This window comes from Manis pentadactyla, chromosome 2 (assembly GCF_030020395.1).
Source record: "Manis pentadactyla isolate mManPen7 chromosome 2, mManPen7.hap1, whole genome shotgun sequence".
Taxonomy (NCBI): domain Eukaryota; kingdom Metazoa; phylum Chordata; class Mammalia; order Pholidota; family Manidae; genus Manis; species Manis pentadactyla.
This window is the reverse complement of record NC_080020.1, coordinates 97,796,294-97,868,382: the sequence shown is the minus strand read 5'-3', so window position 1 is coordinate 97,868,382 and position 72,089 is coordinate 97,796,294. Positions and strand designations below refer to the sequence as shown.

At 38.9% G+C, this 72,089-nt stretch overlaps 1 long non-coding RNA gene across 1 annotated transcript; it reads right to left on the bottom strand.

The window, feature by feature from the left end:
• Nucleotides 1-24,677: 24,677 nt before the first annotated feature.
• Nucleotides 24,678-49,162, bottom strand: LOC130682705 (uncharacterized). Its single transcript, XR_008995996.1, has 3 exons — nucleotides 48,992-49,162; nucleotides 29,222-29,353; nucleotides 24,678-25,781 (listed from the first exon to the last, which is right to left on the bottom strand). It is a non-coding gene; the product is annotated as an uncharacterized LOC130682705 (long non-coding RNA).
• Nucleotides 49,163-72,089: the final 22,927 nt, after the last annotated feature.

The following is a 72,089-nucleotide window of genomic DNA, read 5'->3' as shown; positions in this document are numbered from 1 at the left end:
GCCTAGTCACCTCTCCTAGAGACAACCCCAAGGCAGGAAGGACCTTCTCACACTCAAGTGGCCCCACAGGCCTCAGTCAGTTCCTTCAACATCTTGGTCAGTATCCAGTGAATTCTTATAATGTGGGAAGAGAATCATAAGCAGCATTTATTAAAGATGCATATTCTCAGGCCCCATCCCAGATTTATGAGTCAGTGTTACTAGACATGAGACAAGAATAGACTTTTAAAGGAACATTTTCCTGTTGGCTCTTAGGCATATAAAAGTTTGAGAAGCATTTTCTTGGAGAATCATATTCCCCTAGGATTGTGTTCAGGACTGGCCTTCAGATTTGGAAACTAAGCCAGAACCAGAAAGTAGACAAGGGAGATGATTTTTCTCCTTTTATTCTCAACTCCTGCCTTCCAAGTGTGTGGCATCAAAGTCTCTACAAATTCTTGATGAATCTTCTTCTCCCTAAAAAAGAAAGACTGTTTTGGTGTATAATCCACCCAAGTAGTTACTAGAGAAATGTGGGTAACAAGGCATTGATATATGGTGTATTTGGATTATTAATTTTCCAGGAAAATAAATTCAAATATCCTTGACATTGGATTAACAAGAATCTTCCTCTGATGTCCAGTTTCTCAGATCAGTCAGTCAAGCAAAACACCTGGCCCTAAGGAAATAGTAAATAAGTGTTGAGTGAATGAAAATACCCATGTAAGAATCCTCTAGTATCTCAAAATCAATATTGTGATTTTGAATTATTATTGTTTTCTAGAAATGCAGGAATATTAGTGAATTAAAAAGTGTTATTTGACATGATGGAGAATAAAGTTTTACTGAAATAGTGTATACTATAGGAATTGTTTCAGTTCTTCCACTTATATTCTGTGACAATAAATTATGTAATTTACTCTCTTATGCTTCATATTATTCACCTAAAAACTCAGTCAATAGTAATAAAATGAATTAAATTTATTTACATACATGTAAATAAATGTATATATGTGTGAGGACATATTTAATATTTATTAGAGAACATTATCTCTATGGCTCTTTTGAAAATTAAGAAAGAACCCAAGTGTCTTAAAACACCATTTCGGAAGTCCTCTGCAACCCGGCATATGGCAGCCTTCCTCTGAGTGTTTTCCCTGTCCTCACTCCTGCTTGTTTGGCACTGATCATCTTCATGTGTTCCCCGTTGGCATCATAGGTCAAGAGTTTGGCTGGGTAAGGTCAGTCATACAGAAAGCCTTTGATTCCAGCGACCACATGCCTTTTTTGACTAGTGGAGGGTATGCGACTTCCTCTTCTTTCAAAAGTAACTCTGTGCTTAGTTTTAGACATTTGGAGTTAAAGAAAATTTACATTTCTAATTAGTAATACTGATAAACTGATTATCAGGTTCAAAGGACAATGTTTCCTGCCAGTGAAAAATCTCAGGTTTTATGTAAAAAAATTGACGAGTTGATTCAAAAGTAAATGTGAAAATGCAAAACACATAGACAAGCTGAGGTAAACATAAAGAATGAAATGGGAGGATTTATACTACCAGATCTTAAGATTTACTCTAATCTAATAATCTTATATTGAATAAGGATAAATTGATCAAAGGAGAAAAGTATACAGCATATACAATTACTTGATTTTCAAGAATGGAGCCAATGTAATTCAATGAGGAAAGAAAAGTCTTTTTAATAAATGGTTTTGGAGCAACTATTTTTATTAAAAAATAAACTCTGGCCCCCCTTTCACAGCATATACAAAGCTTACTTTAAGATGGATCATAGGCCTTAATTTAAAATCTAAAACAATCAAGCTTCTAGACCTAAGATACTTAACACCACAACCACTAATGACAGGAAACTGCCGAAACTTAAAATGTGGCTAGCCCAAATTAAGATGTGCTGTCAGTGTAAAATATACACTGATTTCAAAGCCTTAGTACAGAAAAAAAAGACTGTAAACTAGATCATTAATTGTTTATATTGATTAGATTTTGAAATACTTTAATATGTTGGGTTAAACAAAAGAATTAAAAATCATCTGTTTCTACTTTTGTTTAATGTGACTTCTAGAAAATTTAAAATTACATACATTGCTCATATTTGTGTCTCAGATTATATTTCTGTCTCACCTGAGGGGGACTATAAATTCACTTTGGATTCTGTGAGACCAAATAACAATGGAGTATTAGGAGAGTTAGGGGTAACTCTATTCTCCAAGCTTTATTCCCATGCTAGCAGGTCTAGAGCTGGAATGATGTCTGCCTCTGGGGCAGTCACCATCCTTTCCAGTCTCTACCTCCAGCAAAGCCCTGGGCAGAGCTCTTTGTATGGTGACACTGACAATAGTGACTCATTGCCAAAGGGTGTGTAAGCAGTAGGCCAATTACATCATCAAGTAGATTAGGGTCAGGTGGGTATCCTGGCCATAGGCACTTGTTTTCCCTACATTTCTACTGAACAGTGGTGCACTAGAAGAAAACACAGGAAAATACCTTCAAGTCCTTGAGGAGGACACGTGTCTTGCCAATGGGTTTCAGCCCCAGGCAAGTTCACTATGGATTCAGTGAGACTGAAAAAGTGACAGTGAGATGTTCTTGGGGTGAAAGGGTTTATACCCAACTTTATTCCCACAGTGGCAGGTCAATCACTAGAATCTGGTCCACTCAGAGCGAGTGTGTATGCAGCAAGTTGGTCTCTGCCTCTGGTCCTCTCTGCCCCCATAGCCACCTCAGTCTATAAATAATAATAAGGAAAAAGACAAACAGCCATAGGGAAAAATGTGAGGAAAATGCTTGAACTGGTATTCCACAAAAGATGACATCTACATAGCCAATAAACATACAAAAAAGTGCTTTAACATTATTGGTTATCAGGAAAATGTAAATTAAAATCATAGTGAGCTCATGCAGATACAGTCAATTGTTTTTGACAAAGGTACAAAAGCAATCAGTGAAGAAAAGATAGTATTCTATCCCTTAGAAATGTCAATGTCCTCATCCCTAGAATCTATGAATATGTAACTTTGTGTAGCAAAGAGCAACTAAGATTACAGATGAAATTAAAGTTGCTAATTAGCTGACATGATTAGGAAAGGAGATTATCCTGGATTCCCCAGGTGGGTGCAATGTAATAAGGGTAGACAGAGGCAAGAGAGGGAGAGAGGGAGAACCACAGAGGAGCAGACCTTGGAGGACTCAGGATATGTTGCTGTTTGAAGATGGAGGAATGAGACCACAAGCACAGAAATAGGAACAGCCTCTAGAAGCTGGGAAAGGTAAGAAAATAGATTCTATATTAGAAGCTCCAGAAAAAAACAGCCCTGTTAACACCTTTATTTTCATCCAATAAAACCCAATTCAGACTTCTGACCTCCAAACTATGGTTGTGTTGTTTTAAGCCACTAAGTTTGTTGTTACTATTACAAGAGCTGTAGAAAACTAATACAGATGTCCACATGCAAAAAAACTTAGGCAGAAATTCTAGTCCTCAAGAAAATAAAGCCATACACTCTCAAAAAGACATACACAAAAATTTTTATAGTAGCTTTATTCACACGACTGAACAAATGTCTATCAGGAAAATGGAGAAGCAAGTTGTGGTGTAATTCCACAATGAATTATAAAACAGCAATAATGCAACAATATGGATTAATCTTAAAAACATAAGGGTGAGCAAAAGCAACAGCCATAAAGCCTGCATACTGTGTAGTTTCATTTGTGTTCACTTCTAGAACAGGCAAAACTAAACTACAGTGATAGAATACTGGTTATTACAGGGATTGGGTAATTAATGAGAACAGCAAGAAGATATTCTGGGATGATAGAAATATTTTATACAGAGTCAATAACAATGTATCTTGATCTGGGTATTGGCTATAGGTGTGTATGCATATACAAAAGTTTTCAGAGAGCTTTTAAGATGTGTATATTCTACTTCATGTAAATTTCACCATAATGTTGAGAAATCACATGTTTCTTTTCTGGATGGGACTTCAACCTTCTGGTCTGGTAGCGAAGGTGGGGCGAAGAGGAAGAGGACAGATCCACTGGGGAAAACCTGGTCACTTAGACACTGAAGCAGCCTAAGGGTGGGAAAGTTAAAATGGTGAAGGTGGTTTTCCCCTTTCTGTGGGGAAGTTGGGGTCCCTATGGCCAGGATCCTCCCGGACCTTAAACCACCTGATGATGTAACTGGCCTGTTGCTAGGCTACCGTTTCCACACCTGTAGGCAATAAGCTGTTACTGCACTATATAGAGAGCTCAGCCCAGTGCTCTGGGGAGGCAGTAACGTTAGTGCTCGACCTACCGCCGGAGAACAAGCCGGGTAATAAACCCTTTCCCCCCAAGAACGTTTTGCTAACATTTTCTTTGGTCACATTGAATCCATAGCAAACTTGCCCGGGGATGAAACCCATTGGCAAGCCACTCTCCAACCCAACTCTGCCTTCCCGCACCACCTCCCACGCCAGGATGAGAAGAAGATAGTTTCTAGTCCTTTTCAGTTACCTGCTTGAGACCCATGCTCTTCCAATTAGTAGAAAGTGACATTTCATCTGTTCATAACTTTCCTCAGTTGCAAGATCAAATTTTTACTGTCTATTAAAATCAAAGCACACTCAAGCTGCAAATGCATTAACAAGTCTCTAAATGATGACTTTGGGCTTTAAAAAACATTTTTCAGTCATTGCTGAAATCATGTGGATGAAGCATGATAGGAAAGTGGTTCATTTATGTACTCATCTCCACCTGTAATATCAATGGCAAAGCAAAGGTAATTATATCTTCAGAATCTTCTTTCAAATGCCACAAATCAACAAGAGCTTAGTCCCAGGTGTATGTATTTAATCGAAAAACCTGAGGCAGAATCTCCTCACCTTTGTTATCATGGTTTTTTAAAATTCAATGCAGCTTAATTATATTCAGCAAAATTAACAACCATTTTCGAGGATTTAAAAAATTCCATTAATCTATCCTAAATTAAGGCAGGTTGAGCTCTTGATGTTGAAAATTGCTTATCTATTTGCAAATAGATTACTGTTTTCCCAGTAGTTTTACTTCTGTGTGGTAATTTATCATTCCTTAGACTGCCAGTGTTCTCCACTCCTGCTCAGCCTAGGTGGTCCCAAGCACGTAAACTGAACATGCCCACCATCTCAGGTGACCACATGAAACACCTGAAAATTACCTTTGGGTCCTTCTTTATCCCTTACATGTGATTGACCAACTCTAATGATGCCAGTTTGTTTTTATTTAAGATTGTGGATAGCTTAAGAGATGTTGATTTTTAACACCTTGTCCCTAGGGTAATTTTCTTTCCTTGATTTCTGATTTCTACTGCCTCCGCCTATTCTAACAGTCATTCTATCTTTAATAACGCAATTTCTTATCAAGGTGAGGCAAGAACATGTCTGGCATTTTCTGACCTGTAATGAGTCAGCCAAGGTTACTGACTCTCAGTGGGTGAGGAGGACACTTGGCAGCTCACAAGCTCAGGGAGGAAGCCAAGGTTTGATGATGTAGGGTGTTGTAGGCTACAGTAAGAATCATATTCTGTTTTTGTTTTTCCTAGGAGTGATGGGAAAGTATAAGAAAGTTTAGTTTTGAGCAGAGAGGTGAAATGGTCTAAGATGAATTTTAAAGAATCACTTTGTTTGAAGATTAAACCATGGTGAGCAAGACAGAGGAAGTCCTGGAAGATAAGATTGTTCTGTTCCAAGGGGGGAGATGATGGTGGCATGGCCTATATTGATAATGGTGAAGTTTGTTAGACATTGTTAGTTTGAGGATATTGGGGTGTTGGTGGCAGTAAGTAGGGCCCATTAGAGGTCCCAAAGGCATCCAAAAATTTTTTTAGCTGAGCTATTGACTGATAGTTGTGTCATTTTCTGAGACAGAGATCACTGGGAGCAGTACAAGTCAAGAGTTTGGATTTGGAGTTTTAACTCTGTGCCCAACAAATGTCCAAGTGGAGATGCCAAATAGTTTTATACAAATCTTGAGTTTAGGAGAGAGACTGATGCAGAAGACATACATTTGAAAGTTATAGTATGTTATAATATATAGATGTTGTATATTATATGGGACTGGATGAGATCACCTAGGGAGTGAGTGGTAAAGACAGAGATGAGAGGAAGTCAGAAAACTAAGTTAGCTTTGGGAACTCCAACTTTTGGAGATCATGAAATAGGAGAAATCAGCAAAAGAGACTGAGAAGTTGTAGGTTAAACCAAGATAGTGTGGTGTGCTAGAATCAAGATAAGGAAAATTCTTGAAGAAAGGGAGAGTGATCAGCAATTTCAACTGCTATTGAAAATTCTATGAAGATGAAGATGGAGAATCAATCATTGAATTTAGCAACACAAAGGCCATTTGTGGCCCTGAAAAGAGCAATGTGTAATTGTATAATAGGCTACCATTTGTGAAATGCTTGCCATGACTTTCAGCATGCCTGGCCATTATATTAAGAAGCCATAGGCTCAAATTATGCCTGTAACTTGATCAGAGTTAACCATGCAGAGAGGAAGTTGGGGCAAAGCACTGGATTGGCAATTTGAAAATCTAGGTTCTAGTTCAAGCTCTTCCCACTAAAAAAGTCACATGGCACAAGCCAGTCATTCTACCTTTCAAGGCCTCAGTTTCTTCAGAAGTAAAATGACAAGGCTGGAAAAGTTTTCATTAAGCATGTCTATGCTCAGTCAAAAAGCAGTATGTTTTGCATTTTAAAAGAGAAGTTTAGGGAAAAAAAAACTTCCACTTGATTACATGCAGTGGGGAGATGTTTTTGAGAAGGGCTTACTAAGATCCTCTCACCTGCAGTGACGGGCCCTTTCTTCTCTACTCATCTGCTCAAGTTTATGATGCACAAAGCATCTACCCAATCATCTCCCTCTCTCCTCTCCCAAATATGCCTTCATCATTTCTATATCATCCTCAGCACCTCTGGAGGTAGATCATACCACAAAGAACTGAAAATTGAAAACATGGCCAGCATAGAAACATCATAGTGAATACTGGGAACTGGGCAGGCTTCCTGTGCTTTAACAGGACACATGAATACACGTAAATAATTCCTTTCTGTGTCTGCATGTAATTACCATAATAGGAAATGGAAAATATGGCATGATTACTCAATGATTTTTGTTCTGCTATGGAGGGGAGAATTAATTGAATCTAGGAACTCTGTTTATAAGTTACAACAAATCAGCATAGTGTTCTTTTCTGCGGCTTCAAGGAGACTTGATCTGATGGCTTAGCTAGTAATTTCTACTAAACAACATGGAAAAAAATGAATGAGTTGGTTGTGATAAAACCACAGAAGGAGTCTGGGTGTCTATTTAAAAATTTTGGTGAACTGTGTCCTGACTTCAATCTTGATAAGAGGCTGGTGTGCATCTTCTGCTTCTTGCTGGGAAGGAAAAGTGCAGGGCAGAGGTGACTCGTTTGATTGGCCACCTTCTAAGACATCTGGGTGAGATGTTTTAAACCTGTGAACTTACTTGATCTGACAACTTTCTGAGGTTGTATGCCCGCTTTATAGCTGAAGGAGTGAGAGGTGCCGTAGCTGTAGCTCTTCAGAGACTCTGTTGCTAAGGAAGTTTCCCTTCATTTTACTGTAAACCATCTACTTCACAACTAACTCAAGGATATATCTCTTTCAGGAAGGGGTACCTGTCCTCTAGAAGGTTCCTGCCACATTCCACTGAGAGTGCTGAAAAAACCTTCATTTGTTCATTTGTGCATCTATTCCTTCCTCCAATTAGTAAGTACTTTCTATGCTTCACAATTCTTTTTTTTATCTTTCTGAATATGATCAATTTCTTCTATTTTTATCCACTAAAATCTCGAGGAAAAGAATATTTACTTTTCCAACTATTTTTGACAGAAGATATTTTAATAATTCTGCAAATGGGAATGAGGAATGAATGAATGCATTTCTTCTTAGAAAAGGAAACTTGTGTTAATCTATAAAAGGATAAGGTCAGACTTAAAAAATACAAATTTGTATACACATCACTATTCTTAAGTCTTAAAATATGTTTAAGATTGGTGACTACTTTTTATCTTTAAAAAATGGACTTTTCCATGAAAGCGTCTGACTAAATACTTCAAAATATGCCAAATGCCTCCTTGGATAAGTGGTCTTAAAGACAATGCATATTGCATGTGTGCTCTTCAAATATGTCTTACGAATTTGGGTCTATCCTTTTCAAGCTGGGAGCAGTGATATCATTGTTCTGTGCTATGTCACCAAGAGTTTGCTAGTCTCCTGAGCAATAGATTGTTAAGAATCAATCCCACTGCAATGGATGTTGTCTTGATTATATTCAGCAACCTATTTTGGTATGCAGTAACTGTTTCAAAACTGTCTGTGAACTGATGTTTTTTCAACCTTGAAATTCATAGTGCACTTCACTCCAGGGAAGTGTGACCCAGAGGAAAGTAAGTAATCACTTTGAAGGTGCTCGCCTGGGGAACTGGGTGTGGTGGCATGGGCTGCCAACCGCAGACAGGAAGTGTAGGTGGGGACTGTTTGGATTCCAAGATGCTAGGTCATTTGGCCACAGAATACTCAAATGTCCCCTCTGGACCCAGCACCCTTACCTCGAGACCTGAACTGGGACATTTCTATTAAGTAAACATGTATTCTGTGTGTTCACGGAACCAAAAAGCAAAACAAAGCATGATCAGAATATTTCTAGAAATGTTCCAAGACGAGCTTACTTTAGGCAAAGCAAGAAGTGGTGATTCAAGGCATGACTTAGTTCCCCTGAGTCACTCAATTCCCAAGGATAAAGGGAGGGAGACAGTACAGACAGAAACAGTTCTATCCCTGAAAGAGGAGATAGATGGAAGCTTCATCTGGACCATCATGAAAGTTACCCTGGCATTTTCCCAAAATGCCCTTTTGTACATATAGCAGAACTGTTTATGATTTATTGTAATTACCTGGCAGCAAGATTATGACAAGACAACCAGTAAGTAGCTCAGCGGAGCCGTCTAATATCTGCCAAAAGGAATCAGATTGAATGAGATCTGTTGGCAACATATTTCTCTCTCTTTCTACCACCACCTTTATGTCCACATCAAGCCTAGCTATGCAGCACATTTATGTAGATTCCTAATGCCTTTACACATGTGATGAAACCCACAAGGTCCTCTCTGTATAAAATTTACAGGTGCACATGTATATATTACTTTGCATGTAACTGAGAGAGGAGGGAAATGGATGTCTGGTGAATAATTTCTCCTTCAGAGGGTAAGCACATTATGAGAGGCATGACACACTGTCACCACCTCCAGCAACAGAGGGGCCTGGCAGATGCAGTGTGACGTGGGGTTTTCTCCCTTAATGTACAACTAAAATCTGTGGACATTATATCTGAAACAAACATGTGAAGACTCTGAAAGTTGGAGATTAGAAAGCAGAATAGCTAGGCACCTTAGAACTTGAGGAACAACATAGCAGTGAAGTCCCCAGGTGTCCTTTTTGCCTCATAAAGGAAATGAGTGCAGACAAAATACCCCACAAACATGCTCTCTCCAACCAACACATTAGGAAAGGGGCAGTCTCTCAAGACTAATGATTTTTGACAATAAATGCTTTCATTCAGCCAAACACCACAGAAAAAAACTGTGACCTCATCCTCATCTAAGCCAGCACAAGCTTAGCAGGGAACCTAGATCCATACTCATAAGGTGGTAACCAGGTGCTCCAGCATCCACCAGGATGGTACTGGGCAGGCCTTTCCTGCCCACTCTGTCAGTAGGGACCATGTGAAGAGCAATGACAAGGAGCCCTCCCCAATTTTGGGGTCAGTGAAGGCCAACCTCCACTTGACAACATTGAAAAAACAATCTAATTAGAAAATAAGAAAAAGGTATAAAGAGGTATTTGAAGAGAATAGACAATGAACAATAAGAGTAAGTGCATGAGAAGATGTTTAACAACATTAGCTATCAGATAAATGCAAATTAAAGCTACCATGAGGTATCCGTACACATCTATCAGAATTGCTAAAATACAGTGACAAAACTAATACAAAGATATGGAAAGACTAGATCACTCATGCATTGCTGGTAACAATGTTAACTTTGGAAAAAGGTGTGGCAGTTTCTTAAGCATGCACGTACCATATGACCTATTAGCATCCTTGAGCATTTATCTCAGAGAAATGATTCATGCTCACACAAAAACCTAAACATAAATGTTTACAGCAGCAAATGTCTATTAGTAACAGCCAAAAGCCAGTAACAGCCCATATGCCCTTCAATGGGGGAATGGTCAAAGAAACTGACTGTACCATGAATACTACTCAGTGATAAAAAAAGAACTATTGATACATGCAGCACCCTTGATAAATCTCTACAATCAATATCTTTATGCTGAGTGGGGAAAAAAGTCCCTGAAGATTCAATGTCTTATGATTCCATTTATATAATATTGAAATGACAGAACTAATAGAAGTGAAGATTAGTGGTTGCTAGGGCTTAGGAAAGGGGTGGGTGCATTGCTATAGAAGGGCAGTGAGTGATCCTTGTGATGGAAATGTTCTTGACTATAACAATGTCAGTATACAGATTACAGTATACAGTATACTGAGTTACAGTTTTACGAGGCTTACCACTGGGGGAAACTGGGTAAGGATAAACAGGATCTCTCTGAATGCCTTCTTGCAAATCAATGTGAATGTACAGTTATCTCAAAACAACAAGCTTAATTACAAAATTTGTGGAAGTTCTACACATGGAAATTGTACAGGGTGTTTCCTCTGTGAATTTGGATCTAATTAAAAGACAGGGTTTAAAATATAACTTAAAAATACATAATCCCTATATATGATAATTTAAAACAATTAGTTCCTAATTTACAGATACCTATTATAGGAGCCACTCATTCCATACCAGAGCTGGATCAGCACGGCTCTCATCCTTCCTCCCCTGCTGAAGTGAAAATTCCCTTCCTTGTAGGATAGGGAAAGCTCCGAGGATCGCTGACGATGAGGCTTACTTCCATAGACCTTGTTTAGCATTTGGATATACTGCCATTTTGATTTTGAAAAAGCCCTCTCCAGACAGAAAACTGCCAAAAGGTGCCTCTTTGATTTGCCCAAAAGAGCAAATCATTTTAGCAATAGGCTTCACTTTTCTCAGACTGACTACAGCCCTGAGCCAAGACACTGGGTTTGGCAAGCAGAGTTCAAGCCAGAATTCAGCCCCCATTTGTCTCCCTTGGCAGTTGCCTTAGTGTGGGACCATCTGTGCCATCCTATACAGCAGCACTGAGTCCTACCCCCAAACCCAGGACCTTTCCTTCTGCTGCTGGTGGAGGAAGGAAGAGCAGCTGGACCCTCCTGGGGAAATAAAGCTATCAGGACTTCTTTCCTGCAGGATGGCTTCCCACCTGCTCCCTCCATTTCCTGAGTTTCCATGTGGAGTTTGGGAAAGAGGTAGGAGAGGAAACCCAGCACTTACTGAGCGCATTCTATGTCCTTATACCTTTTCATGGTGCTGGAGAACATCATGTGGCATTTCATCCTTTCTTAGCAGATGAGATCACTGAGGCTCAGAGAAGTGAAATTCATTTGTTAAGGCCACCCAGGAAGGAGAAAGAGTTGGACTGAAGTCCAGGACCACCTAACTCTAAATAAAAATGACTCCACTGTGGCCCATCCTAGATTCCTGGCCAACCACAGTGAGGGGAACTCAGCTATTTGGCCAGGTCGTTAGCCTTTAGCTAAGCCTTGACCTTAATGGTATGAAGGCCAAGGAGTCTAAGAATACAAATATCAACTGGAAGGCCATGATAGAGGAGGGAAATGTTGAGTTGGCATGAGATCAGGTGGTTTGATCCCTGACTTCACTTGGTTACGGTATGGTCTCAAGCTGAGGCCAACATACGCTAAGGACTTGAGAAAGGAACCCTGAAAATCAAAGATAGGGTCACTAGGGTGAGCAGAAGAACTTGTGAGACTAAAAATAATCCAGGACAGTAAGAGATATTTTGCTTTAGTGATTGAAAAATTCCATTACTTTCTAATTGTAAACATTTGAAATAAAGTACATGAATTCCCTTTATGAGTTTAAGAAAACACCTTATATAGCTGATGGACAAGAGACTAATGCTTGTGGTAGAAACATTTTTTTCAAAAAAAGAAAACTTCTGAGTTTGAGGCAAAATCAGGCACAAAAAGGACACAGCATCTCAGCCACTGGAGTCCTTGTAAGTGGCCTGAAGGCCCAAACACAATGTACCCTCATACTCTACCTATAACCGGTGTGCCACCAATTTTATTTCTTAAAAATTTAGATTACCAGTGTTTTATGTTTACATGTAAATATTTTAGATTCTAGAGGTGTTTAAACATTTATTGAAAAGAACCATTTATTCTCCAGCATTCATTTCCCAATTCACAATTATTTACATTATGTGTTAAACAGGTTTTGGTGGACTGGGAATCTAGCCAGCATTTGTGAGATTGTGTTTCTAAGATAACATGCATTCCCAGTTCCCAATACCCTAGTTACAAAAAAATTCTCTGAACACAATAAGTATTGTTAACTTCACTATTCAGTGAACAATTGAAAATATTAATAATTCAGTCTATTCTTCAATTTTCAATTCTCCTTTCCTGAATTACAACTTTTTTCAACTTGATCTACACTCCTTCAGGTTGAGTTTTGTGTTCTAGGGAATAGCAAAACTAGAATGGAGGAATATGAAACCTTTGGTTCAAATGGTGGGTGAAAATTTTTCATTGCAAATACGCCTCTTATTTGAATCACCTTGGAAAGGTTTTCCGCCTTCTCTGGAGTAGTCTGTCTGCATATGCACTGGTAGACACATAACATTAGCTTGTAGGAAGTAATCCACATTTTGGAGTGATTCACTCATCTGTGACTAGCCAGCAAAGGCATTTTCAAAATTTATATTTGGATAACTGCTCTGAATGGGTTGAAAGGAAAGGTTGGCCTAATTTCTTAGCTGTCACTCCTTTGATGGCAGAGCTCAGGGCACTCTGCAGCTCAAGTCCCTTTCTCTGAGGACACCTTGACTGAGACAGGCATATCACCTGGAGTGGGGACAGCTCTCATCTCAGAACCTGGCTAGGAGCAGGTATCAAAAAGCAAATTTTAATGTAGAACTGAACCTATAGGTGAGTTAAGTTGCATTTGTTGATAATTATCAAGAGCCCAGGAAGTCAGACTGTGAAGGCTGTGAAGGAGAGGTATTATTATTGATAAAAGTAAGTGAAAAGTGCAAATTCTGTTGCTCAAAATAGAGCTCAAACATTCAAGAATTGAGGAACATTGAGGATATCCTATCATTACAGTAATGGGAACATCACATTTGAATAGCACTTTGAAGTTTATAATGTATTTTAAACATGCAAAATCTCACCACAAGCTTACAATAACCCCATTAGGTATAACTGACAATAATGGTAATTCTTATTTTACAAATACTTTTCATGATTGATTAAAGCCTTTGTAGTACTGAATAGAATTTTAAGTGTTATCTTAAAGTGAAGCTGTCACCCTATTAGAAGAGAAAGAGTGTGTAACACCACCAAACAGCTCTTGGTTCACAGTAAACACTCAGTACCCAAGGTTACAAGGATTCATGAAACCCTACCATGTCGAATGATTAGATCATTAACTTGCAAATCCAAGACTACTTAGTCCAAAACCCATCCCCACTAAAATAGTCTTGCATATGTCACTTTAATATGTTAGTGCCTCAATTTTTTTCATCTACAAAGCAGAAATAATGAAAACTAGTCCCATATAACTGTACAAGTTATTACTCATTGAGATTTCATTCAACAGATATCTTTGGAATATCTACCATGTGTTAGACACTATTTTCAGCACTGATGATTCAGTACTACAAAATGCCAAAGACCTTGCACTGAACCTTATATTCTTGAGAAAGAGAATCAGTAAATCAATATGTTTATAAAATTGTTATAAACAAATATGGAGAAAAATAGGGAATGAGGACAGGCAAGACAGTGTGGGGTAAAGGTATATAAATAATAGAGTGGTCAGGATGCCCACCCTGACAAGGCAATAGTTTGACCAAATCCTGACAAAAACAGGGAAGTAAGCCAAGCGGATATCTTGGACATGTGAGAGAGAGGAAACAGCAAGTGCAAAGGTCCAGAGACAGCCTGTGTGGAAAGAGAGTGGTGATGGGCTGGGGGGCTGGAGGAACTGCAGCAGAAGATGGCAGCAGTCCAGACCACCAGGGCCTTTTAGACTATTGGACTTTGGACTTCACTCTGAGTGAGATGAGAAGCCGTTGGAGGGTTTTAAGTAGAAAAGTGATAGTACTGTGTTTTAAGGATTACTCTAGTCACTGCTATATTTCTATATTATAGATACGAGTTATTTACGTAACTTCAGATTTTCTGTTAGTCACACTAAAGACAATTTCAGATAAAATTCACTTTAATAATATATTTTACTATATCAAAACATTTTCAGTGTGTAATAAATACAATCATTAATGCAATCATTAACATTTTCTTTTTCGTATTAAGTCTTGGAATCAGGCATGTATTTTACATTCACAGCATATCTCAATTTGGACTAAATACATTTCAAGTGCTCAATAGGCATTTATAGTTACTGCCTGTCTTGTTGGATACCACATCTCTAGATGTCGAGTTAAGAATTTACAGCAACCTTGTACCTTGCTGGTGGGAATAAAAATGGTATAGTCACTCTGGAAAATTGTTTCACAGTTCCTAAAAAGGTTAAACATAGAGTTTCCTTATGACCCAGAAATCCTATTCGAGGTATATACCCGAGGTAATTGAAAACATCTTTCTGTGCAAAAAAACATGTGGTGAATGTTCTTAGCAGCACTATTCACAACAACCGAAAGGTGGCAACAGCCCAAATGCCCATCAGTCGATGAAGGGTAAACAAAAGGTAGTATACCCATACGAGGAGTATAGTTAGCCCAGAGAAGGAGTGGAGTACTGATTCTTGCTACAACATGGCTGAACATTGACAATATTATCGGAAATGAAAAAAGCCAGACACAAAGCATATATATGCTATAAATCCACTTATATGAAGTGAACCGAGTAGGCAAACTCATAGAGACAGAAATTAGGCCAGTGGTTGCTGGGGACTAGGGTTTGGGGGAGTCTGAGCCATGACTGGTAATGGTACCGGGTTTCTTTGGGTGTGACGAAATGTTCTGGAACTAGATAGTGGTGATGCTTGCAGAACTTTGTGAATATGCTAAAACCACTAGATTGTACACTTTCAAAGGGTGAACTGTATGGTTTGTAAATTATATCTCAATTAAAAAAACGTTTTAAGGTAAGGGGTCATGGGTGAAGCATGGAGGTCAGGCAGAAAGCTGTTGCAGTAGGGCTGAAAGAAATAAAAGGGCTTGGACCAGAGTGATAACAGTACAAGTTGTGAGACATGGCAGGATTCTGGGCATATTTGAAAAGTAAAGCCAAAGAATTTTCTGATGGACTTTGGTCTGAGTGTCTGGAGAGATGGAATTTCTTTTACCAACATGGGGTATGATGTTGGAGGGAGGCAACCTGCAGTGGTTAAAAACAGAAGCTTGCTTTTGGACATAAGTTAGAGGTGCCCATTGACATCTAAGCCAGGATATCTAGTAAGCAGAGGGGCATACAAATAAGGAATCAAGGAAGAGCTGGAAAAAGACATCTGGGGATCAACACTATATAGGTAGGATTAAAGCCATGAGATCAGATGAAATCACATAGAATGTAAACTCAGAGAGACCGGCCAAGGTGTGAAGCCTGAGTTCTGGGGTCAGGGAAATGAGGGAGAACCAGAAAAGTGACAAGAAGGAGTGACCAGTTAGGTAGAAGAATCAAGAGTGAATGATGTGGTTAAAGCCACATACAGGATTTCAAGACGTAAGTGATTTGTAGTGTCAAATATTGTTGATAGGCCAAGGAAGATGAGTACTGGGAAATGACCACTGATTGCAGTAGCATGGAGGTCATCAGCAACCTTGGCATGGCCAGGGTGAAAGGACATTGTATAGGGTCAAGAGAGGATGGGCAGATTATTGTAAATGGGAGCAGAAAAACAAACCTATCGCTCAAAGACAGGTAGGGTCACATGACTGTTCTAAGGTACAAATAGTAGCATGTTCAAGTAGACAATCCAGGAAAGAAAGAAAAGTCAAGATTCAGGAGAGGGTAAAATTGCTGGAGTATAATTGAAACAATGAGTGTGAAAATACTCTGAATATTTAGAGAAAATATTTTAAAATAAAAGCATGGATTTGGGAAGAATTTCCTCTTGATTCTGTTTTAGACGAGTTAGTTGCAGAATTGGCAGACTCACTTGGGTCACTCATGTAATTTCGTTTTTCCTCCCAGCTTTATAATCTCATTGGGAGTGAGGTCAGAGTAATGAGACACAATTAATCCACTGGGAAAGCAAACAGATGGCAGCATGTGCATGAGGCTGAGGCAGGAAAGCAAGGGGATGCAGATGCCCCAGAAAGAATATGGGAGTAATGCAGACGTATTAGGGATGTTGGCTGTCAGGATGGACACCAAAAGGGTCCTTGTCAGCGAGCCAGACTCAACCTCAGGACAGCTCTGAGGGTCTGAGCATCAGGCTGTTCTTGAACATACTGGCAACTGTTTGCTCATAAGACATTTTTCCTAACAACGACAAATTACAAGCCCTTTCCAAGACTCACAAGAAATCAGTGGCTTAGGTCAGAAAATTGTTGTAAAATCTCTTGGGTCATTTATTTCCATTTTTCTCTCTTTATCTGTGAAGCTGGATTGAGTCAGTCTTTGATGTCAGCTGAAGGAATTGCAGGGGTGAGGTTAAATAACAGCTACTTCCAAAAAAAGCCCTGGGAATATTCAAGGTACCGCTGAGACTTTCTAGGGATCCAGCACCTTTGCCACTATGGCCCCAAGACTTTGGTTTCTTAGGCTCAGTCACCAACTTCTGCAATGCAATAGAACTCGGATGCTCTGGAAGGAATAGGCTTCCTTTAGGAGGGGGACAATGGCCCTCATTGTCCTGCTTTTTGTCTCTAAAAATCCATGTTCCCCTTAGAGATAGGACTTTGAGGGGAAGGATCCTTGTTTAGCAGCCTGTCCTGGGTATGGACACATCATTTTCCTTAATACTTCTTAGTACAGTTGTGACCAGACTCCACGAAGCAGGTTACATAACCAAAAGGAAGTAAAGTGAAATAAAGCAAAGGGAAGTAACCCAGACAATCTGAATTAGAGCACAAGGTTTTTAAATCTTCAACTTGAGGTCCACTAAGTGATTGATGCCTCTCTACTTAACCCCAAGGCTGCTCACAAGTAAAAAAAAAAATGGATATCTTTAACAGATTGCTCTTTGAAATAAGTTTTTTGAAGTCCAGACCTATGAGATCAAGGTCTGGAAAGCTATAGGAATTCCCTCCCCCATCTGCCTAAGATTTTCCTCTTGGATACCATCCATGTGGCGCCACCAGGATTGGGTTATTTTAATTTTGTCTACCTCTGGGAAGAAAGGAATCTGTAAAGAAATAAGAGAAGCCTCCAGGTGCCCATTCCAAATTCTCACACCAGCTCTGTGAAATTAAAACTTTCTTCTCCAATTACTACCTTCTCCCCACACCCCAAAAAATAAACAATTAAAATAAGGGAGGCAGTGAAAATGTCTCAAAGAGACTGTCCAGGTGTCTCTCCATCTATATCTTGACTGTCTTATTCCCATTTGTACACTGGCCACACCCTGGTGGGTACCTCGCTCTAGATATCCAGAAAAGGATGGGGTCTGCATGCTTGTCTGAGTGCTTACCTTTCTTTCTTCCCTTAGAAGCTGAATGTGAGTTTTGGTGGTGGCCATAAAGTGTAAGAGGGAAACTAGCTTGGAATTGGACTTATGACTTTTGTCTTCAAACACAACAGAAGAATAATAATACTATTCTGCATTACATATTTTTTCTCTGACCCTACTAGCACAGGTTTTTAACACCCCCTCAAGTATAGACAACCATGCCTTGAGGACTCCAAGATACCTCTAGAAACTAGAGGAAACAGTGGCCTGGGGGTGCTCATTGGGTTCCAGCAGAAGTGGCAGCACTCAGAAGGGGCTTGTAAGAGCCAGAGGACATGGTGGTATTGGTAGGAGTTGGCCGGAGTGGAAGAAAGACATGGTTCTTTCTACACACAGCAGAACCAAAAACCAACTGGACTTATTCATGACGCCCATGTAGAACATCTCTGGGACTCCCAGAACTACTCTGAGACACACTTATAGGAAGCCAGAGTTCTAAATAAACATGCAAAGAGAGAAACCAAAAAAACCATGCTGAGAAATTTCTCTACCTACAATGGATTTGAGGGAACAGAGAGGCCAAGAAGGCTGATGTAGTAATCAACATGAACAATATGTCAGTCCTAGGCAATTACAGAGGGACTGAGTTAATTGGATATTTTTAAGCAATACTATTGAGTTGGCATTGACAACAGTTGGTGATTGATTTGATACAGGGTGTGACTGATCAAATGTGCTGAGGGGGAAGCCTGCCTCTAGGATGATTCCCAAGGTACCAGCTGGGATGTCAAGAGATGAGCAATGTCTTCCTTCCGAAGTCAGCACCCTTGCATTCTCCCTCGATTCTGGAATGGCATCTTTACAACTTCCAGAGGTGGGGCTGCTTAGCTTCCACAAGAAGATGAGCTCTGCCCTAAGGATGGCATAGATTGTGTTTCTTGTCAGGCGAATTTAAGAAGCTTGTAGGGCCAGCTTTGCTGCTAGTCCACCCTGAACCTTGTGTATCGATTCCATTGTCTTAGCTTTATTTTTTCTCTCAAACGTTATCAACTGGAACCCTAGATGTTATAAAAAATGAAATTCTAAAATACCTCCAAAACCGGGGCCAAATAATCCTCCTTGCTGATACTGGAGTCCAGCTCTGGTTACCTAATCCCATTCTCCCTAAGTCATGCATCTGCATTCCTGGAGGTTTACCCGTTTTCTGTCAATAGAGGTCCCAGCTTGATTTTCCACCATTGCTGGGAGGTCTCCTGAGGTGCACTATTGACTCTTGCTGTTGCTAATTAACCGTGTAATATTGTTTAATTTCGTCACAGCCTCCTGATGTTGTGCCATATGCTTCTCTGATTTTTAAGCCAGTGATCTGCTATTGGTACCTCCTCAGGTTCTTCCCGCCAGGTTTTCTGATGTCTAAGTGGGTCGTTCCCCCTCCAATATGATGTGATCCACCATCACTGACACCTTAGTAGGTCCTCATTGCTCAAAGAATTGGCCTTCAGAGCTTCCTCAATTTCTATTTAGGAGGCAGCATCTTATATCCACATTTTCAGAGGTTCAGACTCCTTTTTTTTTTAAAGAAATCTAAGTTAAACAGAATAATTAAATCCTGAGACTTTTTGAAATTATATTAACACTGATTCTGGAGAATTCAGCCATTTAGATTTATAGCAAGATTTAGTAAACTACTTTTAAGACATTTGGGAAAAGGTATTTAAATCACAAGATGTTACAGACTTCCATAAGGTGTCATCTCTTGACTCTTCAAGGAAATGAATTTAAGTACATTGGAGTTAGATCAAAGGTTCTCAACTTTGGTTGCAAAGTGGAATCTTCCTAGAGAGCTTAAAAAAATACTGATGCCTAGGTCCTGCCATCAGAGATTCTGACTGATTATTGCAAGGTACGTATTGGGCAGTGGAATTTTTAAAAGCTCCCAAGATGACTCTAGAGTGCAGCCAAGTTTAAGAATTCTTGAATTAGATTAATGACATTTAATGGTAATTTTGAAAGCATTAGCTATTGTATATGTGAGTTTGAAAAACAGAAAAACAAAAGAAAATTTCGTATACTACTTAGAGATAACCACTTTAAACTTTTTGATTTCTTTCTCATATACACATGCACAAGCACACACACACACACACACACACACACACACACATACATACACACACAGGCACACAGCTACATAGCTACATAAATGGTGTTTGAAATTACAAATGACAATTAACAATATCACACAAAATAAAGAGTGAGCTCTGAGCAGAGAAAGCCAGTCCCAAAGGCTGCCTCCAGGCAGTCCCACATATATAACATTCTTGAAGTGACAGAAGCATGGAGGTGGACAGCAGATGGCTGGCTGCAGGGGTTCAGGACGGATGGAGGCGGACAGATGAGGTGTGGCTGTGAAAGGGCCCAGAAGGGACCCCCATGGAGATGATGCTCCATATCCTGTCTGTGCTCATGTCTGTCCAGGTGTGTGTCCAGCCCTCCTGCAAAATGCCACCTGGGGACACTGGGTGTCTGTATTTTTCCTGCAATTGCACGTTAATAAAGTTAAGTTTTTAAAAAAATAAAAATAAAGAGTGAGCTTAGCTGGTTGCTAGGTGGGGGAACCAACTTGTGTTAACTACATTCACAAGACACCAATATGTAAAAATACCAATGTATTATTTAAAAACTGTTAAATAGACTAAGATGTTTGTGTTGGCTTTTTCTCCCTTGAAAAGAGTTAAACAGCTTGCCAATATTAGGTAAAATTTTATTGGAAATTAAAAGCTACCATGTAAAGAATTTTATATTCATTAGCTTCTTTGGTTATTTCTACCACCTTTTGCACTTGGTGTTTGTCCATTTACAAAAGAGGTTTACTTAGTTATGCAAAGCCTAGTGAGTGATGGAGCTGTCCTTCACACAGCGGACATTCATTCCCCAGCCTACCCCACCTCGTGTCAGGTCTGTGTAGGAGGGGAGTAATTGACAAGATCATCCCCATGTTCAGTCTACTTCTGAAGGTCCAAAAACTTGATTGGCACTTTATTCAATGCTAATCAGACTTAGAAAGGACCCATATAAACCATATTTACAATACCCCAGTGTGTAAAAACGTCACTGTATTATTTAAAAACTGTTAAGGTGTTCATGTTGGCTTTTTCTCCCTTGAAAAGTTATAGCAGGTTGCCAAGTTATCAGAAGTTTGTCTAGTAGACTAATTTACTTACTGGGTACTGCCAGTAAGCCATGGAGAACTTGATGTGTATGTCTCCCCCACAGGGAAATAACCACCATGAAATCACGACTGCCCATCAGATGTCAAGATATTCTCTCCCTGAACACTAGGGGGGGGGGGTCACAAACTCCTGTGCTTTGGTTTCCCTCCCTACAGGCCCCATGCAAAGCCCCTACCTTTGCATCCTTACACTTTTCTTCCCGGGTGTGTTAACATCATTAAGGCTATGGCTCCTTCCACTCACATCAGTCTTGGTTAGATTTCTGGGAACTACTCTTCCTGCTTTGTCTAATGGGACATCCTGTTCCTTGCTTTAGTGTTGTTCAAATTGTGTTACTTAAAATATCAGCATCATAGTCATTTGAGGTGCTCATTAAAAACTGGAGAGTCTTGGGTTCCACACCAGAAATAATCAATCTCTGACTTGGGGATCTGAAAACCTGGATTTTCAAGAAATATCTAGGTGATGCATGCAAACCATAAGGTGACTTCTGCAGAGGCTCATCTCATATCTATCATGTGTTGGTTATCCTGGTTTAAGCCTGAAGAAGTCATTTTATTTTAAAAATCTAGGGTCACTTTTAAAGTGGCACTTATGTACTATATATAGTAGCAAGTTAGCTCAAGTTAAAAATGAATTACAAGATCTGGCAACTATAATTGAAGCAGTGGACAAACTTTATCCAGATTCTTTAACTTTAAAAAATCATTCTCTAGAAAGAGCAAATAGAATATTATAATACTTTACTGAGTTTTAAAAATAAAGGCCCAAAGAAATAAGTAAAATAAGTGGAATTGGGTTATATCTCTAACACCAAATATAGAAGATTGAAAAATCATCTAGAAGTTTTAGTGTGTTTAACATCTGGTTTGTGTCATAGCATGGCTGATTTGATTATCTCTGATATTTCATAGGACTGCAAAAGCACAAAGGACAGAAAAATGATCATCTCTGAGGCCCCCTCAAAGACGAGAGAGACAGCTTTATTTAAGGAAAGGGAATTAACAGGGAAGAAAGAGAGACAGTCTCCTTCATGCTTTGTCGAGGGCTATCTAGATGGCCTGAGACAAATGACAAAATGATTCAAGGTGTTTTTTCTAAGTCATAGGCTTTCATTTACTTAGTCTCTAAAATCCTACCTTCCAAGATGATAGAATGTAGGATAACTATTTTGAGAAGTCAGCAAATATCAAGAGGTATTTATTAGCATGGATAAGAAAGAGTTGAGTTTTTCATTAACCTTAGGCTGGAATTATGTGAATCATGTGCGCACACAGGCTAATGGGCAGCTTTTACCATTACCCTGGAGACCGGAAGGCTTTACATTATAGAAGGACCTTGTATTAGCTCAAAAGAAATGCTTCCAGCCTGAAAGGATAGTGAGAGGTTGTTAATAAGGAAACATTTCTCTGTATCTCTCCAGAGATCTTTAAAAATGAATCTGTAACCCTGTATGGATAAACAAGCCACGGTTTACTTTTTTTTCTTTCTCTCCTTCTACCTCATTCCCAAATAATAGAGGTGGGTAATGTCTTCCGTCTCCCTCAGATTCCAGTTGCTTTATTCTCCTCGGTCTTCCAGACTGGTGTAAGATTTCTCCTTGAGCATATCCAATTACTGTCAACAAAACCAGCCAACATCTAGTATGGTTTTACCAACTGTGGTAGATTAGTTATTTTACAGTAAATTATCATAGAACAATAAACTCTAGCCTACTGAAAAGTAAGAGAATTTTAATGTTTTACTATATTTTTAATCCTCATTCTAATTACAGTGAATTTAAGGCAAAACAGATAATTCAGTTTCAGGTCTTAAAACATTTCAGGTACTCATGGTGCTTCTGAATTGTTGAGATATATGAAAGTGTGGTGAGCTCTGATGAGAAATATATCTAGATAGGTATGATTTTTTTAAGCATAGCAGAATAAAGCCTGACTGACTCTCTGTGTTTTCTCTTATCAGTTTCTCAACCTTGTATTGCAACTTAAACTATTTGTGCTGGAGTATTTTAGCAGGATCCCAAGGGATTCTTAGGAAATATCTGTGCTCAGTCTCCTGGACAAATCCTGATAGGGAAGGGGGAAGTTTCTGTGATGAAGTTGGATAGCTAGGTCTAGAGTAATTTCTTGGCCCCAAAATAGGAATTGTAGAACTGAGGGTTATAAATTCTTTGATTTATAGGAATATGTTAGGAGCCACTGCACCTGATCTAAGACCAGGAACTTGGGTACACAGAGAAGTTAATTGCACTCTCTTTAAAGTAAAATTGTACTCTTTAGTATGCCCCACCTCAAATGACTCTCCAGATTCCCTGGCTTGTGTTAATGCCTCCAGATGAACTACCCCAAGACTGCTCCCAAATTTCAAGACGTGTTCATGACTAAGGAATGTTACCGAAAGCCAGATGGTAGCACGGTTTTTATAGATTGTGTAACATAGAGGGCTCTTTAGTTTAGCTTTGGAAATAAACACTAAGCCCAAAAGAAGTTAGTGTTGGCTTAATTAAAAACACACTGTAACCAATTTCATTTTCCTTTTTATCACTTTCTATTTCACCAGGGCAAGAAGATCTTTAGTTGGTCCATTTGATTATTGATTAGTTGGTTTAATCCAATCATAGGTACATTTAGTCAAATAATCAGTTAATATGGATTTAAATGAATTGACAGGTGGTTTTTGAGGTCATCAGGATATTATTACCTCTGAGGCTATTTATTCTAAATATGTATGCATATGTGTCTGTGTTCTATACCCATGAATGTGGCCCAGGGGAGAAACATAACAGTATTAACTCTAAAAGAAAAAGTATGGTTTTCTGTAAATATAGGTAGGGCCAATGCAAACATGGCAGATCCAATATAATCCTATGTGACCTAAATGCTTAAAAAAAAATCAAAAGTCAATAGAATGATTTTCAAATGAAAAGAATGACTCTAATTTAAACAACTATAGAGGTACTTTTATTTTCCTGTGTATATTCCTAAGAGTAGTCATAAAATTATTAAAAGCATTGTTTTGAATTACATTACATTCTCAAACATTTCTTATGTTTGGCAGGTAAGGGTATATTCAACTATATTTGCAACTAAGATGTATTAATATTCCTGCCTTCATCAGAAACTGTAAAAAAGTCAACATTTAGTATATTGGTTAGGGTACCAAACTGCTTATTTAGTGGTTTGACTTCAAATAAATTTAGAAGTAATGATATTGGAAGTCTCCGCAAAAGGGGGGAGAAACACAGAGAGAGGAACAGAGCAGAACAATAATGGTAGTATTCTATTCCTTATCTGGATATTGAATATGGAGTAGTTCATTATATCACCTTAAATCACACTGTTAAAATGGTTGGTGACAATTATTTAAGAACTTCACAGCCGGCCAAGACTTTATATCCTTCTTTAGAGAGAGAAACAAGTGCAAGATATAACTGAACGCATTTTGTAAGTGATTATTTATCAAATCCCCAGCTTCCTCCACCTGTCTGCTCCTTCTTAAAAGACCTACCCTAAAGCTTGCAGGTTGCTATAAATTACTGAGCCCTGGACAGAAGTGAATGCATGAATAAGTGAATGAATGAATGAATGAATTTATCTATACAGTTTTAACTATAAAAGCAAAGGTATGTATGTATCTATCTCTCTACCTTACAGCTTCCATAGAAATAAATGGAAAATTATCTCAGTGTTTCAGGAAATTTTGGTGGATTTTATATTTATTGTAGTAAGTCATTCAGAGTAAGAGAAGTCAATTGACAAAAATGTTCCAGTGTGACAGCAAAGACTGAGCTGTGATCTCTTAGTGGCTGCTATGCTCTCTCCTAGATCTGCATGGCAACATAATGTGTTCATGTCAACACATAAGAAACTCCCAATACTCTTCTTGTTTTCCTCCATACTACCTCCTCAGACCTCCTCATCCAACTTCCAGACATTAGACTATTTTCTCACCTTCTTCACACACCTACAAAACGTATTCCTCTTATTGACTAACGGCTGAGCATCACTACATTTCATTTACCCACACTCTGTGATGTCTGTTAGGATTAAGCTTGAGGAGTATCCAGGAAGCGGGAGGGCAAAGTATTCAGATAATACTTTCATTTGCATTTCTTTTTACAGAGGAGAGTTTACAAAGCATTTATACCATTACAGATATCAGTTTGTTATTTACATAGTGTCCTGAGAGCAAGACTGTATCAGCCTAGAGGTTGGTTACTTTCAGGAGTAACCTCCACTTGTGAAGTCACAGGCCCCAAGAACAATGACCGAGGTCACCCTCTACAGCCTGGCTGTGCTTTTGTTTGAGAAGAGATAGCCCTTCAATGCTGAGAAACCCAACTTTCAGGAACTCCAGACCTCAGCCCAGCCACTGTCTTTCACGTAGCCCTGCAGAGAACAATTGTGTGAAGCACGGTGACCTCAGAAGCCCGAAGCCTCACAAGCTATTTATGAATGCAGTGTGCACAAAAAACGGGCTCAGGATGAGGAAACCCTACCGGAGCCCAATTTAGCTCCTGCTCTGCCTATGTGAGCATCGTATGAGAAAACAACTGTGAATACAGTCATAACCAGTTCAAAGGTAGAAGACCAGCTGCATGTTGTGCCTCTGAGAGCAGAATCCAGAGATCTCCAGAGAAGTCATAGCTGGAGAAGTAAATTCTGGGAGCATTTGTTGCTGAGCTAGATTATCAAGGTGTTTTTCTGTGGCTCTTGTATGATGAAGGTGAAAATCTAACCAATGAATTCACACTGTAAGAAAACATTCCACAATGAAAATGAGAATAAGTAACACTGTTTATCTTTGAAATATGATGGCTCCATTGTTGTTCCAGAGCAACCTAAATACATAAAATGAGTTCTTTCCTAGCAGTTCAACCATTTTGGGTTAATGTAGCTTATCATCTTGTTTGTGGGCATTAGGCCTGGCCTGAAAATGCCCTCAGCAGGCTTCAGTAATTGATATGCCTACATGAGTAATAAGATGGAGGAGAGTCATCCCTCCCCTGCAGGTGTCAGTCTGCAGAGACTGGGAGAAGAGAACAAGGGCCCCTCAAACAAACAATGCAGCAGCTAATGCAGAATGGGGCAAGGCCCCTGCCTCGCTGGTTTGAAACCTCCTGCAGTTCTTTTCTTTCTTCATAGACTGTATATAATTTCCATTTTCAAAAGATTCCATGCTGCTTAAGAAGTGGAGTTCCTTCCATGAGGTGTCACATGCTTAGGCTGAGGCAGAAACCAATTTAATGGAAGTGTCAGGAAACACGTGTCTTACCCACTATAACTGGCCCTCCAATGGGAAGAACAGCATGAAGGAGGAGACCCAAAGGAAGTCCAGTGTTGAGTCAGTAATTCTGTCGGAGTTTTTCCTAAGTAATTGCTATTGAACCAGCCAAACCAGGGTCCACTGGCCCAATGTGCAGTGAGCCAAACACTGACACTGGGCTGTAACCAAAGAAAGTGGGTGGGTTTAAGTACCAAGCAAGGAGATCAGGCAGCTAACACACAAAGTTCTGAACTCCTCATTGGGCTACTAGCCAGGGGTTTTTTTGTTTTTGTTTTTTTTTCCTGGATAATTATTTTTTATTGAAGGGTAGTTGACACACAGTATTACATTAGTTTCAGGTGTACAACACAGTGATAAAACATTTATATACATGATAATTCTAGGTACCAGCTATCACCATACCAAGTTGTTACAATATTTTGACTATATTCCTTATGCTATACATTACATCCTGGTTACTTATTTATTTTACAATTGGAAGTGTGTTTATATATATATATATATATATATATATATACACACACATATATATATATATTCTTGTGTGTGTGTGAGGGCATCTCTCATATTTATTGATCAAATGGTTGTTAACAACAATAAAATTCTGTACAGGGGGGTCAATGCTCAATGCACAATCATTAATCCACCCCAAGCCTAATTTTCGTCAGTCTCCAATCTTCTGATGCATAACGAACAAGTTCTTACATGGAGTACAAATTCTTACATATTGAATAAGTTACATGGTGAACAGTACAAGGGCAGTCATCACAGAAGCTTTTGGTTTTGTTCATGCATTCTGAACTATAAACAGTTCAAATATGAATATTCATTTGATTTTTATACTTGATTTATATGTGGATACCACATTTCTCTCTTTATTATTATTATTTTTAATAAAATGCTGAAGTGGTAGGTAGATACGAGATAAAGGTAGAAAACATAGTTTAGTGTTGTAAGAGAGCAAATGTAGATGATCAGGTGTGTGCCTGTAGACTATGTGTTAATCCAAGCTAGACAAGGGCAATAAAACATCCATGTATGCAGAAGATTTCTCTCAGAACAGGGGGGGTGAGGTTCTAAGCCTCACCTCTGTTAATCCCCAATTTCTCACCTGATGGCCCCCCTGCGATTGTGCCTGTCTTAGGTTGTTCCTCCCTTGAGGAATCTTACCCGTCTCTGGCTAACCAGTCATCTTCTGGAGCCATACAGGGAAATGTTAAGTTGGTAAGTGAGAGAGAAGCCTTATTGTTTGAAAAGGTTAGCTTTTTACTTCTTTGCATATTTATGCCCTGTAGCTTCTATGCCCAGCATTTGTCTTGAGGTGTCTTTACCACTTGGAATAATTATGATACTCGGTAAATTCGACATGTTAGCCAGGGTTTTTAAGTGCAAAATTATGAGTAAGGGTCTCAGGGAGTGTGACCAGCTCATGGACACTCCTTGGATTGGCCAGTGATGAGTTAACATTATTTCAGGAGTCTTAGTTATATGTCTTCTGGCTCCAACAGTCTGGGGTCTCCATGCTTATGGGCCACAGATGGCCCACCTGATGGGGGTTCTAAGTTCCTATAAGACATCTCAAGGATACATGTATTAAGAGTTTATCTGCACCCTTTGAGGGAGAACAAAGGGCCTGTGACTGACTTACATCTGTTTAGTTTCCTTTACCTTGTTATCACAGCCTGCCCTTTCCTGAATCTCTGCTTAATCGAATTCCCACATCTGGGTCAGCACATACTTGAGGGGCTTCTCCAAGGCAAGGGTGTATGCTCAGGTCATAATCAGTAAAAGCCCCCAAAGCTGTAAGTACAAAATTGTCCATTGGTATAATGACTCAAACGTATTTTAATTTCAAAATGATATATATTTCTTAGTTTGAAAATCTGTGAGTCAGTGCTAGCTATTCAAATATATTTGCCAAGATAGTACAATTTTTATTCAATTATCTGGAGAGATCATAAGCCTATATTGAACTTTGCCTTATTAGAGCATAACAAAGCAAAACTCTATTCCATCTTAACATCCTCCAGAGAGTAAACAGGGTAAGCTTTACAGATTTCTTGTATTTTAAAAATTTATATATTCTCCATCCAGTACTAGTTAGAGAATCAATTGCTTATCCTTTGTAATCATGGGCTCCAGACAGTTTCTCTCCAGAGTCATACCATGAGAGTAAATGACCTCAGGCCTTGCCCTCCTCCTCAGTCTTACTAACAGATATGGAGTCCATGCCTAGGACAATGGGACCATTTGTGAAACAATATAATTCATAATACAACAATGGCTCCTTAAAAACAAAACTTTGCAAGTGGTGTGGAGGAAATGACATCACTCTTAGACTGAACCACAGTCTTAATGTTTCATGGATCATATGAATATAAGTTGTTCACCTACGGACAGGGTTACAATGAGGCTAAAGTCAGAGGGGCTGACAAAAAATAAATAACCTTTTAATCTTTTATTCTGCATAAATATTCTGATGATTTTAAAAGTAATTAATGGCGATGGCTCACTGACTACCAGAATTTTACCTGTCTGTGACTTAAAGAATTAGAAATGCATGAGTTTTTTAAAAGCCAAGGAGAGAATTAAGAAATGTTAAACTAAGAACAATAAAAAGCAATTTCACAAAATTATTATTTTACCTAAGGGCATGTATTCCAAGTCATATTTATTATTCTGATTGATGAGTTGATGGGTATGACTGAACTCCACAAAGGAACATGAATTCAAGGGGAAAAATCTGTTTTTGGAAGGAGAGAGCTTTATATTTGAGAGGCATTGAAATAGATACTCAAAATGCTATATGTTTCTGAGGAATAGGAAAGGACAAAATCTCTGACTAGGGACAAGGATGCATAGGAAACATAGGGCGAGAGAGGTACAAACAGATAGGTTTACAGACCTGTATGTAAGGGCAGCCTCCATCCACAGCCTGAAGTCTGACCTGTCACTCTCTAGGGTCTGACATGTAAGGACAGTATTTCGTTCTGCAGCAGTCTCTGAATACTTAGCATTTTGATACCACAGCTCATGTCTGCAAATAAAAAAAATGTCAAATTCACCAGTCTAAATTCCATCAAGAGTTTCATTATAAAGTCCCAAATTCAGCAGCTTAATTATGAGCTCAGTCTTGATAGCAAATATCAGGATGTGTCAATATTGGCTAAATCTGGTGTGTGGTATCTGAACACAGTTTAGAAATTCTAATACATCGACCTTGACCACCAGACCTAGTGAGTCTAAAGGTAGCGATGACATAAAGCTTATTTTAAGCCAATAAATTGGTCACCTTGTAAGCTTAAGTATAATCAGCTTCCATAAATCTTTAATCTGTGTATATGTTCATCCAGTCTATCTTCAGCTGCCTGAAACATCTCAAGGAGGGGAGCTGTACTTATTTCATAATTTTGATTACAGCCTACATTTCAGACTGTATTTAGAGAAGATGTATTTTCATGTATGCATATGTACACACACATAGATCTTCCTGGTCAAAGGAGAGGTACCGCACTGCTTACCTTCAGGTTTCATTATTGCTCCTAACATAATGGCTTGGCTTCAATAAATATTTATTAAATGAACAAGAAATAAAGGCTTCCCTTATACATTATCCCATTAACATCATTAGAAGTGATTTTTATTTTCATGTCAGGGAGCTTACTGTGTATTTCTAGTTATAATTTTGACACCACATAGTGAAGAGCACTGAACTTAGATTCAGGTATTGCTAGGTTCATTTTCTGATCTTTTTTAATTGGCTGATCTAGAGGGAGGGTGTGACAGTATTATTGACTTAACTTCCTTCCCTGGAAGTCTGGGAAGAAAAACTTACCTGGCTTACTTCCTAAGACTCTTGTGAGGATTGACTGAGCTATCTGAGCACCTGGTATAAAATATGCAACCCTTACTGGTGTACATTTTAGTAAAGGTTAACAATGAAGCACCCTTCCAACATGCTGTTTACTTTTATCATTTTTCTCACATTTCAGTTTATATGACATTTCCCTTTTCAGCCAGAGAACAATCACTAAGATTTGGTTAGTGCAGACTGTTCAACAGAGCTTTCACAGAATGAGTACTTATAGCTTTTGAAAGCCATTTCTGATAATATTTAAAACTTTAATTTTGAGGAGAAACTCATGTTGTGTCAACCAAGGAAACATGCAGTTTATTGTGTGAAAACAATTAAAAATTATTGTTTGCAAGTCTTTTTGTACCTAATTCTAGGATTGTCAAGGAAATGGAAAGAAGAAAATCAAATATATATAGCAGATTCATACTTATGCTTTACCTCAACCCACCCACTCTGCAAGCACCAAAGTTTGAAGTTGGTTTCTAAATTAAGAACAGTTTCCTAGAGGTTCTATATTTGGGAGAAGGAAATTTCCCTGGTCTAGAAATACACCCTTTCCGGTGCTCTTTGCAGAAATCCAGATAGGAGTTTTCCTAAAACCAAGTAAACAACCTCAGCTCCTTTGCTGTTATCTTAAATTTAAATTGAGATCAGTAGTTCAGAAAAATATTTGGTTATTTGACAGAAGCAGGGAAGTCTTCTAATGCTGTGTTTGGAGAATAAGGCCCCACCTCTTCTTTTGTCACCTTGTACTTTCATTTTTGCACATACCGTGTTTTAAACACTGTTTTTCTTTTGCTCTGCCATAAACTCATTAAGAAGAGAGAGCCTATGTTTTCACCTGTAGGTCTTCTGAGCTTAGCATGGGTTTGGCAAAAGGTATGTTTCTAATAAGTATCTGTAGAAGGGATGAATAAATAAATTTGGTACGTGTGTTTATGTATATGTGAATTTATATTCAAACACAGTGAAGTGAATTTATCAGAAGATCAAAACACACCTGTTTATTCAAGCTCTGTCTCCCTCTTTACCTGGCTGTATAGATCTGGGCAAGTTACTAACCTCTCTGTAATAACTGTGATTTGTATCCCTTGGAGCCTCCTTCTTCCTATCTGTAAAATACAGGATCAGTGTAAGGACTGAAGGAGGTAAAGCATGCAAAATATTTAGCAGGGCTCTGGCAATGTGATAAGTCCTGTATAAATGGTGTCTTGTCATTAAATAGTCACAGTAGAGAAATCACATATGTTTAAATAATTAAAATTTTTTTAATCACTAGAAATACTATTTTTGTTTTAGGTAGTATCTTTATACAACATTTCATTCAATCTTATCAAAGTTTTCCTTCTGATAAACTGTTCCATTTCTGGTTTTCCCAAATGGATAAATTCTGTTTTCTCTTTATGACAAATTAAATAGGGGCAGCTGATAGCCACAGACCCCTCTAACTTCCTATGGAAATTACTTCATTGGTTTCTGAAACAACAAAGGACTTGTAATATACCTATAAATATCCCCATTAAGTCACAAATAGCCCAGGACAGCACAGAAAATCTCAATGTACTGTCCAGGCATCTTCCTCCCCCAAGAACACATTTTCCCAAGGGTGCCCTGCCTAGATCCATCACCACAAGTCAGTTGAAGCTGGAGTCATGAATCACAGAACAACTTGCCAGTCCCTCATCCTGACTTCATTAGTGGGCAGGTCTTCGGACTGATGTGACAGGTCAGAACTAAGCTCATTTGCATAAAATGAGATTAATTTTCACCCATCAACCTTTTGTTACATTATCAGAATTTGAGCTCTAAAAGGAATCTCTTGAGAGGACTCTGGTGTGAAGGTGGTACCAAAGAATCAGAGAATCAGGGAGCGATTCCCTGGCCCCACACATTTCCTCTGAAGGCAGTTCACTACAGCTCCAGTGCTCTACTACTTGCCAGGCTGCTCGTAACATCTGCACAGTCAAAGAAAACAACCAGGACATCATCAGAATGCCAATGGTGGCTTGGCTGCCTGTAAGCTTAGCTTCCAGATACTGCCTGCACAATAGTAGAAATCCTTTTTGACATCCTACTTGGAGCAGGGACAATATCTTCAGATCATTGTCTGAAAAGTCAGCTACCCTTTATGGACTCATTCCCAGCAGGGAGAACTTCAGCTCAATCAAGCTCTGAAGTTGTTTGGGGGTTTAATGGCAAAATTCTTCACTGCCTCCCCTGCCCACTCTTCATATTGTCTGTTTCCCTCTTACTCCACACTGGCTCTATCTCTTCTTCACATTTTACTAATTTTGCAGAGACTGGGAAGCCAAATCCTCCAGGACTTCCAATTTCACAGGTCAGGTATTTAAATAATACAGTTCAACATTATGTGGAAGAAACACAAACACAGCAGTATCAGGGCAGGCTCCAGGCTACAAGGCCTGAAACACAAACACATCAATGCCTTCACGTTCCTTCAGGAACATCCAGAGGCCCCACTAAGAGAGGGCTAGCAGGCAGCCACAGCTCACTGCTTAACCAAGCGAATTTCACAGGAAAACAAAGTTCATATGCCAAAGGAAAATAATTCAATCCAAGCACAGAATACTCTCCTTCTGGTACCTTCTATTTATCTTTTATGTTCCCTGTTTGAACTTTTAATCATCCAACAGAAGCAGGAATTACTCTCCACCATCATTCTTTGCACTAGGGAACCGCACCAGTACTCAGGATTCCCTGAGGGCTGCATATTAAATTCTAATTTTCACTTTCTTCAGTTGGTGTTATTATCTCTCATTGATTTAGACTTTTGTGAAAGGGAAGAGGCAAAATGAGCCTAAACCTGTTCAGACCAGCAGCATATAATGAGGAAAAAGAAAATCTCCTGGGTAGGACGTAAGTTTCTCTAGTGGCACACTAACTATATGCAGCCCTGACAACAGCTTTGTCACTTTCTTTAGAAGAATTATCAAGTATTTACCCCTGGGGTTTATGCTGTTTCTCTTGGAGAGAATCCACCAAGTGTCTGCAGTGACGCTAAGGCTAGTCCCCTCCAGCCTGCCCTAAGCGGATCCAGCGTCTGTCCTGAACTGCAGGTGGTTACTGAACAGTTAGAGCAATCACAACCTTAGACGCAAAGGTTTTTCATCCTCCTCATTGCTGTTTTTACCCCCTGAAGTTCTGTGTTCTTCTGTTTGATGCATATATCAGTGCTCTTGCATTGAGATTAGGTCTAAATCTTTTCTTTTATCACTAACTATGAAATTTCCTTCATGGCTGGCTATGCATATGTATTTTTTTCAAAAGGAAAATTTGGTGAAGACTTAACCTACTTTTTCATACAGGATTAAAACCAATCTCTTATAGTTTTGCCTTCTGCTGCCAGGGAAATTCATATCACTCAGTAGCTTCCTACACTTTTCCTGCTGCAATGTAAGTGGGGCTTGAGACCGTTTTATGGGTTAGTATCCTTGGTGAACTCGTTAGGTAAGGGACAACATATACCTTCATACTTTAAAAGCCATGAAAAGTTTTGGATAGAAAGTTTTCTAAAGTATACTGTGCACTTCACTTTCTTCTTGAACTATTCTGTCCATATTTTCAACTTTTTAATAACTTAAGTAGCCATCTCAGCCATTGATTATATTCCTCTTCCATAAGGCGTAATGACCTTGGAAACTATTCAGCTGTTTGTGGGTATTTGCTTATATATCAGTGGTCTTATGCTTCTAGACTTTTTACAACCTTCTGTCTGGCTTTTTTAGACTCTCTTCTTCATTGTTTCCACTGTTTGCTTTTACCTCTTGAGGTGTTCCAGGTATCCCTAAGGGCCTCTGACTAATAACACATATGAACTCTGGTACATGAACATTGAGGCACATATTTTGACTATTTTTGGGAGGAAGAACATCAAGGTTCTTCTAGCTGGCCTAAGAATCAAATAGACATGAGACAGATTAACAGAAGAAAAAAACCTGAAGTTTAATCAAATATGCACGAGAAGCCATAGCCATGGGTTCCAAAGACACTCAGGGAGGAGGAGGTACATATGTCATCCTGAGCCAAGGAGAAGGGGGTAGGGGCCCGAGTCTTTGGGGCCTTGTGCTTTTCAGCTTGAAATAATATGCATGTCACACTGGCACATCTGGGGGTGGCCTGCCCTTGGTCCCTCTACTATCCTTTCCTTTGAGAACATTAGATTCAGCCGATTTCCCTGTCCCACATACAACTCTGATATATGTTAGTCTGACATTGAATGGAACCTTTCAGATGAATTAGTCAAAGTGGTGAGCCATGCATCAAGTATTGGTCTATTATGTGACATTAAGAGAGTGGGGCATAAAACCTAGAAAAGCAAACAAATGGGTATTGCCTGCAATAATATACCCAGATGGGCTAGAATTAACATTTTATCTTAAAACTTTATATAAGAACTAGGATCAGGATTATGATGTTAAAAACACAGATTCCTGGACATACTTCAAAACTTCTATTCCAGATAAGCTGAAAAGAATGAACAAGGGGCCATGGAGAAGTGGGCTGCCCCCAGACCACTTAATACGTCTGCTGTGGGTCAGCATGTGCAGAGGCGGATAATCCTGACCTTAGCTGTATGTGAGATAGGGAAATCGACTGAATCCAGTGTTCTCAAGGGAAAGGATAGTGTAAGGACTCAGGAAGATACTTTGACCTCCTCTCCCCTCCTAAACAGCTGCCTGAAACGAATTCAGATTAGAGGAACCGCTGCAGGAGGAGGGCTCTCACCACAGATGCTATATTATAGTGTAAACTAGAGGTGATAGGAAGGCATGTGGCAAAGACTTTTAAAATTGCTCTGTGCCCCGCTTTTCTGTGTGGCCCATCAACTATATTGTTTACCAAATCTTTACTCTTTCCATGTTCTTGAAAATTACTTACCTTTACCTTTGAAGCCTCAGACCCCTAGCTGCTTCTCCTTGGCTCAGGATGACTTATACCTCCTCCTCCCTGACCGTCTTTGGAACCCCTGTCTATGGCTTCCCTGTATGCATGTAATTAAACTTTGGGGTTTTTTTGCTCCTGTGAATTTGTCTCACGTCAACTGATTCATAGACCAGTTAGATGAACCTTGAGGTTTAGAGGAAATTTATTCCTCCTCAGCACCAGCTTTGTTCACTAACAGGTCAACCCTATCTAAATACTCTAATCTCCATGTAATCAAGTGCTTTTCTTAGCGTGCCCTGGTTCTCTGTCCTATTTGATCTCATTTTGTTCCCAGTTATTGCTGGGTTTCTGCAAGATTATCAGATAACAACCACAGCAGACATATTAAGTGGTTTGGGGCAGCCCACTTCTCCACTGCCCCTTGTTTTTTCTTTTCAGTCTGTCTGGAATAGAATCTAAAGCAGCTGGGAAATTTGAACTGCCATCTGAGTAAAGCCAACTTGATTTCTGCCTAGCAAGAAGAAGCAGGATCTCTTGCCAATGACAGTGTTTAACTTGCTCAAGTGCCTACTTATTTAAAAGACAAACCAGTCCTCTTGTTCAAGTCATTATTTTTCTTAAAAAAATAACTATCTTTTATTATTCATCTAAGGTGGGCCCTTTTTAACAAGTGAGCTCTCCCCCCACTCCATACCCCCCACCCACTGTGGACTGTTAATATTCTTAATTTGTAGTAGGTTTTAGAACTCAAACTCCTACCTAAATAAAGCCCAAGAGCAGCCAAGGGTAGAGAGAAGAAATAAGAGGTGTTTTTAGAGGTTCCTCTGGTGTCAGGGAAGAGAGAGACATCAGGAAACCTTGTGAGACCACCATTGCTCTTGCTTTTGTTCAGTGCTCTCTCTCTCTAGGCATCTGCTATGCCATGTGCATAGCTAGGAGCTAGGCATACAGAGGTGATGAACAAATAGCATATGTCCTCATGAAGCTCATCACTGAATTAAGATGGCAGGCATATACAGGAAGGTGGTTGCAGTTTGTCTCTGTATTAGGGAGGGACACTCAGTGACAAAAGAGTAGAAACAGCTGATATCATGGAAGTAAAGGAAGCAGCTTCTTCTTTGGGACAACACCTTGGGTTTTCTTCTCTCTCATCACACCCAGAGTTATGGTAAATTTGCAGTCTGTTCTAGGAAAAAAGAAGTTCACTTGGGATGGTTACATTTCCAAAGGGCTTGAGGCCTTCAAACAGCTAGAGTTGCTCTTCTAAAGAAGCTGAAAGTGAATCAATCTGTCACTGAAATCTGCTAGAGACGTGCTGTCCAGCATAGAGGAATTAGGAATTAATCTTTTCCAGAAATCTTATGATTTGAAACTCTGTCCATGGTTGAAATCAGACCTGACTCCAGAGAATAATATTACTGGGAATATATAGAGTACAATAAAAAGAAAGAGTACAGATAAATATGTCTATGGCCAGACTGAAGATTTTTCCCTGAACTATGTTGTTGGATTAAGTGGCCCCTTGCTGTTCAGATTTTCTTCCTGAAATATATTGGAATCATCGTTTCAAATGTTTTATATTCAGACTTGGCAAGAGTTATATTCTTAAACTAACTGGATTAATTTAAATCAATTTAAATTTAATTGGGCAAATAAAATCAGTCTTATACCAATTAGTTAACATTGCACTAAAAATGATATGAAATAAAATACATTTGAGTAATGTTTTTACAAAACCTACAAGAATTCAGTCAACTCTATACCATCCATTTTTGGAGGATTACAAAATAAAACAATGCTTATTGTTTTATTTATATTTATATTTTACATAAATATAAATTTATATTTTGATGCCATCCAGGAAACTCACCTGTTTACTCTTTCTTATACTAATATTTCTTCTAGATTCTGGCTTTGAACCCTCTAAACTATCTGATCTTGCCTTTTTCTTTCTTGTATATGTGCTCAAATATTCTTATCCTTCCCCAAACCAACACCAAGTACTTATTTAACATCTAATTCTTAACAGAAAATAACTTACTTTCCTCCCAGCTCAGAGCTCTGCTAAACAACAAAGCCTTCATAGAATTGTTTCTTTAGCTACACAGGTTGATTTGATTCTTACTACAGTGCCCTGCTACCCAGCAATCCTTTTTTTGTAGATGAAGCACATATAAAGACACCCAAGGTCTGGACGCTACTTGTTTTCCAAGGTGATTTTTAAAACCTCTCATCTTTCAGCACTGAATACTACATACAAGAGGAGCTCTATATATGGCCCTTTATTTAAAACAAATGATTTTCTACAACCCTAATTTGTTCTATAGATGCTCAGTTCCTCTGTTAAATTTTTTTTATTTAAGTACAACCGTAATTTGTTCTATAGATGCTCAGTTCCTCTGTTAAATTTTTTTTATTTAAGTATCATTTGAGATAGAATCTTACATTGGTTTCAAATGTACAACACAGTGGTTCAACAGTTACCCACATTATTAAATTCTCACCCCCTCTAGTGTGGCTACTATCAATCAACTTAGAAAGATGTTACCTCTGTTAATTTTTAATGATACATGTTTATTTATAACTTAAAAATGAGAGGGAGATACATAATATTCTGGAAAAATTTTAAATACCACCACTTGGTCCCCAGGTACTTTCTTATCTCTCTTTGCTATTATTAATACTTTTACCTCACATTTCTAAGTTGATGTTATGGATGCCGTATTTCTGTTCAGAGCAAACTTCCCTCAGGGAAAAATCCTTAACATCCGACTTCACAGGCCTCTCTAACAAAGGAATAGTCAGGTGAAAAGCCAAATGAATCACAGTGCGCCTGGGGCATTGAATCAACCAAACAGGAAGCTATGCCAGTTGTGGTCCAGCTGGCTTCAACTTACACACTTCCCTCCCCCACCCCCCACCCCCCAGTGCAAATGGATGAGATGGGGCTCTGCCTGCTGCAGGGCCCTGCAGTTGTATGATAAAGAGCATTCATGAATATGTTTTAATCTCATAAACCAACAACTCCATATATTCACTACAACATCTGGATAAGAACAGAAATCTTGAAATATTTTCCATTGCCCTGAGAAGACTCTGGGGTCGTTCAGCTAATCACAGAAGTACGCTGAGATCGGATATAAACTTCTCTCTAGTCTCCCAAAATGTTGAATATGGAAAGTCCAATGATGCCAATCCCTATTCCCAATAATCCAAAGGGATTTGGGGGACATTAGAATCAGCAAATTATTTTTTTAATGTTTCATTGCCTGCCTTCTCACAGGCAAAATTGAGTAACTAATGCAAATGCAAGTCTTTCTGTATCATGAAACCCAATTCCTAAGTAGAAATTCTGTATTCTAGCCCTAAAAGATTGGGATTCTAGATACATTTAGATAACCCTAAAATTTGGTTAACATAGCACATGGCAATCTATAATCAAGTCACTGAAGTCATAGTTAACTGCTAATACCATCAAATATCCTAAAAATTTACAATGAATCTTCCTTTGACTTCTGTGTAGACATAAACCTTGAAACAATTTTGCATATTACAAAGGATTATATCATGATTAAATGACATAAAAGGAATTTGAATTTGGGTATGTGATATGGTAACCTCATCTTAACTGAGTTTTAATTTGCATGTAGAAAAATCAGACTGTGGAACCTTCCAGGCCCCCTGGAAATACACCAGTGCAAAGTACATTCATCAGCTATAAACTTGCTTTCCCTTAGATCACTCTCCAACTCAAAGAAACCGCACCCTAAAGAACAAATTCTGGTGCCAGCATTTCTCTAGTTTTATAACACATTTAGTAGCATAGCTGAATGGATTTAAGACTTCATTGGGAGTCATTACCAAAAATGGGAGGATAAATCAGGTTTCAAAGGGATGATGTTTGCTGTGCTTTCTAAAGCGCAGGCCCATAATCTGTGGTCTTCCAGTTATGCTTCACTATTAATCCAACCCAGGGAGATTTCCCCCAAACTTGAAAAGGAAACTGCATTGTGGCTGAGTCCTCTGCCCCAGAGCTGTTCTTTAACAAAGGGTTAAGCAGCAGCTGAAGAAAGAGGTTGAAGAGGGAAAGATGCAGTTAGTGTCATTCAGAGCCTAGGAGATTCAGCCCTCTCTGGCCTTTCATGTTTGATGAAAGGCGACTGGGCGTGGACTGCTGGGGCCTCATTCAGAAGGAGAATTCAGCATGTTTATCGGGGTGTGTGACAGGGTACTGGTGAGAATGGAGAAGCAGGCGGCTTACTGCTGCTGTCCACCCAGACCCTTAGCAGTACATCTGGGAAAAGGAAGCCCACTTTTCTCCAAATTAGAGTACAGAAATGTTGGCTCAAGAGATGATTAGTTTACATGCTTCCCACTAAAATTCTTCAAAGTCCAAGAGGTTCTCTATGTGCGGCCTTGCAGAAAGAAGGCAGTGTGGTTCAATAGGGAAGCCAGAAAAGGTTAATGGTGGTCAGATAAACTCTCTGTGGGGAAAAAACAACACATAGAATTGGATGGGATTCAAGAAGGTCTTGGTATTCTCACTGTAGAAAGTGAATAGTGAAAGGTAAACATGAAAACAATAGGAATCTGAATTTGGCTCGAATGGATCTCAAAAGTTAAATGATGCCATAGTGTTAACTCTCTAACTTAAAGATACTTTCTCGTAAAACATCAAGAGTATTTTCCCTTTAACATTAGCAGAAATAATATATTTTTTGACTTGCACCTTGAACTAATTTAGGCCTGGGTCCAGAAGAGAAGACGAATCATCTCTCTACCTATTTAGGTTTTTGATTAAGGCCCACAGTTCATAGAAGACCCATGTTCTTGTCTCTTAGGGCCTGTTAGCACCTGGCTAGGGGTTGGGTGGCTTGAGAATGCGTTATTCCGTCCTCTCTGCCCTTAGTGATATCCCAGGCTGGCTAGGCTTACAGTTACACAGCTGCTGGGTTTCACTGCAGGAAGTGGGTACATTTTAGGGGAGAGTGAAGTGAGGCCCATGGCTAATTTGTTTAATAGGTCATAAATAGCTTCGGGTATTTCAGCACAAAAGACTGCATTTAAAGGTAAGATGTTATTATAAAGACTGGTAATAATAGTAATAACAGTAATTAGTGTTCTAATAAAACAAAGAAAATGCAAACATGTATCTTTAATAATCTGTTAACACAACAAACCAAGTGAAATAAGTAAGTGAAACCAACGTTTTTTTGTTCTTTGGAATTGGTAATGACGTCCCCATTGAATATGTTTAAGTCTTTGCAGGAGAGTATGTAAAATCTATCATAAACAATAAAAAAAAAACAGCTCCTATATTCACTTAGCACATTTGAATCTAACTTCAGCAGTCACTGAAAGGAAGTCACAGCCTGGCTGGCTATGCTGTGTAAATCTCCATGCTGTCAACTGCCAAGAAAAACAAATTATTTCCTCTCTTCAAGCTGGTTCTTCCTCTCTTTATGGGGAGCAAAAGAAGGTGCTAGGGAAAGATTGTAGGGGCTCACAGATTATATCTGATTACCTTCTCTTGCAGATATTTCTAAGTAATATGAGATTTGGAAAATGCAAATATTCTTTGGTGATAGGGAGCTAGCAAAGAGCTTACAAATCTAGAGGTGTGTCCAGAAGGCAGTGTAGGATCCCCAGGTATTTATATTCTCAAAGGCAGAAACTGCCCCATGGAAATATTCTCAAATGTTGATAAAGTTGTTAATAACGATGTGTGTCTGCCATAAATAAGGGGCCTTCCCAGCTCCCCCGTTTTCTTTCTCTGACACATATGTGTTTGAGAGACTGTGTGTGTGTTTTGTTTCTCAGCCATGTGACCAGATACTCCAGCGGACATTACCAACAGGAAATACAGGGTGTGAGCATCTGGAGCTGGTTGTGCCGGCATTAGACAGAGCAAACCTTTGAGAACCAGGAACCTCTTTCAGGAAGTAGGGGGCTGGGAGACACCCTGATTCTTTGTTGTTTTGTTTGTAAAGGGCTGTCCCTGAAACATCTAGAGGTTTAGATATTCTCATGGGAGAAAGAAGTAGGTTTTAGACAAAAGCAAGACTTAATTCATGGTATAATCTTGCTCCAGAAAGGAATTAGAAATTACTCTCATAGATGAGAAGTTTGGTTTGGCTCACACCTAAATGTGTATATAAGGTGATGAGGTTGATTTGCTGTGTTTCCAATTGGAATTCTCCAGCTGCATTAGTCTGGTGTCTCTTATGTGTTAGATAGCTTGGAGGGAATTATTTACTAAGAGAATAGAGATAAATGTATTATGTTTACAAATTCAGTTATTCATGCAATAAACATTTATTGAATGTATAGGATAGTCATTGTTACTTCAAAATTTTATGTAGGTCTAAACTATTTCCTATTTGAAATGTGCTAAGATTATGATACTGATCATTAAGACATAGGGAGTTATATTCCAGGAATAAGAATTTATATTCCAGGAATTAGTATTTTTGAGTGATTTCTGTGTTGTTATCACTGTTATGTCCATTGATATGTACTATCATATTAATGTTTACTTAACAGTGTGACCATTACCATCCTTGTTTTAGAAATAGGCTTAGAAGAGGTCTATCAGTTTTCTAGCACTGCCATACAAAGTACCACAGACTGGTGAATTACCCAACAGAAGTTTATTTTCTCATACTTCTGGAAGATGGAATTCTGAGTTCAAGCTGTCAGGAGGGTTGGTTTCTTCTGAGGCCTTTTTCTTGGCTTATAGATGGGCATCTCCTTGCATCTTCATATCATCTCCCCTCTGTATGTGTCTATGTCTGAATTTCCTCTTATTAGGATGCTAGTCATATTCAGTTAGGGCCCACCCTCATGACCTCATTTTAACTTAGTTACCTCTTCAAAGACACTGTCTTCAAATATAGTCATATTCTGAGGTTCTGGGGATTAGGACTTTGACTCATGAATTGGGAGGGGGCATAATTCACCCATAACAGAGGTTAAAATAAGTTTGTCAAGGACGAATAGAGATTAAGAGGTTCAGCCACAATGGGTATCTCCTCCTACTGTCTTTGTGACTTTACATAGTAGTGTGTCCCACTTCCCTAGTGTTGTCTTTATTGAACACCTACTACATGCTAGACTCTGCTATGGGTGCTGAGGGCAGAGCAGTGAGCAAGATGCACAGGCTCCCAGTCTTGAGGAAGCCTGCTGTCATGGGGTAGACAGATAACAACACAGTAATTGCACAACCTAATCAGTACCACAAAGAAAACAGGACAATGTAATAAAACAAAACTGGGTAGGGGGTGTGGGAGGCTACTTTTGGGTCACATAGATGTTCCCTGAGAAGGTAATTTTGAGACTGAGATCTGAGAAGGGAGAAGGTGTCAGGCCATGACAGGTTAGAGAAGTGTGTTCTGCAGAGAGCAAAGCCCTGTTTCTACGTAGGTCACTTTCTGATGCTGCTCAGCATAGGTGCTCTGACAGCAAACTTGTCTTTGCAAAGCAGAGGAGATTGAACAAGGTTGGAGTGTAAGAGTGGAAACAGAAGCCCTGGGTCCTGATCTCCACTTCAGCACCTCCAGCTGTAGGCCTGGAAGATCACTATCCCAGCTAAGCCTCAAACAGGAAGCAGGAATGCCAAGAATACACAACACCCACCCTGGCTCCGCCCAGGGCTTGCTGCAATGCGTAATTAGATAAAACCATGATAGTGCTTTCCAGACTGAGAAGTACTGTGTGAATAAATGCGGTGTCACAGAGAAGACCTGCAGCCTGTTTTCTAATATGTGTATCTGACTATATTTTTTCTTCCAACATTTACCTAAATGTAATCCCCACTCAAAGCCTCCTACCACATGAAGTGATTAAACTCATTTGTTGCAGAGAACATATGAGAAGGTAAGCAGGCCATTTCCATCCATTCATTAAACACAGAGTGAAGTCAGTAGTGTCTTGTTTGTCGAGAAGCTCTCCGAGTGTGTTGCCCTCCCTTTGAGAACTCCAGCCGGCACGGGATCTGGCCAGGGCTTTATTTACAGAGGTCCATAAAGCCATGTTAGAGAAGGATGAGGGGGTAACATTCTGCTGATGTCCACTTTTCATAGGTAAAACTCCAAGGTCCAGGGGAATAGTTCTCATAACCTTGACAATTTGGAAACCTAACCATAATAGGGAACTCTAAACTCTGAGAAAATTAATTTCTGCTGTGTAAATTACCCAGTCTGTGGTACTGCTAAGGCAGCCTTCACAAACTGATATACCTCTCTAAGCCTTATTTCTTCATCTCTGAAATGAAGATAATAATGGTCACTACCATTGAATGAGAATGAATGAGATAATATATATAAAAGGACATAACATAGTGACTGCAACATAGAAATCACTCAACAATACTAGCCACAGATTTTGTTTTCTTTCTAGAATATAACTCCTTCATATGCCATAGTCATCAGCATCACAATCTTAGAAGATTTCACATAGAAAATGGTCTAGAATTATGCACACCGATACAAGTTTGAAGTAACAAAATGGCTGCCTTGTATTAGGCATTCAGTAAGTGTGTCTGTGAGGGGAGAAAGGAGCAGGGGGCAGGTTGTGCGATCATCAGGCGTGTTCCAGCCCCCAGGCCTTTGTCCACACTGTTCCTTTTGCTTGGAATGCTCTCCCCAGGCCCCTGCATGACTGGGTCCCTCACATCATTCCTCTCCACCTCAAATACCACTTATCAGAGGAGCCTTCCCTGACCGCCTCAGCCTCACTTACCTTTCCTGACCCAAATCACTTTCTGTTATTATTCCTTTGCTATTCACTGTCTGTTTTACCCCACAGGACACCAGACTCTATGAGAGCAGGGACCCTACCTTGTTTATCTCTCTCTCCCAGAGCTTGGAGCAAAATAGTCAGTCATTAAATAGTCAATGAATCAAGGAAGGGATGACTGCGTGGGGGAAATTACTTCAGGTAAAGCCAAGTCCTGGGGAAGGGGTTGATCCCGTGAACAGTACAGCATATTACTTAGCTTATGTTCTGGCCTTCAACTTCAGGGACATGGTTTCCTGGAGAGGAGAGGGAGTGAGGTGGAAAGACAATAGTAGGTAATTGGAAAGCCAGGTGGATGTGGGTCCAAATTAGCTTTGCCACTAATTTGGAACACTCCATTGGGGAAGCCACTTAACCTCACCAAGCCTCACTCTCAGCATAAAAGACTGGAAGCAATACTACTGCCCTGAAGAGTTTTTGGAAAGATTAAAAGGAAATAATATTTTCAAAGCACATGGCAAATAGAAGATCAATAAATAGTGCCAATTATTTTTAATAGAGAAACTAAAAGGGCCCACTCTGTCTTTTGACCCAATAAAAGGAACTTAAGTGTACAAAATTAAGAGCCACACTAACATACCTATGCAAAGAACTAGTGGGTCTTACCCCATCTGGAAAATGTAGCCTAGGTTTCTGATGGCCTGGCGCTGAGGGTCCTTCTCAGTTCTTCTGGCCTCCCTTAGACCAAAGTGAATCCTATACCTGAAGGCCACAAAGATTCTTTTACTAGCAGAAGCATTTCACACGAATGAAAATTTCCCAATTTTAAGAAGAAAGTTATTAAAATAGTTTAACATTTAATTGCTTACTATTACTACCATGAGGAGAGCTTTAAAAGAGCCCAAAGGCATATTTCAGCAGCATCAGTCACCTTCGGCACCAAGCATCCATGACATTTTTCATCTGTACCTGAAGGGAGGGAGAGGACTCCTAATGCCTCTCCAGTTGATTTATGCGACTCCAGCAGGTCACCCAGGGGCAGTGCCCACAGGAAGGATGTGCTCAGGATGTGTGCAGGTGTTCCTCAGGCTCCGTTCCTGTGACATGTTTGCTGAGTGATGACAAGTCATCATTTCTCATGAGTGGCCGCCTAGTCCTTTCTCAGCCTTCTGAATCATGGAAAGCTTGGGGCCATTTTCCCAACAGAAGCAGTCACCCAAGAAAGATAAAAGAGGTGCCCTGAGCATCCTCTCTCAATGGCCCCTTCCTTTCCTTGTTAGATCCAAGAAAAAAACACCACAAGCTAAGTTTGTAAGAGTAAATACTAAAGAGAACCAACATACTCATTAGAGGTAAGCACACACAGAATGATGAATATAGTTCTTGAAAATCTCAGTCTTTGCCCTGCCTTGTCTGAAGAGTGGAGTCTGTTCACTCTCTCCACAAAGGCTGTTAGACTCTTCTGAAGAGCTCCCCATCCTCAGTAATTGCTCTCTACCCTCATTCCCCAAGTAGGGATCCTGGAAATTCTGACGAATGTTGTTGTTCTTTCCTGTAGAGCAGTCAAGTCAGAAAAGGAAAAAGAAAAAGTTGATTTTTTTCATCTTCCTCTGACAGTAAAGAGACTTCAGACAAAAAATATCTGGCCTTACATCCAGCATCCCAAGCCTCCACCATTCTGTCCAGGGATAGATTACTTCCAACCAACTGCACTCCTTGCCTTCTGACTTATATCCAGTCTTTGAAAACAGATTTTTTAATGTTACTTCCTTAAAGCTCTCACTACCCATTGTCACCCAAATGAATGTCAAACACCATAACTTGGCAAAGAAGTCTTTTTCTAATCTAGGCCCTCCCGTCCTATACAGCCTGCTGCTGCCCTTCATACCCCAGCAGCAGGACTGGCCATGTTCTCTGCTTCCTGCCCTGCATCTGCTGCTGCTAACCCCCAACGCAGCCATCCTCAGCCCTGGCGAGTCTTGAAATACACACACATCCCAAACAAACTGCTTGGGAATGTCTGGGGGCGGATGCAGAAGGCCTCCCAGGTGACTTTAAAGTGCAGCCAGTACGGAGAGCCACTAGCCCAGATTCTCAGCTTTGGCTGCACATTAAAGTCACTTTTAAATAACTTTTGGCTGCACTTTTAAAGTCGTGGTGCCCAGCCTACACTCAGACCCATTACATCAGAAGCTCCACACATGGGCCTCAGGCATCAGAATCTTTTTTAAACCTCCCTAGGTGCTTGATATTTTGAGAAGCACTAGGCTTGAGGGTCCTTTTCTACAGTCTCTGGATAGCTTTTACTCCTTCATTAAGTCTCAGCCTCAGTGGAGCTTTCTGAGAAGTCTTCATGAAGCAGGTGCTCCTCCCAAGCATTCACATAATGCCCTTGTGCAATGGTGACTTGGCACAAGCCCGTTTATTCATCTGTGTCCGCATCAGGGGATCAGCCTCTGGAGGCAATGAGAGTGTAGAGCCCTCAGTGTCTAGGACAGAGCCTGTCCTGGTGTGTGCAATCCCCAGCAGTGTGTCCTCTGTGCGGGGCACTGCTAGGAGCGCCAGTGGGTCTCTGTCCTCATGGAGTTTCCAGTGCTCTCTCATCCTTTCTAAAGACAAAAGGTGGCAGCCACCCTCTAAGCTATTCCTCTGCCCCGAAGTATGTACACAGATGCCCAGGACATAGGTCACAGCCCTGCCAGTTCCTAGTTTTACAAGGAAATCCTCCAACGAAAGGAACTCCCACAAGAAATATGCCCACTTCTAAGAACATGGTTTTCACCCTGTTAGGGCTCCAAATAAAAAATTTAAAAATAAGAACACCACTAAAGATAATCCGTGAAGGCTAATTTTCAGAACAGATTCTGAACACAACAGATTCTGGACACACCAGTTTCCATTTAAATCATGACTATGGAGAGAAGAAAGTGTCATCTGAAGTTCCTAAATGCAACCTGTGAGTAGCTGACTTGAGATACTGTTGGAGTCACTGATAACACTATATAAAAATGGAAAAATCAACCCAGCAAGAAGATACCGAGGAAACAAAAGTGTCATAAGAATTGTATATATGTCCTTTTAATCTGTGCAACAAAATGCTGCTTTCCAGGCATTACAGGATCATACTGATCTGTTAAATGTGGACAATTAGAGATTATCCATCTCATAGGGTTATTGTGATAATTAAATGAGACTGGGCAAGTAAAGTAATTAGCATAGTGTTTGGCCTATAGTGACTGCTTAATAGTAAGTATTTGCTATTACTATATTCTGTGGCCAAAAGTGGACGCCTAGGGGGAGTTGCTGCCAGTGCTAAGGGTGCTAAGACAAAGCCAAGGATTTCAGTGGAGACAGCATCCTCACATCTCTGGGGGCACATGGTCAGACTGAGGGGCACTGGCTCACAGGTGGTGCATGCTCCATTTCCATTCCTCAGTGGAACTCAGCTCCATAGCTTTTTATTGTCATCCTTCTAAAGGACTTTCCATGAATATCCAACCCCAGTTTTCATTCCCTGAATGCTCCATTGCTTTCTCCTTCCTTTCCTCCTCCTCTCTGAACAGGTACAAAGACTGAAACTCTGGACATGACATTTAAACATGAGCCCCAAGAACTTTCCGATTTCTTTAATTTCTTACTAATGAATTATTGTCATAGTATAACCATCATTACTGGATTTCTCTTCGATTCATATTTATGGTACTTTTTAAGTAAATGGAAATGGATAATGCATTAGGGGATAGATAAGACTCTTAGTAGAAATATTAGGGTCTGTTAGTCTTTTTTAAAGTATCTTCAGCTTCATGGACAGGAAGTAATTTTATATCATTGCAATAGTGTTACTGTAGCTATTTAAATTGGAAGTATTTGCTGAAGTGTTATTTTGGAGAAAAAATTGAGTGGAGTGTTGGGAGGAGAGAGGGCAATGTGTGCAGGGAGAGGAGGAGCTGTGTGTGTGTGCTGTGTGGTATGTGTGTGTGGTGAGGACAATCGCTAACTCTGAGTTGAGAAATCCATATGAAAATACCCAGGACACCTCTCATACTGTGGATTTCCTAAGGCCAAATCTGTGGGTGGCAACATTACTTCAGGTCCGGTAAATTAATGTCCCAAAGGGTCAGAGAAGTAGACATCTAGAATGTCACTTTTCTAATTTCTTCTTGCGAACTCTTAGTGCTGTGTTGGCAAGAAATCTGTGTTGCAACTCATTTTGCCTCCTCTGAACAAGATGATCTCTCCAAATAGTCACCATATGCAAATAGTTCTCTACCCACACTGGCCCCCCTGGTGCTCTGGCAATCCCTGCTGAGAAGCCTGCTTCCTGAAATACTATATGCAGCCTGCAGTCCAAATACCCGGGAACAAGATGCTGGGGGAGAAGACCACATGTTCAACAGCTTTTTCACCAAGCCTGCCACTTGCAACAGTGCTTGTAGACCTGGAACCAACTGCAGGTGATGATGTTCACCTGGCATCCATCAACACCTCTTTCACCCTGTCCAGTCTGCTGCTAGCAAGGAAGACAATGCGGTTGTCTGTAAGCATGCGCACCATACATCAAGAAGGAAAGCATCAGCCTGGTTCCAGAGCAGATTCAAAACCATGTTGACAACTACACAGATCCTTAGGCTTCTTAGTTTGTCACAGTTTTAGTGGAGGAACCAGTTCTGGTTTTCTATCCATACTAAATATAATATATATTGATTTGTGGCACAAAGTCAAAGTATTTTGTTATGGCAGCCCCAACAAACAAATACACCTTGAGAAAAATTACAATGAAGTTAAAACCTGTTGGTGAGGGGGAAGGTCTCCAACACATAGTAGTTCTATGACCTTGACCTCTATGACCTCCAGAACCATCCACAGCTTTTTCACCACTCCACATAAGTCCCTGTCAAGGAGATTTAGGATGAAATCTTTAATTTGTTCTCAATTCTCTCCCTGCTTTTCCAGCTATGATACTTTGTCAAGACGCAATCCCCATTTTAGGAGTGCTCTCAAAATAGTATTTAAAAGCATGTATGTCTGTATGTGAAAATTATAAAAGTATAAAGTTACAAGTCAGAACATGTGGACTCATCCATAAATGTTCAATTCGGTCGACTGTGGAAGACGGTGGTTTGACAAGACATTAAATGTAAGTTGGGGACTGAGATTTTGCTTACAGAAAAGACTCACCTGTTAATAATCAATAAACACCATCTGCGAAGGCTTCAGACTTCATTCCCAAAGGAACAGAGCCTCCACCCCACTGCGGGTGGGAACAGCCACGGGCCCTTCCGCTCTGAGGGGCCGTCCTGCACACTCTGGCTCCCAGCTCGCCTGGCTTCAGGGCCCTTGGACCTCCTCGCTTCCTCTTCCTCTCTTGTCTTAGTTGTAGTTTTTTACATAAATGGGTAAAGCCAAGAGGATAGAAGTGATATACAGCATTTTAGAAATTGTTTTCCTTCCTCCCTCCTTTTATTCTTGGTCATTATTGATCTTTATCTTGCCTGGACGTTTGTCAATTAGACAATACTAAGAACCTTAACTTGGCCTTTTGTATGATAATTCAACAGGATGCCTTGACTTTTCTAAGATTCAGTCTCCTGATCAATAAAATGAGGCTGGTAACACTTGGGCATCACGGGGATTCAGTGTGACAGGGCATGTTCAAGCAAGCCTACAGCCCAGGGCCTGGCAAATGGTCAGTGCTCACAAAGGTTACCTGTGACCTTGGTCACCATTAGCCTTGGACCTCGAGTACGACCTCGCAGAGACACTGCACATTTTAGCCCTCTTTCAGGTGCAGCAGTGCTTCAGGTGTCTGAGACATGTTTTTTCCCATTCACCCATCTACTCATATTTTATTCCTGGCATGTTAGGTACTTGGATTCACTACAGGGAATTCTCCTTGTTCTCTCAGGACTTTGGTTTATGCACTTCAGATTCATAGAAAAACCTCACTCTTGATCTCAGTGTTCTTTTGGTTTCTATCCTTCCTTGAATTGTATGATCCATTAAGAAAGTCTATTTGCTGTGATTACATCTGTTTGACATTTATGTAGTTCTTAGTGACACCACATTAGTCACTCTAGGTAAACAGTTCTCTATATCAGTCACCATAGAACAGGTTATCTGTTTGACATCTGAGACCAAAGTACTGCTCCTAGGATGAATTTCAAATGTAGCCAAAATCCTTTCATCCCAGGCCTCGGCCATCACAGCTTAAGGTTTACCCACCTTACTGATCTTAAGTTTCCCTCCTTACCGAATTTACCCGAAGCATTTTTTAAAAAGAGGGGCTCCTCTCAGTGGAAGCTTTATCTTTCTATTTGAGCTTCTCTCCTCTCTTCTCCCCACTACCTTGACTTCTACAGTTACACTCTTTTACACACATATCCACTATAGTTAAGCACATGCAAATTACAGAACTTTCTGCAATGATGGAAACATACACTTGTACATTAATATATACATATTTGTACATATATATGTGTCGTACACCTTCCAATAAGATAACCACTAGCCATGTGTGGCTGCTGATGAATTGTACTATGGCTAGTGAAACTAAAGAAAAGTGGTTTTAATTTTAGTTAATTCCAACTTAAATAACCACATCTGGATAATGGCTACTGTATCGGGTAACACAGCTCTACTACTTATGAAATTATTGCAGGACATGACTGGACACTGGTAAGGAACTCTCTGAGGTGAACCTGACCCAGGTGCCTTCAGTCAGATGAGAACTACCCTTTCATTCTTTCCCTTGGAGAAGACAGTTGAAGGTAAAAAACACTCCTCTTAGTTGTCCTTCCTTTTATTTCCTTATAAGGCTAATTAACAGCTGTTATTTATTGCATTCTTCTTGGGATCTGGATGTATATATTGTCTAAAATATTCACAGCAGCCCTAAAATACATTTATTCACATTCTGTAGATGAGGCTCAGAAGAGAGAAGTAACTTGCTTGAATTGCAAAGCTAGTAAGCCACAGATTTGGCCTTTAAGGTCTGCCATAAAGAAATCCCAGCTTCTCACTGAGACGTCTCCACTCCCCAGCCTGTGACACACATCCGTCTTCATGATTATCTGTCATCCCTGCACATGTAAAAACACTCTGCTGCCCAACAACCCTGACTTCTTGGTCTGATTATTTGATTCCTTTTACAGCCTTTTCTCTGCTCCATGTTCTTCGTTCTTAGGTTTGTTCTCTCTCTTATATTTTTCCCATAAAAGGCCACCTTCTACTCGGTTCTCCTGAATTTACTGCCCTGCACCCTATCCAGCTGGCATTGTATATATTAAAAACTACTACCCCAGATTGCACTGTGTTTCCTCACCATGTTTCCTATATGACTAAGCAATGCACAGCTGAGCTTCCGATGCAGCTCCACAGATTCCGGGCTTAGTTTCCGGAGTCCACATTTATACCTGAACACTGACAAGTCCAGTTCAATTTATAGTCTCTTCCTGAAACTCACCAGTACCTCCTTAAGGTGATAGGATGTTCTTTCAAACAGCTGGGTTTTTGTTTGTTTGTTTGTTTGTTTTTGCCATCAATCTGCAAAAGGTTTATAAAACAATCTAGTGGACACATATTCAGCTCAATCTTCCAGTTCATTGATGTGCTATTTCCTATTTTGCTGGTAAAGAAACAGAGGTCTAGAGTGACTTATTTAATTTTCAGTGAACATATCAGGAAATCAGAAAGGGTCCAAAACTAGAAACTAGCTCAGTGTGCAGCTAACAGTAAGGCATGATTCCCAAACATATAAAGAGTCACCCCTTCCTTACAAAATCAAGGGCATTTATTGCCAAGCAGTTCTCGGAATGAAAGAAGGCAGAATTGAAAATACTATTTCAGGCTATATACCCCAGGCTACTTTCCACAATACAAAACAAAGTAATTCATCTCCTCAAGCACTCAGTCTGATGAGGGCAATGAATTAGAGGTAGCAAAAGCAGTGGGACTCTTTTTTCTAAGTGTGGCTGGATTTCTGAAAATACTCTGACAGTGGCATAACAGTATCTCTATGCATGGATAAGTCTAGGGTTCTAGAATATGAGCAGTACTTAACAGCTGGTGTGCTCTGTAAATGGGATTAAGACAGGTTTGATTTAAACCAGTTCACTTATTTTATGGGATTACTGTGAAGTCCCTGTGGGCAGTTATTTCCAAACAGCTTATCCTTGGTAAGGTCTGAGTTATCTTCCTGAGTCAAAGAATACTTTAGAGAAGGGAAGTCAACAACATTATCTTCTAAGGTTTCTTCCTTGTTTGCATGAAGCAAACCTCCATTATACTAGATGCTTTAAATGGAACTTCCTTTTAAATCATCATTGGTTTTTTTATCACCCTCTTGCAAGATACACAGCAGTTATTCCAGCATGGGAAAACACTGTCCTTTTTTAAAAGCAATGAGAGCAATGTTGTATAAATGTAGACCTAAGAATTTTTCTCAGCATAACTCATCTCTACTCATGCAGAAAACTTAGAAAGACATAGACATGCATTGGTCTGTCCAGCATTAATATCCAGGTTAGTTAGTCTGAAAAAGAACTTGAAAAAGACTAAGTGGATCCTCAATGGGAAAAGCATGTGAAGGGTTTTTAAAGTAATGTAAATAAAGATATAAACAATAGCAGTAAACTAGTATATTAGTTTCTTAGGGCTGCCATAAAAAAGTACTGCCAACTGTTTCTTAAAATAACAGAAATTTATTCTTTTATAGTTCTGGAGGTAGAAGTCTGAAATCAAGAGTTTACCAGTGTTGGCACCTTATGGAGGTTCTGGGGAAGAATCTCATTCATGCCTCTGTCCCAGCTTTTGGCGGTGGCATTCCTTGACAACATTCCAGTTTCTGCCTCACTACAATCCCTAAACGTCATGCCAGTTCACAGTGACAGTCATCCCAGTGCCTTCTTCCCTGTGCATTTCTGTATTCACATGGCCTTCTTTTATGGACACACTACCTGGATTTAGGGCCCACCATAATCCACTATGACATCTTAATTTAGTTATATTAGAAGAGACTCTTTTTCCAAAGAAGGTCACATTCTGAAGTTCCAGGTAAACATGAATTTTGGAGGATGCATTCAACCAGCACAAGCACTTTAACAATTACCAGAAATCCCTAATCTTTTCATAGAAACTTATGGTATGATGGAGAGTAGTGGACTGGGAATCTGGAGGCCTGCTTATGCTACAGACTTACTCTGATCTTGGATTTGACTGCGCTTTAGTTTTTCATACATGAATGAGGGAGTTGGAAGAGTTCAGAAGCCCTTACCATGAGATCCCTGAATGGGGTTCAAGGCCTCCAGAAATCTTCTAAAATTGTATGGATGCAAATTCCCCTCTCTTTCCTGAGGTTCTCCAAAGGATATTTGATTCAAGAGGCTTTAAGAGCAATTGCACAACTTCATCTGTAAAGTCTTTCAAAACAGTCTGATTTCTGGACATATATTTAATCTGTTGTTCCCCCAATTTTATGACATTTTCAGTTTCTGGAGAGGTTGTTAAAAGCCTAGCTTTCAAGATTATTTTATTTTGAAATGTTTCTGACTCATTGATTTCTAATCTGCCTCATTCCAAAGAACCCACAAGGAGATCAGTTTCTACTTACTCGTGTTTTATGCAATAGAATATGTGGATGAAATTTAGAATTGGGAGAAATGCTAATGTCAGCATACAGGGAAGAAAGCAACACAGTTGAATGGGTTTACAGTTAGATATGCAGGATTTGGTATCAAAGGAATTAATAAAGTTGGTGAAAGGAAAGGAGAGGAGAGGAAGAAATGCTGGAGGTCATGCTACAGGATTTGGACCTTTAGAGCGAGACTCACTTTCCCTTCAGTCTGAAATGTCACTTATCTGACATTTAGTATCTCCCCAGTAAATAACAACTTCTTCATTGCTAAATATAATTTCCTTTGGCTACTCTCATCAAAAACACAGGTCCTATTGTGTTTTAAAAGAACACAGTCCACCTGTTGTTCATAGGCCACCCTTTATGTCTAACATGGCCAACTATTGAGAAACCCTAAATGGTTCACTTCACCTGATCTCGTATTTTCCCCTCCTCCTTTTTTCATCTACCTGATTTTTATTTCTTCATCTCTTTGGAGCTTTCCCACAAAACGATAAGTGAAAGGAAGGGGAACATGGATTCTAGTCTACAGTCTATGTAGCTACTTTTTTATTATTTAAGAAAGGTCTGGTCCAGGATGTAAGATAAATTCTAGCCAAAATAAGCAGGCAAAGACAGGCAACAAAGGGCCAGGTAATTTATTTAAATACCCCTACGTGAGGTTCTGTGGACTTCTTGTCACAGGCCAGAGAAGTCACACCCAGTTGGGGAGGTGGGGCGCTTATCAGGGACTAGGAGGGGGAGGAGTGGGCAAGCTATCCTAGGGGGCGTGGAGAGGTATGATTGGCTAAAGGTGACATAACAGTCAACTAGAAACTTTTTTCCTTCCAAGAGGGAGGAGGCTGACATCCGGGTCTTAGTTGGCACATCAGGATGGAATGCAGGGAGAGCTGTCCCCTTTCCATATATGGCACGGACTTTGGGGTCTGGTCTGTTCTCCCCCTATGGCATCTCTCTGTTCTGTTTGCATGTCCTTGTTTTTCCTTCCTCCAGCCTAACACAGGGGAACAATTTTAGCTATATATGTGCCCTGTCCTTTTGCCATAGGAAGTCAAATTAATCATTTAAATTGCTCTAATATTGAACTGAAAAATACACCTTTATGCTGAGAAGCCTGAGTTTAATAAAAAATATAAATAAAAAAAATTTTTTTTCTTCCTGGTAGCTTGTGATTTATTTTCCTAATTCCTTTTAGCCTAATTTCCATTTCTGTGACTACAATAGAAAATAGGAAAAACACACCAAATAATAAAACAATCCTTTATTCATTTTTCTAGTCTAATCCAGGGAACTTCCAGAGGTTCATAAGTATTTGGCCATAGTCACCTTCTCTCATGTATTCTTGAATAGATGCTCCTGAGAGTTCCTGAGAGGAACACTCTCAAAGCTCCTGAAAAAGTTGTAAGTCTTTTGCCAAAAATAGACTTTCTGCGCATTCTTGTTAAAAAAGAGTAAGCCACAGTAGACCTTGAGACCCCCCCCAGTGAATGCTGAATTCATAATTATTCTTTAAAAGTCAGTGAAAAGAATGAAAAGCACTAAGAAAGGGTTAAAGTGGAACTCTCAGATATATTGGCCAGGAAATTATCCCAGGCAGGCAAGTTTGAAATTGAAGCAAACAGGCTAGATCTTTTAAAGCTTGAAATAAAAGGGGGTGGATAGGGTGGGGAAAATGGCTGGGAAACTGCAATCCCCAACAAGTTGCTGACAGCACAAGGTGCAGAGGGAGATGACCAGGGGTCCACATGGTCGGTCTCAGTTTCATCCTGCCATTTAAAGACTTGGAGCCAGTAGATATCAGTCGAGAGCTCAAAACAAAGTTGAAAATGGCTTTATCATTTAGCTCTGTCTACCCTTTTCTAGATAGCTGAAAACAGCCAAATAATTTGCTTTATATTGGGATAGAGCCTAGATGTAAAAAGTAAAAAAAAAAAAAAAAAAATATATATATATATATATATATATATATATATTCCCCCTCAAGTGGGAAATGGAGAGCATATTACCTAGATGAGAGCTTTCTAAGAAGGGATCCTAAAAAGTTTTATGAATTTTGGGTCCATAGTTTTCAATAGATTTTGTTTGTTTTTTTTAGGCTTTCTTTAACAATTTTCTTTAAAAGTTTAAATTGAAATGTAGTTGATACGCAATATTGGTTGCAGATGTACAACACATGTTAAGTATATTTACCCTCTGTCACTGTACCAATATATTACATTATTGGCTAATTTCTCTATGCTGTACTTTAATTCATGTGACTAATACATTTTATAATTAGAAGTTAGTACTTCTTTAACCCCTTCACCTATTTCACCCATCCCTCTATTTCCCCTCCCCATGGCTATAGCCAGTCTGTTCTCTGTGTCCATGAATGTATTTCCATTGTTTGTTTGTTTTTTAGGTTATACATACAAGTAAAATCATATGGTATTCATCTTTCTCTACCTGACTTATTTCACTTAGCATAATACTCTCTAGGTCCATCCACGTTGTCACAAATGGCAAGATTTCATTCTTTTTCTGGCTAACATTCCATTATATGTGGGTACCACATCTTCATTATCCATTCCTCTGTGAATGGACACTTGGGTTGTTTCCGTATCTTAGCTATTGTAAATGATGGTGCAATAAACATAGGGATGTGTATCTGTTTGAATTAGTGATTTTGTTCATGTAAATTCCTATAAATGGAATTGCTGAGTTGTATTTCTGTTTTTAGTTTTTTGAGAAACCTACATTCTACTTTCTGTGATGGCTGCACCAATTTGCAATCCTATCAGCAGTATAGAAGGGTTCCCTTTTCTCCATATCCTCACCCTACACTTGCTATTTCCTGTCTTGTTGATATTAGCCACTCTGACTTGTATGAGGAGGTATCTCATTGTGCTTTTGATTTTGCATCTCCCTGATGATTAATGATGTTGAGCATCTTTTCATGTGTCTGTTGGCTATCTGTATGTCTTCTTTGGGAAAATGTCTATTCAGATTTTCTGCCCATTTTTAAATCAGATTACTTGTATTTTTGGTGTTCAGTTCTATGTGTTCTTTATATACTTCTGATATTTCGTGTATTTGGATATTTTCAAATATTTTCTTCCATATGGTCTTTTAATTTTGTTGGGTTTTTCGCTGTGCAAAAGCTTTTTAGTTTGATATAGTCCCATTTGTTTATTTTTGCTTTTGTCTCTCTTGCCTGAGGAGACATATCCAGAAATAAATGACCAATAATGATGTTCAAGAGCATACTGCCTGTATTTTCTTCTGGAATTTTTATGGTTATATTTAGGTCTTTAATCCAGTTTGAGTTTATTTTTGTATATGATGAAAGATGATGATCCAGTTTCATTCTTTTGCATATAGCTATCCATTCTCCCCAATATCATTTACAGAAGAGACTGTCTTGTCCCATTGTATATTGTTGCCTCCTTTCTTGTAGATTAGTTGGTCTAACAGGTATGGGTTTAATTCTGGGCTGTCGGTTCTGTTCTATTGATCTATGTGTCTTGTTTTTGTGCCAGTACTATACTGTTTTGATTACTATAGATTTATAGTATAGTTTGAAATCAGGGGGCATGATACCTCCAGTTTGTTTTTCTTTCTCAAAACTGCTTTGGCTGTTCAGGGTCTTTGGGTTTCCATACAAAATATAGAAGATTTGACAAAAAAAAAAGTGTCATTGGTATTTTGATAGGGATTTCATTGAATCTGTAGACTGCTTTGGGTAGAATGGCAATTTTAATAATATTAATTATTCCTATCCATGAGCATGGAATAGCTTTCCATTATTTGTGAATTCTTTGACATCTTTCATCAGTGTCTTATAGCTTTCAGAGTACCAGTCTTTTACCTTTTTGGTTAAATTTATTCCTAAGTATTTTATTCTTTTTGATGCAATGGTAAATGGTTTTGTTTTCTTAATTTCTTTTTGCTAGTTCATTATTTGTATACAGAAACACAACAGATTTCTGTATACTGGTTTTGTATCATGCAACTTTACTGAGTTCACTTATTAATCCTAATAGTCTTTTGTGGTGTCTTTAGGGTCTTCTCTATATATTATCATGTCATGTGTAAATACTGAAAATTTTACTTCTTCCTTACCAATTTGAATTCCTTTTATTTCTTTTTCTTGTCTGACTGATATGGCTACTACCTCCAGTACTATGTTGAATTACAGTGGTGAGTGTGGGCAGACTAGATTTTAGGAAAAATGCTTTCGGTGTTTCACCATTGAGTGTGATGTTAGTTGTGGGTTTGTCATATATGGCCTTTATTATGTTGAGATACGTTCCCTCTATACCAACTCTGTTAAGAGTTTTTATCAAGAATGGATGTTAAATTTTGTCAAACACCTTTTCAGCACCTTTTGATCCTATGGGTTTACACATCCTTTTGTTAATGTGGTGTATCACTTTGGTTGACTTGCCAATATTGAACCATCACTGTACCACTGGAATAAATCCCACTTAGTAATTAGTGTTGATTATTGATTTGGATTCCTAAGATACTGTTGAGGATTTTTGCACCTATATTCATCAGGGATATGTGTCTGCAATTTCTTTTTCTGTAGTGTCTTTGTCTGGTTTTGGTATCAGGGTGATGCTGGTGGCTTTAGTAAATGAATCTGCAAGCTTTCCTTCCACTAACATTTTTTAATGGTTTGAGTAGAACACGTATTAAGACTTCTTTAAATGTTTGGTAGAATTCACCTGTGAAGCTGTTGGTCCTGGATTTTGTTTGTTGGGAATTTTTTTATTACTGACTCAATTTCATTATTAATAATTGCTCTGTTCAAATTTTCTCTTTTTTCCTAGTTCAGTCTAGGAAGATATTTGTATATTTGTATGTTCCTAGAAATTTATCCATTATTCCTAAGTTGTCCATTTGTTAGCATATAATTTTTTATAATATTCTCTTATAATCCTTTGTATTTCTGTGGTGTCATGTTGAAATTTCTCTTTCATTTCTGATTTTGAGTCCTCTTTGTTTTTTCTTTGATGAATCTAGCTAAGGGTTTATCAATTTTGTTTACCTTTTTAAAGAACCAGCTCTTAGGTTCATTGATCTTCTGTATTTTGTTAGTCTTTTGTTTCATTTATTTCCACTGATCTTTACTATTTCTTAACTTCTACTAAGTTTTGGCTTTGTTCTTTTTCTAGTTCCTATAGGTATCAGATTAGATTATTTATTGAGATGTTTCTAGTTTCTTGAGGTAGGCCTGTATTGCTATAAACTTCCCTCTGAAAACTGCTTTTCCTTCATCTCAAAGATTTAGAATGATTGTATTTCTATTTTCATTATCTTCAAGTATGTTTTTATTTCCTCTTTGATTTCTTTGATGATCTATTGGTTGTTTAGCAGCATGTTGTTTAGTCTCCACATATTTACATTTTTTTCAGTTTTTTTCAGTTTAGTCTCCACATTTGTTTATTTTCAGGTTTTTTTTCTTATAATTCATTTCCAGTTTCATACTGTTGTGGTTGGAAAAGATGCTTGATATGATTCAGTCTTCTTAAATATACTTAGACTTGCTTTGTGGCCTATCACGTGATCTATTCTAGAGAATGCTCCATGTGCACTTGAAAAGAATCTATTCTGCTGTTTTTGAATATAATGTTTGTATATATCCATTAACTCCATTTGGCCTAATGCGTCATTCAAATCCACTGTTTCCTTATTGTTTTTCTATCTGGATGATGTATCCATTGATGCAAGTGGGGTGTTAAAGTCCCCTACTATTATTATAATACTGTTATTTTCTCCCTTTACATTTGTTAACATTTGCTTTATGTATTTAGGTGTTCCTCTATTGGGTGTGAAGATATTTACAATTATTATATCTTCTTGCTGGACTGAGCCTTTAATCACTATATAATGTCCTTTGTCTCTTGTTATAGTCTTTGTTTTAAAGTCTATTTTATCTGATAAAAATACTGCTACTCCAGCTTGCTTTCTTTTAATTCCTATTTGTGTGGAATATATTCTTGTATCCCTTCAGTTTCAGTCTGTGTATGTCCTTAGTTCTGAAGTGAATGTCTTATAGGCAGCATATAGATGGGTCTTGTTTTTTTTAATCCTTTTACCCACCCTATATCTCTTGATTGGAGCATTTAGTCCCCTTACATTTAAGGTAATTATCTGTATGTATGTAATAAATACCATTTTGTTAAATGTTTCCTGGTTGTTTTTACTGTTCTTCTCGAACCCTTCCTCCTTTCTTGCTTTCTTTTCTTTTGATTTGTGACTTTCTTTGATATTATGGTTAGACTTCCTTCTCTTTCCCTTTTGTGTATCTGTTATAACTTTCTGGTTTGTGATTACTATGGAGTTCTTATATTACATCATATGAATATGTCAATATATATTGAAAGTCATTTAGGTTTGAACACATTCTAACACTATATTTTTTACTCCCTCCACATTTTATGTATATGGTATCTTCTTTTACATCTTTATATTTAGTAATTCCCTTAAATAATTTTTAGATGTAATTGATTTTACTACTTTTATCTTTTTGATGTTCATACTAGCTGTAATATGACTGCTCTAGTATCTCTACTATATGTTTGCTTTTACAGGTGAAATTTTTCCCTTTGATAATTTTCTTGCCTCTTGTCTTTTCCTCTTAAAGAAGACACTCAAACATTTCTTGTAAGCCCAGTTTAATAGTGGTAAACTGTTTTATGCTTATCTTTGAAGCTCTTTACTTCTCCTTCAATTCTGAGTGATACTTTACTGGGTAGAGTATACTTTATTGTAGGTTTTCCTTTCAGAACTTTGAATATGTCATACCACTCCTTCCTGGCCTGTAGCATTTCAGCTGAAAAATCAGTGGATAATCTTAGGTAATTTGTTGCTTTTCTCTTGCTTCTCCTTGGTCTCTGACATTTTAACTATGGTGTGTCTTGGTGTGGACCTCCTGGGGTTTATTTTGTTTGGGGATCTCTGTGCTTCCTGAACCTGAGTGTCTATTTCCTTCCCCAGGAAGTTTCAGCTATTTCTTCAAATAAGTTTTGCACCTCTTTCTCTCTCTTCTTTTTCTTTGGGGACTCCTATACTGAAATATTAGGATATTTGATTATGTCCCAGAGCTCCCTTAACCTTTTCTCATTTCTTTCTATTCTTGCTTTTTCTGCTCTTCAGCTTGAGTGCTTTCCACTACTTCTCAATCACTGATCTGTCTGTTCTTCTGCATCCTCTAGTCTGCCATTCATTCTCTGTTGTGCATTTTTTATTTCATTTATTGTGTTTATCTCTGATTGGGTCTTTTTTAGATTTTCTGCTTCTTTGTTGAAGTCCTCCTTGAGCTCATCCATTCTTCTTTCAAGTCTGGTGAGCATCAGAATAACAGTTGATTTGCACTCTTTATCAGGTAGATTAGTTAACTTCATTTTTTTTGTTTTTTTTCTGGAGTTTTGTCTTTCTGGTTGGAGCATACTCCCCTGTCTCATTTTGTTTGGTTTTCTGTATTTGATTCTATGAATTAGTTGAAGTCTTAAAGGAATGGATTTGTATAGAGAAGGTCCCCTGGGCAAACTGCATGTGCCTGGTGGTTTTGGCTGGTTGGAGGCAGAGAGAACATAAGATGGGCCTCTCCTTGCTGGGACTCCTAGAGCTTTGTCTGGGGGTGCAGTCCAGGGAGCCTCATCATACATTTTCCTGGGTGGACATCTGTGCCTGTGTGGTAGAGGGAGTGGGCCATAGGTGGGTTGGGGACATACTCCAGGAGGCTCCTGGATTGGCACCAGCTGAGTCCCCACAGGCAAGTCAGCTTCAGCCCGTGTGTGCACCTACCTGCAGGTGTAGGGTGGTCTCAGGACCACTCTGGGGAATTCTGGGGTTGTTGCCAGCCAGGTTTCCCTGGTGGGGCAACAGCAGGCCCTGTGCACACTCCAGAGTGGCCCCAAGCACACTTGGGGGTTCTGTAGGGAACTCCAGGTTCATTGAAGGCTGGGTCCCCACTGATGGGGCAACCCTTTGTGCACTTACCCATGAGCTGGCTCTGGACAATTTGGAGGTTGTTGCCAGCTGGGTGCCACTTATGGGGTGGCAGCAGGTCCTGTGCACACTCCCCAGTAGCTCCACATACATTCCCAGGATCTCTGTGGAGCTCCAGGTTTGTTGCAGGCTGGGTCTTCACTGGCAGGGCAGGGCAGTCCCTGTGGCACTCATGCATGAGCTGGTGTGTGCTCTCGGCCACTCTGGGGGAGTCTGTCATTGGTACCAGTCAGGCCCTGCTGGTGGGGAGGCAGCAGTCCCATGTGCATTCCCTATTCATCTGGGAACCTTCCTGGTTATGCTGAGGGGGCTGTGCCAGTGAGCAGTGACATGGGGCTGCTGGATCTCTGGCAGGCACATTTGGGTATAGGTGGGGGATGGGAGATCACCTAGACCAAGTCTGGAATGGTGTGTACAACATGGTGTGAACCCTGTTCCCAGATGCACTACATGTGGAAGAAACGCAAATAATGGTGCTCACCAGCACCTACAGTCCCAGAGTGCATTCTAGTAGTGCCTGTGCCAAGTAGCAGATGCTTCAGTTCTGAAAATCAGATTTTTTCACTTATGGTCTAAATGTACTTCAAACCACAGGCTTTTTTTCCTGTTCTCCAAGGCAGGGAATCTGCTCTTGGCTCTCTCAGCTAAATCCCTTCCCCTCCACTCGGTGGTCACTGTGCTAGGGGTGGGGTTCCCATGTCGCTATCTCTCCCTTTTATGTGATCTTTTTCTTTTGCATTGTACAAAAGGAGATCACTCTTATCTCAGTACTAATTCAGGATGAAATTCTCTGTATGTAGGTGTAGATTTGGTATGTGGGTGGGAGGAGGTGAGTTCAGGCTCTATGCTGCCAATCTTCCTCTTGAACTCAATAGATTTTAATTTTTGTAATACTATATTCAAGTAAGGACAGGTTACTTGACATCAGTTACAATGAAGTCCTACCTCTATTATGTTTTTTCTTCTATTTTTCTTTTTGTCTTCTAACTCTAAAAAACTGTAGTTCAGGGACCATCATAACAGAGGACTAAGGCTAAGAATATACATTGTACATAACTGATTTCATGGATCTTCATTAATTCAACAGTCATCTCTGAAAGTAATAGGTTCTAATTTTCCTCCTGTGCCCTTTCCCTCCTTGCTCCAAATACTTCAATAAGAGATAGAGTCCACTGTGCAAAACACACTGTAATATCCTCAAAAGACATGGTGGGTCTGGGGAGATTTTTTCTATGAATTTGAATGCACAAATGGTAATGCTTTGCAAGTACTAAAATGTGAAAGTTTCAATGATACCATAAGGAAGGGGTAGTGGCCAAGGTAAATTTAAACTAAGTTCATATCAGAAAGCATTTCTTATAGTGGAAAGTTTTGCCAAAGGAGCTAGAAAAGTCTACTGAGATTCCTTTAAGAAGGACCAAATATAAAGGGAGCCTATCTTACCCTCAAAGAGAATTGGTAATACAGATACCTTTAATAACCCTAGCTTATTTGTGTGATAAAAAAGAAAAACAGAAGCTGATCAAATATTTATTTATTTATTTTGAATGGCCTTGTATGATGCTTAAAATAGAATTAATTTTGAAAAGAAATACTTTCTTTTCTTTGTGCTGCAGAAGTATACTACAGATCTTCCTCCCACACATACTGAAGATCTAGTACCTTCTACTTAAATCTAAGGAATCCTAAACAATAAATTGGTTTAGTTACTGATAGTGAAACTTCTTTCGTCTGGCCTTTTAAAATTTTTATTACCCTAAGAATGGACTTGAACATTAGCTATCAGGTTTCCCTTGAGATAAAGTGGCAATTGGTAAATAATGGCTTAAATAATTCTTAATACTGGGTAGCACAAAGTCATGATAAAGTCCTTCCTAATCATGTAACTATTTACATTAGAGTTAATCTACAGACTTAGACGATTTGGTGAGATTCTGATATTCACTAAGACTTGAAAGAGCAAGTTAAAATGTTTATAAATACTCTATCAGGATTCCTTAACCTCAGCCCTATAGAATTTTGGATTTGATAATTCTTTGTTGTGGAGACATTGCCTTATGCACTCTATGACGTTTAGCTGCATCGCTGGTCTCTACTGAATGGATGCCATAGCACCTCCCCATACCAAATTTAATCAATCAAAAATGTCCCAGACATTGCCAAATATTCTTTCAGGAACAAAATCACCCCTACATGAGAAGCATTGCTTTATTTTAATTAATTTATCTTGAGGTACATGCAACAAAATGCACACATCTTCTGTATAGTTCAAGGCATTTTGACATGTGTATACATCATGTAAGCATCACCTTGATCAAGATAGCAAACATTCTCACTAACTTTTTCCCCTTCATGTATTTCACCCATTCCCCCTTACCCTCTCCTCATGGCACCATCACTTTGCTGTGTCTGTGACTCTATTTCTGTTTTATTTGTTCAACTGTTTTGTTTTTTAGATTCAACATGTAAGTGAAATCATATGGTATTTGTCTTTCTCTGCCCAACTTATTTCATTTAGCATAATACTTTTAGGTCCATCCTTGTTTTAGCAAATGGCAAGATTTAATTCTCTTTTATGGCTGAGTAGTATTCCATTGTACCACAGCTTCATCATCCCATTTATTTACTGATAGTCATTTAGGTTGCTTCTATATCTTGGCTATTATAAATACTGGTGCATATTTCTTTTCCATATATGTTGCTTTTCAACATAGGTCTGCATATATCTTTTTGAATTAGTGACTCTGCTTTCGAGTACATTCCCAGAGTGGAACTGCTGGGTTGTATAGTATTTCTATTTTATTTTTAGTTATTTTAGAAAGCTCCATGCCACATATGCACAGTGCATAGTGGCTGCACAATTTATCCTACCAGCACTGTATGAGGGTTCTGTTTTCTCCACATCCTCATCAGCACTTATTATTTCTTGTCTTGTTGCTATTAGCCATTCCTACAGGTGTGAGGTGATGTCCATTGTGCTTTTGACTTGCACTATGTTGAGCATCTTTTCATGTTTCTGTTGACCATTTGTATGTTGTCTTTGGGAAAACATCTATTCAGGTTCTCTGCCCATTTTTTAATTGGGTTTTTTTTTTGTTGTTCAGCTGTATGGGTTCTTTATATATTTTGGATATTAGTCCCTTAACAATTACCATTTGCAAATATATTATCCCATACAATAGGTTGCCTTTTCAGTTTGTTGATGGTTTCTTTTGATGCGAAGGAACTTTTTAGTTTGATGTAGTCCCATCTGTTTATTTTTACTTTTATTTCCCTTGCTTCAGGATGCAAGGAAAAAAAAAACTAATGCTGATGTTCAAGAGCATATTACCTATGTTTTCTCCTAGTTTTGTTGTTTCAGGTCTTATATTTAGGTCTTTAATCCATCTTCGGCTTATTTTTTCATATAGTGTTAGATAGTGATCCAGTTTCATTCTTTTGCATTTAGTTGTCCAGTTTCCCCAACACCATTTATTAAAGAGACTGTCTTTTCCCCATTTTATATTCTTACCTCCTCTGTTATAAGTTAATTGACTGTATAGGCATGGGTTTATTTATGGGTGCTCTATTCTGTTCCATTGATGTATGTATCTGTTCTTGTACCATTACTATACTGTTTTGAATACTATGGCTTCTTAGTATAGTTTGAAGTCAAGGAGCATGATACACCAAACTTTGTTCTTCTTTCTAAAGATTGCTTTGATTATTTAGGGTGTTTTGTGGTTCCATACAAATTTTAGGATTCTTTGCTCTAGTTCCATGAAACATGTCATTGATAATTTGATAACTGCATAGAATCTGTAGATGGCTTTGGACAGTAAGGCTGTTTTATCAATATTAATTCATCCAACCCATGAGCATAGAATACTTTCCATTTATTTGTGTCTTTTCCAATTGCTTTCATCACTGTCTTACAGTTTTCAGAGTACAGTTTTTCATGGTTAGATTTATCCCTACACATTTTATTACCTTTGATACAATTGTAAATGGGATTGGTTTCTTAATTTCTCTTTCTGCTAGTTCATTATTTGTATATTGAAACACAGATTTCTATATATTGCTCCTGTATCATGCAACTTTACTAAATTCCATTATTCTAATAGTTTTTTGATGGAGTCTTCAGGATTTTCTCCATGTAGCATCATGTCATCTGTGAATAGTGACAATTCCACTTCTTCCTTAACAGTTTGGGTTCCTTCTATTTCTTTTTCTTGTCTGAATGTCATCACTAGGTTTTCCAGTACTATGTTAAATAAAAGTGGTGGGAGTGGACATCCTTGTCTTGCTTTCAGCTTTTCACCATTGAGTATAATGTTAGCTGTGGGTTTGTCTTATATGGCCCTTATTATGTTAAGATATGTTCCCTATCTACCCACATTGTTGAGAGTTTTTAGCATGAATGGATGTTAAATTTTGTCACATGCTTTTTCAGCATCTATTGAGATGACCATATGATTTTATCCCTCCTTTTTTTTTAAATGTGGTATGTTTCATTGATTGGTTTGCACATATTGAACCATCCTTGTATACCTGGAATAAATCCCATTTGGTGAATGATCCCTTTAATGTATATTTGAATTCAGTTTGCTAATATACTGTTGAGGATTTTTTTATCTATGTTCATCAGGGATATGGGGCTGTAATTTCTTATTTTGTAATGTCTTTGTTTTTCGTCAGGGTCATGCTGGTCTCATCAAATGAATTGGCAACTTTCCTTCCTCTTGAATTTTTTTGGAATATTTTGAGAAGTATTGATATTAACTCTTCTTTGAAAATTTAGTAGACCTCTCCCCTTGAAGACATCTGGCCCTGGACTTCTGTTTTTTGAGAGTTTTTTGATTACTGATTCAATTTTCTTACTAATGAATGGCTGTTCAAATTTTCTATATCTTCCTGATTCTGTTTTGGAAGACTGCATGTTTCTAGGAATTTGTCTATGTCTTCTAAGTTGTCTAATTTTTAGCATATAATGTTCACAGTAATCTCATAATAGTACTTCTGTGATATCAGTTGTAACTTCTGTTTAATTTCTGATTTCATTAGCATCCTCTATTTTTCTTGACAAATCTAGCTAAAGGTTTTGTTTACCTTTTCAAATAAACAACTCTTAGTTTTATTGATCATTTGTACTGTTTTTTTTAGTCTCTCCTTCATTTATTTCTGCTCTAATATTTATTCTTCCCTTCCTTCTATTAACTTTTGGATTTGTGTGTTTCTCTAATTACTTTAGGTGTGTAGTTATATTGTTTATGTGAGATGTTTCTTGTTTCTTGTTTCTTGAGGTAGGCCTGTGTATATCACTATAAACTTTCTTCTTATAACTGCTTTTGATGTATCCTAAAGATTTTGAATTGTTGTGTTTTCATTTTCAACATTGTCTGAGTATTTTTTGATATCCTCTTTGATTTTTTATTTAAGCCATTTGGATGTTATTAGCATGCTGCTTAGTCTCCAAATGTTTGTATTTTTGTCCAGCTTTTATATTTTGATTTCCAGTTTCATATTGTTGTGGTCAGAAAAGGTGCTTGGTATTATTTGAATCCTCTTAAATTTATTGGACTCATTTTGTTGACTAATATGTGATTATCCTATAGAATGTTCCATGTACTCAAAAAGAATTTGTATTCTACTGTTGCACGATGCAATGTTCTGTATATATCTATTAAGTCCATATGGTCTCCATGTAAATCCACTGTCTGGATGTATCTGTTGATGTAAGTGGGGTGTTAAAGTCCCCTAGTATTATTATAATACTGTCAATTTCTCCCTTTATGGCTGTTCACATTTGCTTTATTTATTTAGGTGCTTCTCTGTTGGGTGTGATGATATTTACAATTGTTATATCTTCTTGTTGGATTGAGCCCTTAATCATTATATAATGTCCTTTGTCTCTTCTTTGTGTGTATGTCTGTTTTGTCAGATTAAAGTACTGCTACTCCAGCTTTTTTTCTCATCCCTGTTTGCATGGAATATGTTTTTCATCCCTTCAGTTTCAGTCTGTATATGTCTTTATGTCTGAGGGTAGTCTTTTTTAGGCAGCATGTACTTGGGTTTCACTTTTTTTTTATCTATTCAGTCACCCAGTGTCTTTTGATTGGAACATTTAGCTCATTGTTATTTAAGGTAATTGTGGATAGGTATATATTTATTGCCACATTGTTAAATTTTTTTAGTTTTTGTTCTCTGTTTCTTCTCTTTTGAATGATAACTTTCTTCAGTGTTATGGCTGCATTCCTTTCTCTTTATGTGTATCCATTGTAGGTTTTTTTATGGTTACTGTGGCATTTATATATGATGTGTTACATACATTGCTGTCTGTTATATTGATGGTTTAAATTTGAACACGTCCTAACAGCACTATATTTTTACTCCCCCTCCTCCATATTTCATGTATATGATCCTTTTTATTTAGTAATTCCCTTACCTAACTTTTTGAAGTTGTTTATTTGTACTACTTTTCTCTTTTAACCTTCATATCACTTTGCAGGTGATTGATCTACTGCCTTTGCTATTTGCTTTTACCAGTGAAATTTTTTCTTTTAATCATTTTCTTCTATTTATGGCCTTTTCTATTCCTCTTAAAGAAGTCCCTCAAACATTTCTTGTAAGGGTTAGTGGTAGTGAACTCTTAAATTGTTGTTTTCTGCCCTTACTACATGCAAGAATGCATATAATGGACAGAGTCTCCTCATTCAATTATCTTTCATAACTCCTTTACAATTTTACATAATTTCAGATTCACATAACTCCAATGAATCTTTGAAGAAGGCAGGTGGACTTGTGCAGAATGACTGAGCCCATACCCTACCCAACCAATAAGATATTGTTGATATCTGCCTAACCCATTCTAGTCTAACCAGAGTCCCATGTTTCAGTTGGAATATGCTGTCTCCACTGGAACACTGATTTCCTGCTCAGGGTTCTGATTTCTTCAGTCTCATATTTGGTTATGCCCTTGTTTAAATACAGTCTTGATGTATCCAAGTATTGGTCACTTGGTAGTTCCACAAAGCATCTTACGGGGTTTTCTGTAAATTTTAACATTGGTTGTCTAGACTTCTCTACTGTGTATTCTGGGGCTTTATTTATGTGGTCCATGGAGGTTATATTTTCTTTGGAATATCAGTGTTATCCCATAGGCACTGCCTCCTTTGCTCTTTGTTCTGGGCCTTGTGCCTCTGGAAAAAGCATTTTTAAATTTTTGTGGAAAGGAGTCTCTTTAGGTTAGGGTATGAGTGAGTCTCCATTCGTGAGACCTAGGAGTCTTCCTAGAGCATCTCATGTACCAACAGCTTAATGCAACTGTTAATCCCTTCAAGCCCTGTACACTGAGGGTTAAAGTTACATCTGTGCCTGCTGGAAGTGTGCTAGCCTTGAGTCCAAGTCCTTTGGAACTGGGCTGTTCCTGTTGAAACTCCGTTGTTCAGGAATTTTTCTCCTTACTCCAGAGGAAAATCTCCAAGAAATGAGATCTCAATTATCAAAATGCTTTGGGGACACCCCTCCCCCATTCTGGGACTCCGGCAGGTTTTATATGTAAAATCTATGGTCCCTCCTCATGCACATTTCTGACTACATGGACCAACTTAACTAAAACTAATTTAGAACACCACAGCCATTATGGGGAACTTTCATTTTTTCAAAATTAAATTAGAAAGCTGCAGCTCCAAAAGACAAAACAAAACCCCTGAATGAGATAACTATTTTGATAACTTGAGGCTTTCAAATGTTTTCAGAATAAGTTTTCCTCATTGCAAAATACTATCTCTAAATGAACTAAGGCAAACAAACAATTGAAAGATACCAAAATGACTTCTGAGGCCTCTTTTTTGTCCACAGACAGGTGGCGGCAGCCACCATGTGCTCTGGCCCTGCCTCCAGTGCCATTTTCTTCTGTTCCTTCTGCATTGCCCCACCTCCTGTGTTCCCTCCTCTCCTGAAACCATTAAAACCTCTCCTTTTAAAGTTAAGTCTTCTGACGATCTAAAACCCAAGTATCTTAAGTTCCCTGGACAAGACCACACTGCAAGCCATAGTTCATGAGTTTCCTAAAGTGACTAAGGACCCACAGGCGGTTACTGTAGAATTTAACACAGTCACTCAAACTTACCAACCTAATTTCTCAGATTTATATCAGTCCGCATGCTTGTTGGTTTGGGACAGGCTAAGCACTGGACGAAACTAGCCTGATGGGAACATCCTGAAGGGAATTTAGAGGCACAGACACCAAACTTTTGGCAAAATACTAGAACATTTGCTGGAAATCTCCACCAAGCAATTATAGTGCCTTTTCCTAAGAGTATTGACTGGAACAGAATTCAGTCTTGCACAAAAATCCTGATAAGCATGTTTGTAACTACTACCATTGACTTCAGATTGTTTTCAAGGAAAAATTCTGGTCTTCCTTTAGATGTTCAATCCACCCGGAAAGCACTTAACTATGTTAATGGACTGGACAGGATGGTATAGGAAACTATGTTGTCCAGATTTGGTTAATTTGGCAAACCAGCTTGCTCACACCATAGATGAGTCACCTAAAAGAAAGACTGCTAAAATTCTTAACTTTCAACACTGGTAGAGGAAGTCCCCTAAACAAAGCCAAAAATCAAGTTTTTTGCTAAAAGCCAAGATACTACCAAAAAGATTTTTGTAAATATAAGTGCTTTAAATGCCCTCAACCCTTCCAATGTCCTCCTAATTCCCAATAACGGGGCTCAGAGAAACTACAGGGGCTCTTCCCAATCCTCCTTATTAATTGGCTCTGAGAAACCACTCCAGACTGGGAATGAATCTGTGCCCTTCTTGAAAATGAGCTACATTTTCCATGGTCGACCACACTGCTGTAAAGCAGCCCCTGCCCTGGAGTACTAAAACGGTTCCAATAGGGGAGGTCTCAAGTAAACCTCAGTGGGTTCCTGCCTCTGAACCTGTTCCCCTTTTTCCAGGCCTTCAAGACACACGCTTTTTCTCCTTGGTTCCTCCACCCTAATTCATTTGTTGGGCTGATAGTTCTTAAAATGTGTGTGTGTATTGTTTGTTTTCTTCTCTCAAGGGGCGAAATAATTCTAGAATTTGAAGTAGGGTAGTAATCAAAATAGCCAACCAGGGGAATCACGTGATCCTTAAACACTTTTTATTTTCTCTGTCTTGGACATCACTGTAGATGAGTCTGGGAACACTGCTCATTTATTCCTGTTGGAACAGCTATCATCCTCCTTATGGACAAAATTTTCAACTGATATTGGCAGAATCCACGATGTACCTCCTGTCAAGATTCAAAAAGATCCCTCACAAGTTCTCTCTAGAATTAATCCATACCTTATGAATAAAGAAGTCCTTCATTCATAATAGAAGATTACAAGTCTCAGGGCCTCATATCATGTACTAGTCCCTGTAATACCCCTATTTTACCTGTGAGAAAACCCAGTGGCTGAGGATGAGGTTTGTCCAGGATCTCTGAGTAGTAAATAACATCGTTACCCCTTGGCATCCCATTCTTGTTTCCAATCCCAAGAAGCTGCTGACATCCATTCCCACTGAGAGTGGAGTTTTCACTGTATTTGAACTCTGTAGTACATTTTTAGTATTCCAGTTGATAACGGAAGTACCTTTTTGCTTCCACTTGGGAAGAAAAGAAATATACCTGGACAGTAATATCCCAGGGTTTCACAGAGAGTCCTTCCTTCTAACAAACCTTAAGAGCTGATTTGGAGGTGAAAATCTTTCTGCAGGCTCTGCTTGTATTGTTTCTCTGCTCCCATCTCATACTTGCTTTCATAGGAAGACAGTATCCACCTTCTGGCTCTAAAAAGACATAAAGTCTCCAAAGAAAACTTGCAGTTTGCTCAGACTCAGGTTTGATAGTTAGGGCATGTGATCTCAGAATAGAACCTCATTTGGATCCAGACGAAACCCTTCACAACTGCTTAATGCTAACAGATCATTTTTAACCAATGCAGATTTTTTCATGGTTTACTGATGGTTCTTATTTAAGGGATGAAAATGATACCTCTCATGTTATGTATGCTATGGAAACTCCTTTTGAAGTTATTAAAGCAGCACCTTTGCCTTCTTCGGCCCAACAAGCTGAGTTATTTGGCCTTATTTGAGCTTGTATCTAAAGCCAAGAGTAAAACCATAAACATTTATATTGATCATTAGTGTGCCTGTGGGGCTCATGACTTTTGAATATTATGAGAACAATGAGGTTTCCTAACCTCCAATGGATACAAAATTGAAAATAACATATTAGATGCCATACTTTTACTGGTAGCTCTGGCTATTAAGGTTCCTGGGCATTTCAGACTTGACTCCCTGGAGGTCAAAGGAAGCTACCTTGCTGATGTTTTCACCAAAAATATTGTTTTCTAGGAAATAAATAGCCAAACCTTGGTCATGTTCTAAAGGGATGTTTTCCAAAATGATTTGGAAAATTGATAGTGATAGCAGCAAATGGCCCCAGAGAGGGAAAAACAATAATGGAAATCTGATAACTATAGATTGGATAAGAGAACTCTGGTTTGGATCAAATAACAATCCAGCTCTACAAGAAATTCTAAAATTCCCTCTACTTACCACTGTACATGCATTAAACAATTGGTCTACTGACCAATGATAGCATTCGTGAACTGATATTGGTGGGGAAAT